At 36.7% G+C, this 72,089-nt stretch overlaps 1 protein-coding gene across 1 annotated transcript; it reads right to left on the reverse strand.

The window, feature by feature from the left end:
• Nucleotides 1-3,029: 3,029 nt before the first annotated feature.
• LOC133519526 (zonadhesin-like) lies at nt 3,030-59,952 on the reverse strand. The gene is made up of 47 exons (XM_061853531.1): nt 58,982-59,952; nt 56,615-56,683; nt 55,660-55,845; nt 54,628-54,915; nt 54,289-54,440; nt 53,116-53,380; nt 52,577-52,771; nt 51,806-52,261; nt 51,311-51,471; nt 50,792-50,993; nt 50,215-50,403; nt 49,004-49,170; nt 47,607-47,832; nt 46,862-47,081; nt 46,209-46,345; nt 45,864-46,088; nt 44,449-44,643; nt 43,727-43,930; nt 42,527-42,715; nt 42,022-42,204; nt 41,452-41,640; nt 40,574-40,765; nt 39,213-39,407; nt 38,902-39,105; nt 36,970-37,158; nt 36,485-36,667; nt 36,178-36,366; nt 33,039-33,233; nt 31,699-31,896; nt 31,484-31,488; nt 27,619-27,721; nt 24,129-24,338; nt 22,630-22,809; nt 21,921-22,121; nt 20,977-21,165; nt 20,571-20,774; nt 20,056-20,235; nt 18,790-18,990; nt 18,010-18,207; nt 13,894-14,051; nt 13,289-13,432; nt 11,369-11,572; nt 9,866-9,964; nt 8,116-8,259; nt 7,342-7,551; nt 6,906-7,050; nt 3,030-4,098 (listed from the first exon to the last, which is right to left on the reverse strand). The coding sequence occupies exons 1-47, from the start codon at nt 59,049-59,051 to the stop codon at nt 3,956-3,958; spliced, it is 8,631 nt and encodes a 2,876-aa protein (XP_061709515.1). The 5' UTR covers nt 59,052-59,952; the 3' UTR covers nt 3,030-3,955.
• Nucleotides 59,953-72,089: the final 12,137 nt, after the last annotated feature.

A 72,089-nucleotide genomic window follows, 5' to 3' on the forward strand; every position in this document is an offset into this window, starting at 1 on the left:
TAAGAAATTTCGTGTTTGTGATAAAGAATTTTCTGACACAAAAAATTGCCTTCTAATGCAAATCTAATAATTGAAGAAACAAAACAGAGTTACATTTTTGTCTTTACGGTTTATGATTTCTAAAAAAAGTAAGCTAGAAAATCAAATATTGGTACTCATATTCCTATTTACCCAGGAAATTTGTCATTGCTGCCTGTTGTCCTTGATCACGTCCCCTGAGTTATTAGTTTGATCGTGTTACTAAATAAGTATTTTAGGTCAGCAAATGACGCATTATTTAGCTCCCTACCCTATGGTAGGGATGCCAACAATGAACCAGTATTACCTACACATTTAACCAATGTTTTAGTTTTAATATGTGACGTTGCCAAACCGGTGTTAGCAAAATAATTATGCTGTACTGTGCGTTTACAGAGAACTGATTAAGATAAAGATAGCACAGTCTATTATTTAAGTAGGAATATTACAATGCGTTTATGAACATCAATTAAAGCTACACCGGCTCTAACCCTACACCTCTGCTTCGAGGAGATCCCCCCTCAATTGAAGGAGGGTATCCCAATATCGCACCGGCAAGAAACTCGGCGGGACACATCTTTTCAAAATATTACATCTTGTAATTGACATGCATTAAATAACAAAAAAAATACAAATTTTACTACTAAAGAAGTCAAGCAATTACATACAGTAGGTACTTTTTCATACAAATACGTAGCTCTTTCAGAAAATATATCGAATTCTTAGAAAAGGAATAGAAAATAACATTCGTAAAAGAAATGAGAATATATATAATATGAATCTGACTGATTACATAAAATATTAAATTTGATGTGCTTTCTTACCTGAGCTGATTTATAAATGTTCAATCTTTTGGTGGTTCATTGTTAGCCACCTCAAAAGTAATTCAGCAAGCAATGTACTACATTGTTTTATAGTCGTTAATTACAATACTATGGGTAGATTAAGCAATTGATGAATAAAATAGTCTATGCTTGGTAATGGTCGTTAACGTTCGGCGGGCTAATCCTTTGTCTATTGTTAAGTGAAACCGCACTTGCTACTACCTGCATAAAAAATGGTCCGGCCACTTTAACCGGGTATTAAATTACAACTCCTATGGAAATTGCAATAAGGCTCAGAATGAACCAATGGAAAAATAATTAGAGATTTCTTGTGTGGTCCCTCTATGGTTACTGAGTGCTGGCGAGTCGATCGCTACAGAACCAGTCTAAAAGGCGTCCTCGAGATGCGTAACAAAGGCGCGTTATCGGAGACCGCACCTACACTGGTTTTTTGAGCGTTGGACTAGCCCGCGCTCAGGTGTCAATTAGAATTATACGACCCTTTTTTTGCAGGTAGTGGCACGTGCCGTTTTACTTAACAATAGACAAAGGATAAGCTCGTCGGGGCCAGCTAGAAATCGAACGACTATAACTCAAAACGTCGCATTCAATGACGCACAAAATACATTACCGCTCGAAAAACTTTCAAAAATTAATTATGCTCCGTATCCAGGAAGGTTCAAAATTAATAGAACTTTGCTCTCCAAGTCATATTGCTTTGCAAACTAAGTCACCGTGAGTAGCTAAAATATATAATTGACAATTGTGGAAATAGAAGGCGAAAAGCTATTTTTTTTTCAATTCCGTGCGAAGCTTCTTTATCAATTTAAATATCCTTTATCTGCTCAGACACGAAAACTTGCTAAGATAAATGTAATTTTTTAGATTTGTCAAAATAAAGATTTAAAATAGAATGGACAGGTAGACCTTTTTATTAGGTGTCTGCCGTCTGGGCGGCCAAAGGATAAATATAGCAGATAAAAGCGCTCCACAAAGTTTAATTTAGTCAAACAAATTTTATACTGGGTGACGCATTCAATCGTTTTTAATTCTCCTAATGCTAAAATTTTTTACCAAATAATTAATTGTGATGGAGCATTCCGCGAAATTTTTTACCGTTGCCCCGTACAAACGCAAATTTCTGAAGATTTTTTTCTGTCACAGTGGGTATAAAAATGCTCAGTAAAATAAATAATCATCGAATTTAAATTATGAAAATCTAAATCTAAAGCTCATGGAATGCCCCAGATATGTATTTTGTGTAACCCAGTAAAAAAAAAGTACGTTTTAGTTTTGGAGGTTATAAAAACAAACTTGATGACTGTGATAATGTGGTTTCTCTGTGACAAAATGGTAATCATAAACAAGTGTCTACAATTAAACTAATTTCACGGTTTAAACTCACGTGTTTTTAGTCGGTACGCGAAGCACGGCCGTCGTGAACGCTGCTCGCACTGTTAGTGCTTCAGAAAGGAGATATAGGCTCTCCGAAACATGTCGCGCGAGTGACTAAAAACAGGTGAGTTTAAACCGTAAAATTAGTTTACTGTCGTAAGACTATTACTTATGTCTCACGACAGTTTGTATTATATGGAGTGTGGTATTAAGAGGAGTGACATCTCTTATGGTAGAACTGTTCAGCTGTCAGCTGTAAATAATAGTTCCAAATTTCTCCAGAGTAGCGCTAGAGTAGCTAAGAACCTAAGCGGCTATTGACGGAGTGAAGTGCGCTGTCTATGATTTGATTTTTTTGTTCAAGGATTCTAGGTATTGTAGCGCCACCTATTTAAGGTTTTTTGATGACACTTTTTGGTACATGGAGATTTATTTCCTTACCTCCACCTTTCGTATTGTATTAGAAGTTTCTAGAAAATCACCTCAAATCCTAGTTGGGATCGACCAGTGAGCCACAAAATACAGGAGTGTCCTTTGCAACTATGTAATATAGGAAACTGCGATCGGCTTTGAATACCAACTGCCTAATCGGTTGAACTGCGGATAAAGTATTCACTATTACAGCTGAAACAAAACTCAATTTTAGATATCATAATAAGATCGAATATTTGTGGAGGGAACTTGCGGAATGAGCTTTTTATTGTAAATTGATCTTTAAGAAATGGAAAAATTGGCCAAGTGCGTATGGGACCACACATAAGGAAGGGTTTCGTAGCTGTAGATCAGTATACATTAACTATTGGTCCTGTGGAATTTGTGTGATGTGATGAGTATTTACATTTTTTCCCGCGTGAGTGATGTGTTCTATTGTACGAGTATGTACGTACATATTTAAGTAAGTGCCATATAAATGATTATGTATATAGTCGCCTAAGACCTATAGTTATAAACTTTGTTTAGTTACTAGTTCAATCTGTGTAGGTTACCCCAAAGATAAGATACACTAGTGGCCCTGTGATCTAGACGACGGCAAACTTAAAAAAAAAAAAAAAACTTCGTTGAATCATCATCGCAGCAAACTCACAATACTCGTAGCCGTATACTATGGAATGAAAACACTTATTAAGTTGTTGGAAAATGAAAACACTTTTATTTGTAACCTTCATTACGCTAAGAAAACACAAAATCACATTCATCAAGCTGTACAAAAATCTTGTTACCGATATTGTACATTTTATTTACTATAAAACAATAGTTATTTGTTTTACAAGGGGGCAAAGTTGTTGTTTAACCGCTCGTGCTAATATTGATACCCGACCAAGCGAAAGATTTCAAAATTGAACCACGAGCATAGCGAGTGGTTCCAGAAATGGAATCTTGAGCGTTGCGAGGGTTTCAAGGCACGAGGGTTAAACAAACTTTGCCTCCGAGTGAAACACAAAATTTTTCACCACACCAACGCGAAGAAACTATTAACTATAAAATACCAAAATATTCAAATTAAATCAAATCCAAATGAATGTAATAATAAAATTATCATTCAAAATCATCATTTGAAAATCAATTCTACTAGCTAACATAAGGATACAACTCAAAATTTGTATCTGATTACTTTGCCCCATGTGGATAAAATGCAACTTTCTCATTAGTTTTTGAACAATCAAGAGGGCCTTTACCAGTTGGTGTGGTGAAAAATATTATATATGTTTAAACAACCACTAGTTGATGTCTACGACCGATCCAGCGAAGAGGACGTTTCCGTTAAGAACAATGTAGTATAAGAAGCTATGATCACATCTGAATATTATTTCTTTGGGGGGAATTGGATCGATGACCGCAGATGTCGCTGCGACGACTATGGCTGGAAATAAGGATAAGTGATAAGATATAGTAGTTAAAATAATATTAAGATGAGTGATTATAATAACCGTGCATTATTGGGCAGAAACTGGAAACTGACACACACGAGAAACTGTTGAAATAAATTTAATAATAAATAAATAAATTACAGAAAACCGCGGCCGAATAACACTAAACTCTACTCATAGTTTTGTGTTTCTGCCGCACTGTGGGCTGAAATTCTCTCTTATTGACATAGAAACCGAAGTTGTTATTTTTATGTTTTTTGTTTGAATTAGGTTTTGCCTAGCATTGTTATGGGAACCTATGAGTTTTAGACGATTTTGAATGAAAATTGTCTTTGAATTTGGTTTTAGGACTTTTTCCATATAAATAATTAATTATTTTAAAAAAACCGCACCCGTGTCGGGTATAATTATGTAGTATGCCAAAAAATCACAAATAATTCGTAGTGTAACCACCTGCGAGGATATTACGGTTTGTTTTGCGGTTCTTGAGTAATCATGATTTCTTGTTCCTGCTCCATACATTTATTTTGAAAAAAAAAATCGTAACTCGACAATTTTTATTCAAAATCGTCTAAAACTCATAGGTTACTATAACAATGCTGTGGCAAGATTTCAATCAAAAAAACATAAAAAGAACAACTTCGGTTTCTATGTCAATGAGAGCCGAATTTCAGCCCACAGTGTGCCGGTGAGTAAGGTTGCCAGAGCTCAACGAGGGGGGGGGGGGGGGGGGGGTGTCGGCAACGCGCATGAGAGTTTCAGGCGTACATAGGCTACGGAGACTGCTTACCATCAGGCGGGCCGTATGCTTGTTTGCCACCGACGTAGTATTAAAAAAATAATAATATAGGACATTATTGCACAAATTGCTAAAAATTGCAAAAAAAGCTCAATAAGGCTTGTATATACTATAAATACTTAAATACATAGACAACCATGACTCGGGAACAAATATTCATGCTCATCACACAAATCAGGACTTGAACCAGGGACCGTCGGCTTCGTAGGCAGGCTCACTACCCACTAGGCCAGAACTCTAGCATACTGAACTGTCTAGAACTCATTCAAAACTCCACATTATGCTTATACCACATTATCACAGTATAATCGGTAGTTAACTTTCAATTCGTTAACACTCTTGTTAGTTTAATTAAACACAAATCTTTTGTTGATATTTTATATAAAAAAATGTGCACATATAAAAACGACTTGTTACCGCAAAGTTTAATTAAACGTTATTTAGTATATGGGCAACGTTTCTAGATGCCGTTCTTCGCTCCACAGAACAAAGTGGTATCTTGGAGTCTTATATAAAAGAGGAAAGGTCGATCGGCTCTGAATATAGTTGATTGTGGGGGCGGTGCAGGTATTGCCCTTGTAGATACGACAACACCTGTAAAGACACACACCTGTACATTTTTCTGCTACTATTCCATTTATATTTTGGCAATCGACTTTCGGCCCGATCTGAATTTTAAGATACCTCAAATTAAATATTAGGTCTAGATACGGTATAGATCGGATACGTCAATGTCAAAAGTGAAGTATTTGAAGATAAATCCGATCCATACCGTATCTAGACCTAATATTTGACGTATCTTAAAGTTCGAATCAGGCCGATTGGCTTCTCACGTCATGAAATTCAAAGTCAATATTTAGCCGTAGATCCAGATCTAAACATACTTCAAAAAATATAGAAATAACACTGATAGTGTTATGTAACTTACTATTTTATGCCAATATCGAAATAGGTATATTATTGTAAACTCTAAGATTTACTTAATTACATTTACAATCCAGGGCACTTCAGGTATAAGTCACAGGTTATATTTTGACTGAATTTTATTTGACGCAAAAAAAAAATTCTATTGGGAAGGCCGCCCAAGTCGGTTAACCCTCCATACAAAGACCCAAAAATTTTCGCAGCAATTTGGTATTATTTACCCAATCCTGTTGTTGTGTAGTTTAAAAGCATCAAACCATTCTGTTCTACTTTATGTAATTCCTTTCAGAATATTACTCCCAAGTCAGGAATTTAACTATTTACGACAAAATATAAACGGCATTTTTAGGGTTCCGTAGTCAACTAGCAACCCTTATAGTTTCGCCATGTCCGTCCGTCTGTCTGTCTGTCTGTCTGTCTGTCCGAGGCTTTGCTCCGTGGTCGTTAGTGCTTGAAAGCTGAAATTTGGCATGGATATATAAATCAATAAAGCCGACAAAGTCCTACAATATATATATATATATATATATATATATATATATATATATATATATATATATATATATATATTATAGTACTTCCCCTACACGTAAAGTGGGGTCAACTTTTTTTTTTGCTTCTACCCTACAGTGTGGGGTATCGTTGGAAAGGTCTTTCAAAACTAATATGGGTGTTCAACAAACATTTTTTGATAAAGTGAATATTTTCGGAGATAATCGCTCCGAAAGAAAAAAAAAATGTGTCCCCCCCCTCTAACTTTTGAACCATAGGTCCAAAAAATATGAAAAAAATCGTGGAAGTAGAGCTTAAGAAAGACATTAAATGAAAACTATAGCGGATATGATCAGTTTAGCTGTTTTTGAGTTATCGTTATAAAGTTTCCCCTTCATAGTAAAAATACGTACACCCACAGTTCATCCCTTGGTTAACAATCTACCATACTTTAAGCTCCAGTTTAGCTTATTGTGACGGAAGAGTAACTACGGAACCCTACTCTGAGCATGGCCCGACATGCTCTTGGCCGGTTTTTATTTTATATTAAGTCGGTGGCAAACAAAAAAAGAAGAAAAAGGGTACCGTTAGCAGCAGCAGCCTCAGATCCTTCCTCGTTGACTTCAATGAACGCCTTCTGAATGGCCTTCGACACATATGTGTCCTCTGGGGTCTTTAATAAGCCTGACAGTCCGGAGTCCTTAGTGTCGAATATCTTGGTAACGCCCAGCTAGAAAATTCACAATAATGGATATGAGGCCACATACAATTTGTCTCCAACCATGGGGCTTTAAATGCAGGACTCAGTTTATCTCGCTAAATCCAGCTATTTTTTGCTATTGGACCAACCCCAAAATTGCAATTTTTTTTTCTATAGAAAACTTGGACGTCTGATCAGCCTAGCCTACCTAGCAGCAGAGGGTAACATGTATAAAAAATTATAGCTTAAATATTATTAGATTTAGAAACTGACAAGGGAAAATGGTAAACGGTGTTCAGCAGTGTTAGAGAAAAAACATACCTTTTTAAGGATATCAGAAAGATCGGTTGTTGTTTCAATAGTAAATGGTGGCAGGTACACCTTTACTTTCAGAGGGCTCAAGCTTCCCATGATTTTATCGAAGTTTGGCTTGAGTTGCAAGTTCTTAGCGACTTGCAAAAGGCCATCTTTCTCGTTTGGCAAGACTACCACCATGCTAAAATTATCGCCTTTGTAGAACATTTGAAGGACCTAAAAAAAATAGAAAACGTTTATACATTCTTGAAAGATGTCTAATATAATAAAAAATGAACTGTGATCTATTCTGGTCAACGTGGGATTGGAACCCACAACTCTGGATTACCGGTCCAACCTGCAAACAATTAAGTACACCCTATGAGCGATTGACCGATCATCCATCACAGCACACAGCAAGATTTCGATCTTAATACTTTGAGTTTGACGAGTTAGCGTCTGCCAAACATAAAATTGAGTACCCTTTTATTAGGCGCCCGGTTTTTCATTTCATAGCGGGCCATAGCCCAGTATTTAGTCCATCGCTTTCACCCAATAGCCTAGTTCATTTTAGATTACATCAACTCTCAACAGTCCCTACACTCTGGCGGGTGCTGCCTCTGCGTGCGTCCTAAACGGCAAGGGCAGCATCCGCTCGGTGTACCCTTTACATTTCATTAAAGCGTCAACAGGGTGTTGTCTACGTGTTGGCTTCGGCTCCACTCATGACTCCTAAATGTCCGGAACACCATTGTACCGTGATTGTTACAAAAAAATTTAGTTGCTGATGTGTAAAATTACCGTGCAGTTGAGTTCAGGAACTGCTCCATAGTTGAATTTTCCCTCTTGGTACATCAGATTGGTCTTTTTAGTCGTTCCATCACTTACGTAGAAATCAGCGTCCTTGATGGTGTTGTATTTGTTGAATGCGTAATGCCATTCACCCTAAAATAACCAAAAACAAAAGTAATGAGTTATTAGTGTTATTAATGCTTACATTAGTAATTATACCTCTCGTGTCAAATGCTAGTCCATATGACAGTTCCTTCAAGTTCCTTTAAGTTATAGTTACGAGTATTATAGTTATAGTTTTTTATTTGCTAGAATTGTGGTACATTGTAGATGGTGGACATAATTTGGTAGTTCAACATAATCACCACTATATTGAAACATTGTAATATACACACACAGCACCAGAAAATGTCAAATTAAAACATATTTAAATAAGTTAAAATATTGTTATGGTACTATATTTACATTTTTAAATGATCATATTGATCATTAAAACGTGAAATAAATAAAACATGTCAAGCTTAAAACTATTAAACTAAACAGAAAAACAGTAGAAAATAGGGAGCGTGCATGAACTGTAGGAGGCAGCACAGGAGCCGTCAGATTTTTGGCGCGAGGCGTAAATGTGATGTTTTTTGTTCCGATGTCGCCCACAAGATGGCAGAACCTACTATGCACAAGAAAACACGTGACGTGTAAATGTACATGTTTATGGTTCCGATTCAGGCCACAAGATGGCAGACCCTCCAACGCGCACGGTCCCTATAGTAGCATACAATTTGCAAAACATTAGGCAAAATACCGGTATTATAAAAAAAAGTACAAGTATTATTTTTGTCCACTTCATTATTTAGGAGCATATATCAAAATATTATTTTATATTGTAAGAAGATTTTTCCTTTAGCCAACACCGAAGCTTCACTAAAAACAACTTGTAAGGCAGAACTCTGATTTGTTGAGGTATATGATTATAAATTTTAATTGACATAATGTAGCAATTTTTACTATTTAGGACTGTTTTTGAAATGGGTTTCGTAAGACGAAACAAATCACGTGCATGCAAGTTTGGATTTTGAGCCGGTTTGGAAAATATGTCATGATTGTTTCTAACAAACTTTGCGTGCTCCAGTATATAAATGCTCGTCAGGGTCAGTTGAGCCTCTTAAATAGTGGTTTGCATGGGGCTAAGGGATCTTCCCCACACATCGCGCGTACACATCTCTTATGAATTAAAAAAAAACTTTATCTATATTTGTCGAGTTACCCCATATGATAAGTCCGTAACAGAGAAGTGACGAAACGTAACCATGATACGCTGTTATGGCTGTTGGTTCCCCTGCTACACTTCTTAACCTTTTTAGAGCGAAGACAAATCTATTTAGTTTATTATATACACTATCAATGTGTTCCTTCCAATTACAAAATATGTCAAGTGTGATACCTAAAAAATTAACGACGTCGTTGTTATTTATGGTTTGCCCCCTTATGATTCACTTTCCATGGCGCACGCACTGCTTTATTAGTTGAAAATTGAACACAACTTGTTGGTATTTATCTCAATAACAATTTCAGAAATATGTTTTACCATATTTTTTAACTTTATATTAAATTATATAAATAAATTAATGCTTTAAATTACCAAAAACTGCCTACTAACTTTTTATGTGACAGTCCCTTTAAATATGAACTGTCATAAGACCCATCATTCGACGCCGAAAGGTATAATGTATGTAGATTAATAAATAAGGTAAATAAATACCTTAAAGTAAATAGCGTTGATCAACACAAGACGTGTTAATGAAGACAGATCAGAAGGCTGGATCAAATCATGAATACGATTGTTGGTTTGGCTTTCGACCTGAAATAAAATAAGTTTTTGGAAAAAATAATTCTTTGTACAAAATTTTATCGCTGACTGTAATTTTCTTACAGCAGGCAACTAATACTCGTCAAGGTAATAATCTAATAACCCCAAACACAATTAGGGTTGCGTTGGCCACATCATGTCTCCATCATCAGATCAGCTCGATGGTACAATTAGCATCAAAAGTAGCGGATCAAATAACGCTTCATAAGTATCTACCATTCTGTAACAGCTTAACAAAAAGTGATGTCTTTAATATAGAACAAACAAGACTGTAAAACATATACTTTTGAACGCGAATTTTAGAAATTTATATATTCTTGGAAAAGTTATCCGGAATATCAGATAATTTTAGCGCCTTCTTTCATCCGCTACTTTTGATGCTGACTGTACCATAATATTGCATTGCCTCCTGACTTACATATGTATGCCAATTTTCAGCTCAATCTAAAACCGGGAAGTGGGTCCAATTTAGCTTCCAGAAATTGGCCCACACTAACTAACAAACAAACCAACATAGTAACAGGGCAAGTTAAATAAAATCTTGTAAAAATGTATTCAGTGTTATAAGAGAAGTCAGTATGTACCTAAGTAAATACAGTTAATTGCACCACAAAAGAAAAACTCTGAAAGATTTACACTGTAAGTAAAGGCAGCAACATGCGGTCTTATCGCTGTGAGCGATCTCTTCAAGACAATCTTAGGGTAGCAGGATATAAAGAACAGAAAACTTAAATAATAAACTTAGATAAGTTAAACAATATTAATAAATAAAATATATGCAGCAGAGTGTGGATTTCTATTTAACATACTATTTATAAAATATGTATTTGGAGTCTGTTAACAACGTTGCGTTATTTTTGTCAGAGGTGGACCACATAAATATTAAATAAATAAGTATTATATGACATTCTTACACATATTTACTAAGTCCCACGGTAAGCACAAGAACGCTTGTGTTGTGAGTACTCAGACAACGTTATATATGTATAATATACAAATACAAAAAATACATAGAAAACATCCATCACTCAGGAATAAATATCTGTGCTCATTACACAAATGCCCTTTCCGGTATTGGAACCCAGGACCATCGGCTTCATAGACATGGTCACTACCCACTAGGTCAGACCGGTCATCGATAAATATACATAATAAATATTTTTATTCGAAATACTATTGGGGGCATAAGTTTAAAAAAAAATCTGTTAAGGGGCCCACTGGTTACCAGTTCGCCGGACGATATCGGCCTGTCAGTTATTCGCAAAAGCTGACAATCGCGAATAACTGACAGGCCGATTTCGTCCGGCAAACTGGTAATCAGTGGGCCCCTAAAGTTCTTTTGATGTAGAAATATTTAAAACTTTTATCAATGATAAAATAGTTTCGTAAAATTACCCATGAGTTGATAGTATTCGCAGCTTCAGTATTCTTACTAAAGTCAAGTTCTTGAGCATTGGCATGTACAACGTCGACAGAGTCTTTCTTAAAACCGTCACTCAATGGGTATTTCTGATCTGAGTATACTTTGGCGGCTGCGGAGAAGTTGACACTGGTTTGGCCTTCAAAGGAGGAGACAAATTCGGGGAATGCAGAACGGATCTGCAAAAAAAAATTTGTAAGCCAATACCAAAAATAGCGTAGGGCAGGGCTTCGGTTCTGGCAACTGGGCCGGTTTTGGCCATTTATTGTCGTCAAGGCACGGAACCGGTTTTAAAAATACTTCTTTCTTAAGAACTTTCATAAGAACGCAAACGTTTTAAGAACTTTATTATATCCTAAATAAACCGGTTTATTTAGCCTGTAGGGCTAAGATGGTCGGCTGTTTATCATTTGTCACCATGCCTGTCACGTTCTAACAAGTATGTAAGCGCGAAAGTGACGTTCGTAGTGATAGGTGATAAAAATGGAACTATGCTGCCACCGCTGTAGGGCTAAGATGGTCGGCTCTTTATCATTTGTCAGCATGCCTGTCACGTTCTAACAAGTATGTAAGTGCGAAAGTGACGGGCATAGTGACAGGTGATAAAAATGCGACCATGATACCGTTGCTGGTGGTGTGCCGCGTAAACAAAGACACCTTAGGTTAAATCTGACAAGAACTATGTGGAAATCTTCTCCTAAAAACCGGTTTAATAATAACGGTTTAACGAACGAATCCGAATTTTTTACCAAAAAAGAAAAGTTTTGCGCCAAGTACATAATAACGGTTTAGATATTTAATATAATAGTTTGCTATATATTTATTAAAATTTCAACTGGCTAAAAAGAGTACTAGTGGCCAGAACCGGAGCATCTGCCCAAGCAACAGCAACAGTATTAAAATGGTGGTCGTTATGAATTAGCCATAAAGTTCATGAATTGATCAGACAGATTAAGGGGTTACCTACTTGGTGATCGCTTCTCCATACAAACTTAGTTCCCAAGTTCCTCTCTGGTTCATTTTGGAAAATATTTTTATACAATTTGATGTTTGTTACTTAATTTTCATCACACTTGCTCGAAAACGATCTTATTTCATGCAGGCGTGCTGAAGGACAAAGGCCTATTTTGTTTCCGCGGAATTTATGGATTGTGAAAAAAAAGCTATAAGTCCCTAGGGAGTTACAGCTTTTTTTTAATTATGTCACTTATTCATACAAACCAAGTAGCATAAATGAGTTTTACTTTTAAAATACTGACGTTTATATAATTTAATATTTTTGTTTATGTTTAAAATTATTTAATTTCATTAATTTAACAGCCGTTTAAATATTTTTACATAATTTTCAATCGTGGCTGAATGCCGAATAGGTCTGTGCCTTCGATACCTCACCTGCCAAGAAATTACAAAATGGCGGACGAATGTTTGATATATGTCACCGTATTTAAGAATTATTTCGCTTAAAATTTAGTTTTTTCTTCGCAAGTGTGATGAAAAACATTGTGTGTAACTCCGGGGGTAAGAATATTGCAAACTCGGGTCTTTAATTCCCTCGTATCCTAAATTTCACTTACCCCCCTCGTTGCACAATGTACTATAACTTTAGCTATAACCCTTCGTTTGACTTTTCTCGATTTTTTTACTATTATAAAAGTTAGGAGCGTAAAACAAAATTCCATAATTATATGTGATTCTGTGAAAATAGTTTAAAAAAATGAAATGAAGGGGCATAGCTGAGGTTAATATAGATAAAATATTATAAAAATATTTTCTATAATGTTGATATCTTTATATATGAAAAAAAAATTGAGACTACGTTTTTATAACAAGGCGATTTCGCGCGGTTGTCCACTTTCGTCTTGACAGTAGACTATAGACTATTTCTTCTTCTTTACCTGTTCTTTGCTGGAAACATTGAGTACTGTCGTAAGTTCTTTAAGGGAGTCTCCAGTGGTGTACAGCAACAGTTGGACTAGAGGCGTTACCACCGAATATGGCGATGTAATTAGATTCTTTCCCGGCTCAGCTTTCAATCGCTCCTAAAACACAATAGTACATTACGATAGAAGTGCGAAAATTAGGAATTTCGCAACGAGTGGCGATACATTAAAACACGACCGAAGGGAGTATTTTAAATTCACACGACTAACTGTTCGTTCTCCATTTTAACAATTTTAAGTTCACGCTTTTTTTTTATTTTTATTTTCCTGCCTCTGAAAAATGGCTTCAAACGGTGATATACATATTTTTGGCCAAAGATAATAATATTAATACATTCAGAAAACGGGTACTTATCAAACAGCCCTAGTAGAGCAAATTTTGGAGCACGTGCCTACTACGTTTTATGGCAATTCAAAATTGTGTCGCTGATCATTAAACAATATAAGTTATATGCAAATATCAAGAAAGTTGGTTTATTTTGAAAGTTAAATATCAAACTGAGTTTTATTTACCACCTTGTAATACACCGGAGTCTAGACTTCACAATTACAAAACTTACATAAAGGAATTTTCCATTAAATATAGTGACACCAGTTTGTAGGCTAGCTACGTCATCGCTGCCACTAGAACCGGTAGTTGGCTTCGCAGTTGTAGTTGGCTTTGCAGTGGTAGGTGTTACTATGATCACTGGAGTGCTGGTGGTCGAGACAACGAGTCCTGTAAAATGTTATCTTTTTTTATTAGTAGAACACTTAACTCTTTGAACGCTACGCCTATCGTGCGCGGCGCGTCATCCTGAACCTTGTCGGTATACATGAAGGTTGATATTGTACTGTAGGCGCGAGCGTCAGTTGACGTCTTTGGCGATCAAAGAGTTGAAGATTGAGTATTACGACGACTTTCAGAGGATTCACTAAACATTTATTTTGCACTCAAAATTAATGGAGCCAGATGAACGTAAGTATGATAAACATCTCATCCCCATAAAAGTTGCTTTCGGATGGTGACTGCAGCGTTGCATTTGCAGCGTCACTCTCAATGTCCTTGATATAATTAGTGACGGATTGAACCTGCTAATCACGACAGTAATGCGGCAACGACAGCAATATAATTTATCAAAGACATTGACAGGTATAGTCCAGGTTAACGATACAACAATATCGCTTTCCGAATGTAACGATAGTGCGATATAAAATATAACCTAAGCGTCTTCCATTTTTGTATGTTCTCTTAATCTGTTTCTATAATATGTGGGCCGCCGATCATAAAATCAAGCATATCTCAAAACGTGGAAATCTTTGTCTCGTTCCCTAAGTCAACGGAGCCCCGCTACTCCTATTTCTGGACAATTTGCTCTTCGGGCATCTGAAGTAACCTAGCGAACCTATCGTACCTATCTATTGGTTTAATGTGACTTCCGTCAAAACAATACACAAGAAAATTGCGATCTGCCGCCGACACAAATATATGTTTATAAACATACCACATTTCTCTGCCTTCACGCAGGTGTTGTTAGAGTTTCTGTAGTATCCCTTGTTGCACCTGCAAGCAGGCTTGCAAGCTACGACAACGCGAACTTTTAAGGGCGAACATTTCCTGCCGGTGACGTAATCATTGCAATTGTCACCGGGGCAACCTGCAGGGCACGAGTCATAGTGTTCGTTGGGGCCATCACATTTGAATGGAGCTGAAAGGATATTATTACAGGTTTTATTACAGGCTAAAATGGGACTGGGCTGGTTTGCGGAATGCCGAATGAGTTTTCGGGTAAAGTCACAATAGAGCAGGAGCCCGAAAACTTGAATCAGGGATCTGGCAGACCTCATCGGCGATGTCGCTGGACACAGCACTGGGCTGAGATCAGTGGAGAGATTGGGGGGAGGCCTCTGCCTAGCAGTAAGACACGATAGGCTCCAAGTATTTTTTTAAAGACAACCATTTTTAAAGATACGCCCTAGTAAAACGATTAAGATACTTATGGCTTTCCCGTAGGTTTTGCATTAAGCTAGATATACCACAAGAAGACGCTACCAATTTTGCTTTCATGTCAAGTGATTCTATATGGGGCCAAAATTGATTAATTTATTTTCGAGTATCAAAAAAATGCAAAAAATTAAAAAAAAAGGAAATGAATCATCAAACATCAGCATGAAACTGACGTCCAAGTACTCGTGGTTGAAAAATCTTTACTTCCTGAGTTGTTTAGTTATAGAACTCGTATATCATTTCATGCATACTGCAGTTAGCAAAACAAATTGTCTAACTTTAAACCCCAAAAAAACTGACGCTGATTTGAAATGTAAAAAAGCAGCTAAATTGAGAATTGAGACACTTACGACAAACATAAGCCTTGATACATTTCTTGGTGATACGGTCCCTTTTGTCAAGGATACCACATGTACATCTGGGTGGGTCGCACACTATACCCACTGGGCAGGTTTGAGGAGAGTTCCGGTTTTTGGGGCAGTAATCTCCTTCGCAGGCAACAGTTGGACAACGATTATAGATCTCGCCTTCGGGGCAAGATGGTGTGGCTGAAAGATTTTTATTGAATTTTACTAATAGAGTAAAAAAAGCTTGAGTCGAAGCTTGAGTAGAGGGAGAACCCCATACATTGCGTAAATACGCAACGCATACGCAATGTATGAGGTTCTCCCTCTACCTATTCAATTTGTGCAACCTTTAAACGTTACCTATTCAATTCTTTTGAAAATTGAAATAGATAGTTTTTAGAGTGGGGAGACTCGATTGGTGAGCGAAGTCAGGAAAAATATCACAACTTTTTTTCTCCATACAAAAGTGAAACACCCTTATATTTTTATATTAAATATTCCCTATTATCCTTGAACTTGTACTTGTTGCTAAGAAGGCCCACTGTCAGTGTGAGTAACAAAGCTCGAGTCCCGAGCCATATTGAACTTATGAGATGAAATAATAAATTTAAATATTTAAGATAATTTTGAGGTTTTTCGATCTCTTAACAAGGCCGATGTAATAAGTTATAAGTAAGTACTTAATGACTTAAAAAAGTGTCTCAATGTTATTAGACTTTTGATTCTTAAAACATCTTGAGTTCAATAAAGCTCAGAAATTATTTCCACTAATTAAAAATATCACCTGTTCTGAAAATGCCAAATATTGTTATTTGCATTACTATAAATTTTAAAACAATTAAAATTTCTTATTCATGTCAAAATGTATTTTTTTGGGGTCCTTAATGCCCTGCTAGTGATCAATGAGTCCCACAATATTTCTTTTATATAACGTCTATTTTCCAGGAGTGCCGTAATATTTTAATAACTATTTTGGTGTATGAAGACATTTAAAAATAATATGAGAAACCTATATTGAGTGAGTTTTACATAATATCCTGTTTTTTTTTTTTTAAATTCAATTTAAATTAAAGTGGGCCTTATAAGCCTCACTTACCTTAGTCATAAAATACGTGAGCATAAGTACGTGTAAAACAAATGAATTTAATGGAAAAAATGACGCGCACATTCTTGTCGGTGAATTGAAACATCTGAATTAATATTTAATCAACGTAATTTCAACGTAATAAAGTAATTACAGTCACTTTGCCTCAAATGAACGATTTCATAAATAATATTATATTTGCTAATAGTGTATAGTTTAAATTTAACCTAACGTAGTTTGCTCTTCTTATTAATGCTTAAATAAGAAACATAACAATAACCTAATAATATATGTAAATAACTACTGATAGTGGTTCAGGTAATGTTATGTTTGCATTTTTGTTCTTTCACTTGCTCATTCTGGCATCATCAACTTCTCTCATTGGAAGCGCTAGTGGCCTAGCGGTAAGAGCGTGCGATTTGCAATCCGGAGGTCGCGGGTTCAAACCCCAGCTCATACCAATGAGTTTTTCGGAACTTATGTAACAAATATGCAAACGTGCAAATGACATTGGATTGGGCATATCCTTAGGAAGCCTGACACCCACCTATCCAAAGTGGCCCTGACCTGGAAGATGCCCGGAAAACGGAAACATGGTCGCCCTAAATTTACTTGGCGCCGTTCCGTGGAACAAGAGTTGGGTGTATTGGGGATGGGGTGGGAGGAGGTTACCCAAGCTGCCCAGGACCGGAGTCAGTGGAAGAAAATGGTTCGAGCCCTACACCCCAGCGGGGGTAACAGGATGGAAAGAAAAAGAAGATGTAACAAATATCATTTAATATTCACCAGTCGCTTTTCAGTGAAGGAAAACATCGTAAGGAAACCGGACTAATCCCAATAAGGCCTAGTTTACCCTCTGGGTTGAAAGGTCAGATGGCAGTCGCTTTCGTAAAAACTAGTGCCCACGCCAATTCTCGACATAAGTTGTCAAGGGGACCCAGGCTCCCATGAGCCGTGGCAAAATGCCGGGACAACGCGAGGAAGAAGATTTGTGTTCACGAGAGTCACAAAATTTGCCCATTAAACTATTTTTACTTAGGTAAATTAAATTGTATTGTTACATTTAATGTTAGTATGACTCACAACAATGTAAACTCAAATATTTGGTCATATTGTCCTTACTGTGGTAGAATATGCTAATTTAAAACTATTATTACTTAACTCGTTCATTTTATGAAACGGAGTGCGCCTAATGTTTCTGGAAGAACACAATTTTCTTAAAACCATTACGTATTTTATCTATAAGGACAGTACTTACGACATCGACTTTCCGCCACGCACACATTGCTAGCATTCCTGTAGAAGCCTGGTTTGCACCGACATCCAGTCCTGCATACCGCTGGTTGAATTGGACAGTTGATGACTTTGCCAATAGAATCGCAGGTCTGATTCGAGCAACCACTGATACATGTGTCGAAGAATTCATTTTGACCCGTACATTGGTTGCTTGATATTGCTAAAAGACGAAATGCATCAAAGGTTATGTTAGACTGAGACTTAAGTCTCCTTAACTAAAATGTTAATTATTGAAAGAGCGTTAGCAAAGGTCTCTGTTTCAACAAAAATTGTTTCGTGTGTCCGGATGTTCTCCTCTACAGATGGCAGTGCTCAACTTATTCTCGCCAAATTTTAGGAGCAGTTTCGATGATTAATTAGATTTTTTTTTACGATTCAGTTTTAATTAAATTTCAGAAATGGCGGGGCCATACATTCATTAAGTTTCAAGTTATTCTCACGAGGTCCACAGCTCACAGAGCCATTAGTCTGTTTTTCAAATAAGGGTCTTTGAATTTAGCTTGAAATACAATATACTTTAAATCTGACAGGTTTCTATTTTGTTCTATTGTGTTTTTTGCCCGATTGCGGAAAGTCCAAAAGTAAGGGTTATAATTCTAATAGTCTATGTACCTGCAATTTGTATCATTGATACATACCAGATGTAAGGTTAATAAGAAACCCGTCAGTCAGGTTAATCAGTAGGGCCACTTTTTGCTTAATAATAAAATCATTTCATACAAAAAAGGTTAACTGTACTTACAACACTCGCTTTCCGGCACACAGACATTGTCAGTATTTCTCCAATAGCCTGCTTTACACCGACATCCTTCTCTACATACAGCTGGTTGGATCGGGCAGTGGATGACCTTGCCGATGTCATTGCAGCTCTGGCTGGAGCAGCCACTGATGCAGGTGTTGTAATACTCGTTTTGTCCAGGGCAGCGTTCATCGGTTTCTGGTGCTGAAAATATTTTATTGGCATCAAAGAGATGTTATCGAGCAGTTTTATATCTTGCCACAAAATTGCGGCTCTGTTCAAGCAACCCTTGATTGCGTTTGATTATGCTAAAGACGATAGTATACTATTTTATCGGAGGAAATAAAATTTTGTGAAGTAATAAAAAATAATAATTTGCTTTATCAGCAAAACGACTATTATGTGGATTCTCGAAGATGGCGTTTTTTTAAAGGGTTTTACTTTATGTAATATACTTTTTATAAACATGTCACGACACATTTAAGTTAATGTATAAAATTTTTATTATGTATTTCATTCCATTCACCTTTTTGCTTACCTTCAACAAAAATTTCAAGTAATAAACCCCTTATATGCCGAAAAAATCCAATTCATGCTCAAAAATGCCTTACATCATATTGGAAAAGAGTTGATACTCTTCAAAGTTTCTGGATCGATTTCTATCAAACATAGCTGAGAACCACCGCAAGGAATCTCGCATTGAAATTGGTCAATCCATTAGAGAGCTAAGACGCCACAGACAGACGGACGTTGGCGTCAAATATAATGAGTTTTTCGGAACTTATGTACGAAATATCATTTCATATTTACCTGTCGCTTTTTGGTGAAGGAAAACATCGTGAGAAAACCGGACTAATCCCAATAAGGCTTAGTGTACCCTCTGGGTTGAAAGGTCAGATGGCAGTCGCTTTCGTAAAAATTAGTACTCGGGCTTGCTTATTCTCGGGATTAGTTGCCAAGCGGACCCCAGGCTCCTATGAGCCGCGGTAAAATGCCGGGACAACGAGAGGAAGAAGAAAAGAAGGATTAAGGCCCAGGCGGAGATGGCGGGACGATTTAGACGCGTTTATAAGTAACTGGTTGGGAGAAGCTCAACAACGGGAAGTCGTGGATATTCAAGGAAAAGGCCTTTTCCTATGGGACACTATAACAGGCTAATAAAAATATATATGAAACTATTTTTCCTTAAATTTTCAGATATTTCTTTCATACTTTCTCTTTTTTGCAGCATTAGAAAAACCAATAATTAATATTAAGAAGTTTATTAACTGCAGTTATCAGGGAACACGCATCTGCCAACATTGTCGTCATACACATATCCATCATTGCAGTCGCAACCGCCAACCTTGCAGATCAAAGGGCAGATTGGATTCTTGGTCTGATAAGTTTTACAAGTTTTTCCGCAGTTGACGCCGCAACCCGAATGGGCGTTTATATCGCCACCACATCCTGTACCAAAGAAATTGTGAATTATATAAACAAACATATATGCATAACACACGCTAAAATATTTAGCATTTTCATTCTTTATAATTTTTCACCAAAATTAGGAAACAACCAAAAGTTCAATTTTAATTCCATTTAAACTGGTCTTTAAAGTTAAAATCATCACTCAAATTCTGCTATTGGCATAAAGACACCATCACCACTTTACATTAAAATAAAAATGTTAAAACATCCTAGTTGAATAATGATTGCTACTCGCATTTAAAAATCATTTTGGAACTATAATAATATCAATGCAACGTAACAAAAAGTCTCAATTTTATTATAGTTTAACTTACCTGAAGAAGCTGGACATTGGTCTTGAGGAATGCAAGTTCCGTTAACTGCTCGTAGGAAACCGTCGGAGCAGACACAGCCCTTGATGCAAGACTCAGCAGTCCTGTCTATGCAGAATTGTGGCGTTCCAACTTGGCTGCAGTTTCTGTGACCACATCCCCCGTTAACGCATGAGTCGAATTTTTCGTTAAGTCCGCAAATCGGTGCTAAAATGAAAATAAAAAATGTTTTATATCTAGGATTAATTTTAATTTTACTTTTATAATGTTATTATTCATATATACTCGTAATAGCAAATTGAAATTTGTTATCCATGATAAAAAGTAGTTTGTCATTCAGAAACCACAACAGCTGGAAGTGACGAAATTTTAAGGTTCCGTTCTTAACGAACATAAAATGTCTACTTACTGCATTGCTCTGGCACGACGCATTTCTTAAGATTGTCGTCAAATACAAAACCGTCCTTGCAGTCGCATTTGTCAGGTTTGCATTGTAAGCGCGGGCAGAGAAGTTGTTTATTCTTGACCTTGTAGTCAGAACACCTCCGTCCGCAGTTTATACCACAACCGGGCTGTGCGTTTGGATCGCCACCGCATCCTGCATCCATAATAACACTTTTCTTATTCAAAGTTAGATTATCTTTCTTTAAGTTAACCCATATATCCATAGCAGTCACATATTTGCCATCATACTTAAAACAAAAACGCATCTCTACAATAAGAATAAAGGTTAAATCTCAAATGACTAAAAAGGAACGTTTGAATGGTTTAAGTAATACGTTACTAATTTTAAGTTAGGCAACTGAAAGAAATCAGCTTTGGGAGGTGTCAAATTGTTGTGGGATTAACGAAGAACCTTGAGACATCCTTGAGAGTCTCTTATGAACGATCATGCTAAGGTCAATGTGAGGAAAGCCAGAATATAAAATTCTTGGTTGGAAAGACCATCATAAGGCAAGAACTCTCGTATTTGTACACGTACTTCACTCAGCCACAGTCAGAAGAGAAGAGCCTCGCTCCATCTGCTCAATCAACCTTCTGTAAGTTGAGTATATATACAAACGCAAGAGTTAGAAACAACGAAATAGCTTATAGACGGTCTATCTGCTAGACCTTGGAGTATTTAACAATTGGAGTCGCCTTTAAGAACTTACCCTCTGTCGAAAACCTCGGCCAATGGTCACATGTATTGTATGTACAGACATTTATCTGACCCCGCAAAAATCGGCAGATTTTTTTGTTCAGAATTTTACAGACAAGGCGTCTCCTGTTGTTAAATCCTCCAAGGACAGACAGTCTTCCTCACATTGACCGTACATTTTCCAGCTAATCGTGTTCTCTAAGCTCACTTACCGGTTTGAGGACACTGGTTTTCAAGAACGCAAGTTCCATTGGCATTACGCAAATAACCATCGGCGCAGACACATCCTTTGATGCATGACTCGGGTGTTCTATCGATGCAGATTTGAGGCTTGCCCAGTTGGCTGCAGTTCCTACGCGAGCATCCGCCATTGGTACATGTCGAATATACTTCGTTTAGGCCACATGTTGGCGCTAGAAGTAAAATACAACCATTGTAAACGTATCTAAAATATAAAGTGTAAAACAGGGCTCATATTTTTTTTTATCAGTTGCATGAATCAATTTAATGTTGTATAAACTCTGACCTAACTTAGCAGTAAGAATTCATACATCTCCTCTATATTTGACGTAGAACTTGGCATGAAAATTTAGCGCGGTCCAATTCTACCTAGATGCCACACGACTAAGAATATTTTAGCAACATTTGACTACAAATAAGATTAAGAAACCAACTTATCTATAAGTTGTTTTTAGCTTTTCAATTCGTTTTTGATGTACAAAATACAAATATGTATGCAGTGGTGCTAAGCTAATAGCTTAGCTGACTGTTTCTAGGTATTTTTGTTATTCCCAAGTTAGTTGATAAATATATCTATCACGATTACTGTAAACAATTTAACTAGGTCAAAAAAAATTACATTCAAAATACTCAAATAATTAAAGAGCCAAAGGAGTTTGCCTAGTATGAAAAAACACTCACTGCAATATTTCGGTAAAACGCATTTCTTGACGTTATCATCGTAAACGTAGCCAACGTTGCAGTCGCATCCGTTGTCGTAGCAAACGAGAATGCAGGCTACATCTTTTTCCTCGTAGGTGGAGCAAGTCCTTCCGCAGTTGATGCCACAACCAGGGTGCGAGTTTGGATCGTCTCCGCAACCTAGATTGAAACGGTTGGTGAATAATTAGCTCTGGAGGCGTAACTCACTATTATAGGTAATATGCTAGCTTGAACACATTTCATTATTCCCAATATTTTACATGGAAATTAAACCAGATAATATAGCAGCTACATATTCAAAATGTAAACCAAAAATCTTTTGGGATAAAATCATTGTGAAGATGACTCTTGCCTTCCTATACCTTTTTACCCTACTACAACAAAACCAAAAGTAAGGTTATGATTTTAGCAATCTATGTATGCAGTAGTAGTAGTTGTAAAACACATTATTATACAAAAATGAAAACAAAACAGTAAAAAACACTCATCATTAATACGAAGGTGAACTTAGAATCCATGCATATGAATTATGAAATTAATGAATAGAAGAGGCGAACAAAAAAAATGCATTCATTAAATTAATTAAAGGCAGACCGGAAAGAATATAGCTAGACGAATCTGGACTCATTTTGTAGCGACTTGTATGTATGTTGTGCGAGCATGCACGAAGCCGTAACGAGGGCCGAAAGATAGGGAAGACGTGGTAAATAATAAAAGCTATATAAATAATAACCGGCCAAGAGCATGTCGGGCCACGCTCAGTGTAGGGTTCCGTAGTTACTCTTCCGTCACTATAAGCTAAACTGGAGCTTAAAGTATAGTAAATTGTTAACCAAGGGATGAAACGGTACCTTTCACCCGAGTTAAACAAATAGGCAAATTTGCATAATCAGTACCTAATTAAAGTAAGTCTTTTTACTATGAAGGGAAAACTTTTTGCGATAACTCAAAAACAGCTAAACTGATCATGTCCGCTATAGTTTTCATTTAATGTCTTTCTTAAGCTCTACTTCCACGATTTTTTTCATATTTTTTGGACCTATGGTTCAAAAGTTAGAGGAGGGGGGACACATTTTTTTTTTCTTTCGGAGCGATTATCTCCGAATATATTCAATTTATCAAGAAATGTTTTTTGAAAACCCTTATTAGTTTTGAAAGACCTTTCCAACGATACCCCACACTCTAGGGTTGAAGCGAAAAAAAAAATTCACCCCCACTTTACGTAGGGGAGGTACCCTAAAAAAAATTTAATTTTTAGATTTTATTGTACGACTTTGTCGGCTTTATTGATTTATATATCTATGCCAAATTTCAGCTTTCTAGCACTAACGACCACGGAGCAAAGCCTCGGACAGACAGACAGACAGACAGACAGAGAGACAGACAGACATACAGACAGACTGACATGGCGAAACTATAAGGGTTCCGTTTTATGTCATTTGGCTACGGAACCCTAAAAAGAAAGAATTAACATTAACCTTCGTTGCACTGGTTCCTTAAGATACAGGTCCCGTTAGATGCCCGTAAGTAGCCGGATGCACAGACACATCCCTTCTTGCAGCTCTTGGGGTCCAGTTTCACGCAAGGCACGGGTTTTCCAGCCTGACTGCAGTTGCGGGCCTCGCAGCCACCGTTCGTGCAGTTTGAGAACACTTGGTTAGGGCCGCATTTGTAAGTAGGTGTTAGCTCTATAAATAAGAAGTTACCTTTCAATAAATAGTACTCCCGGCAAAGTTAATTTTAATACCGACTTTCCGAAACCTAAACGTTGTAAAGGTAATATAATTAAAAGTAAAAAGAATAATATAATTTACTATTTTTCTTATATTTTAATTTTACCGGTGACGGTAATTTTGGACTATGTTAATAAAAATGTTATAATATTGATTTCTTTAAAGTAATCAAGATAATGTACTTTTATCTACACTTACACTTAGTAACATTGTAAATATTTTAATAATTTTTATTACCAATAGTTATTTTCAGAAGAAAGTAAAAAGCAAAGCAATAAAATGAAACATGTTATTTTACACACAATTTTTAAAATAAATACATAAGGTAGGTGAAGCAAATAAGGCCCGGCGGGTAACAAAGTTAAAAACGATTAAAATCTGTTATTAATAGGTTCCTAGTGTTCAATAAGGCCCAAAACAATACCTTTATAAAAAAATTATTTTTCAAGAGTGCCGTAATATTTTTATAATTATTTTGGTATATAAAGAAACTAACAAATGAGATATATTGAGTGTGTTTAACATAATATCCTGATAAGGTAAAAAAAAATATTTAAATTAAGGAGGGCCCTATATGCCTCACTTACCTTGTAATAAGTACAAAAGTAGTTCACTGTCCTTGTTTTTTCCAAGAAAAATATGTTTTGCATTATAAAAGTTGTTTTTTCTGTATGCATGCAGACGAGTATTTACTCATGTGGCATATTATTTGCAATTAAAAAAAATATTAATGTCGTGATACGTGATATTACCACATACTGCACTACCTATTTCAGATATAATTTTACTAATAATAATTTAAGAATACTGTTTACCCATCACCGAATAAACTAGTGTAACATATAATGAGCCAGATTAGATGATAATTAGACAATTGTTTTTTTTTTATATGATAATAAAAAAAAGGAGGCAAACGAGTAGACGAATCGCCTGAAGGTAAGCGATTACCGTCGCAAATGGACATCTGAAACATCAGAAGGAGTTATAAGTGCGTTGCCGACCATTGAGATTACACTCTTTCCTTGCAATACAGCCGGGTAATTAACTTACGTCTAATAACATTGTGGATTCGCAATATTCAATATTTGGGGACAATCACACCTAGCCCTAATTTAAAAGCTAGTACTATGGGTACTAGGCGACGATATATATAATTATATACATAGACAACATGGGTGTTGACTGAGGAACAAATATCTGTGTTCATCACACAAATAAATGCCCTTACCGGGATTTAAACCCGGGACCATTAGCTTCATAGGCAGGGTCACTACGCACTAGGCCAGACTGGTCGTCGTGTTATTCTGAATAAAATGACTTGAAAAGATTGAATCAAGAGGAAGGAAAACTTCACCAACTTCAGCATACATGGTATGCATTGTCAACATAATAAGTCGTGTTCAATTTTAATATAACCCCAACATAAATTACAAAATTAGGCATGTTTGAAGTAAGTACTTACTACGCGTGTCATCAGAACCTCGTGTCTTATGCTTGGAAATCTTTGTAGAAGATGATTTTAAAGACGACGAGGATGACTTCGATGAAAATGACGACGAACTTAATGAAGAAGTTTTAACTTTAGCTTTAGATGATAAGGAAGTTTGAGAAGTCGATGACGATGATGAAGCATCTATGAAGCTTGATTCCGTGTCCGCGCGTTCATTATTTGGTGAATCTGCAGTAAGTATATAAAATGCAATGTATATAAAATTTATAATTACCTACTTTTGTCAACCCTGCCTCTAATCAACTCTACCTTGTTAATAAAGAAATTTTGTATTTGTATTTGTAAGTAAAGTAAATATTATCAACTTAATGAGTAATGTACGGCCATTAATCCGTTTGAATATGCCACACAGTAAAACCATAGAGGTGATAGAGATTCATTATTATTGCAACTGTACTGCTGCGGCGTTGAAGTATCGCATGATATAATTGTTGCATCAATGCGGCAGCAAGAACAAAATTAAGGAGGTAGAATGACTTACTTGTATTTTTCAAAATGGAGAAAAAGAGTCAAATCTAGGACTGTTTCAGACATGAAATATCCTTCATGTCATCAATAGACTTTTAAAAAGGTTTTCAATATAGGTACTCGTACTCTTGAAATTACTATTGTGGTACTATAGGGATTGAGAGATTGACTAGTGATGATAATACTAATAACATGTTCTTATAAGCATGATAGATAACCGATTTCGTAAAACATTTTTCCCAAACCGTTTATTATTAATCATATACTTAAACTATATACAAAAATACTTAATTGGCTTACACTCCCGGCCAAAAGTATAGAAACAAGCTTATATTTTAATAGAAAAGTGTGATTTTTTTAAGCGATATAATATACAGGGTGATTCATGAGACGTGAGCAGGACTAAGCCTACACAATCAGTAAATGTTAATGAACCGTTCATCATCATATTTAAGTAAAACAATCTCGCTTTATTTCTGTTATTTAACTTTTTGGGAAGGACAAATTTGATAGTCTACAATCATGGACACCCTACAACCCTTAATTAGGAAAGATAAAACCTCTTTAACCGTTATGACAGCAGTTTGATTATGAAGAAAACAAAATGTCACACTTGAATGAGATACGATTTTTCAAAAGTAACCAGACTCCGATGACATTCAATTTGTCACTTGTTATGGATAAAACAAAGAGGGTGACCATACATGGCGTAAATAAATTAAAACATTTTTTTTAACAGTAAAAAATAAAAGAACGTTAATCTCACAAAAACTGGTACGAAACAGTTACTTATAACTTACTGAATGCTCAAGCTTGATCCTGCTCACGTCTCCCGAATCACCCTGTATACTACTCATTATAGAAACAAAATGGTAAATAAAATAATAGATCATTTAAAAAGTAAATTACTCAAGTCATAGCTATGATATTTGCCAGTTCAACATTTTTAAAAGAAAATAAAAGGGTATAATATGTTACTTTTCCTATTTTTTTTAGTTTATTCAGAAACCAAACAGTCACATTAAAAAGGCAATACAAGAGATGATGTGTTTTTGACAATATTTTAGGATGTTTTGATATTTAGCGAGTATTTTTAACCTTTTGTGGTTGCTTCATGTAAATTTTAGGTTACAATTATAAAACAAAGACAGAAACATGAGATATTAAAGAAAACAATCTTGTTTCCATACTTTTGGCCTTGGGTGTATAACGTACCTATTAGAAAATAACAATAACAAGGTTGATAAAAATACTTACCATCGCAAAAGACAATGGCGGAACCAACCACACAGGCCAAGAACAGCAGCACCTTCCACATCCTGGTTGCAGGCACCGAGTGCTGCCGAATCGTGGCTATTTTCTGCTTTTATAACCTTCGCTTTATGAGATCGTGCACTTGTGTCAACTATTATATTACATTTTATACCGCTGTTACTCTACAAAAATGAAAAAATATCGTAATTTTATTCTCCTTTTTTTGTTTGCTAATCTTTGGCATGCAGTGATTACCTCCTCTACATTATGAACGGTTTTTCAGTAGCTTATCAAAGGAATCGAGCCTATTCCTTTGATAAGTTATTTTATTATTACCACACACATTTTATTTTTGACGACCGGTTTGGCCTAGTGGGTAGTGACCCTGCCTACGAAGCTGATGGTCCCGGGTTCAAATCCTGGTAAGGGCATTTATTCGTGTGATGAGCATGGATATTTGTTCCTGAGTCATGGATGTTTTCTATGTATTTAAGTATTTATAAATATTTATATATTATATATATCGTTGTCTAAGTACCCTCAACACAAGCCCTAATGGGCTTACTGGTGGGACTTAGTCAATGTGTGTAATAATGTCCTATAATATTTATTTATTTATTTTATTTATTTTTTATTACAAGCTTTTATCTAGTTTCACCTGTCCCGTTGTCTATGTGTCGGTCTGTAATCAAATCCTGCAAATTGAATTTGAGCACTTCCCGGTTTCCGATGAAGTTGAAAATTTCTATACCTAAACCTATATATGTAAGTCGGGTGACAATACAATATTATGATACCATCGAGATGATCTGATGATGGAGACAGGGGGTGGCCATAGGAACTCTGTGATAAAACAACGTAACCTTGGGGTTTCTAGAATTGTCTAGATGAGTTTTAGTTGCTTGTGGAAAGAAAAGTACAGTCAGCGATAAAAGCTTGTACCAAAAATGACATTTTTGCCAAAAACTTAGTAACAACATAATCCTTAAAGTGCCTGCCATTGTCCTTCTAACCCAGAGGGAAACCTTAGGACAAAAATTCTTATAATAGCTAAATCTCTTATCACAACCTCTGAAAATTAATGAGACCTCTAGAACATACAGCTGTCTAATCCTTAGGCAAAATGGTTCTTTATTTTTGAGACTGGCATTATATATATATATTATCATTAAAATCTCTTATTATATTATATATATTTTATGTTAAATCTGATACTGTAATCAAAAGGGGTATACAGATTTAAAAATCTGTCATGGAATAAAATTTGAAGTCTACTCGTGCTTATTTGTGTCGTGCAAAATGCAATGCGAGTCGTGGCAGAATGTATTTCTCTCGCGTCTACTTGCGCACAAGATGCACCGAGCGTGGCCGTGTTAAATTCGTAGGAATAATAATAATATCAAACGTACTTACCTATTTGTAATGTGAAATATATTATATAAGTAGCACTTATAATTTATTTTTTAAAATTTCAATGGGTAGGTATTTTATTGTTCATCCTCACTTTGTTATAAGCGAATTTATTTTCCATCCAATAAATTACAATCATAATTAATTAATTTCATTATTAATGTCGTATCTACCTTTTTATTCTATAGCCAAGCATTTAATCCATCGCTTTCACCCAATAAGCTAGTTAATTTTAAATTCCATCTACTCCTTACAGTTAGGTTTGCCATCTCTAAAATTTGGAAACAAGGACAAGACGCGTGAAAACCCCAGATTTTAGAGTCCAACATGTCAACAGGTTTTTTTAAACAAGTTGTGCGTGTGTCGCGGGCGGCCTAAGATTTTAAATTTTTAAACCCGGACTACAAATGAAGCCCCCCCGGACGCTCCCCGGATGCCCTCTAAACTAGGACATTCCGGGGAAACCCGGACGGATGGCAACCCTACTTACAGTTAGTACTTATTTATACCCTAGCGGATGCTCTCTTTGCGTGCGTCCCGTGACACGGGAAAGGGCAGCATCCGTTAACATATCATTAAAGTGTCAAACGTGTTGGTTTTGGATACACGCATGCCTCCCATATGTCCGGAGAACAATTTTCCTTGATGTCTTTAACATATGTCGTCAAACATGTGGGTGTGTTAAATATATTCAAACGGATCACTCTCGTGTTACGTATTGTATGTGGGTGTGTATATATATAAATTTAATGCCTCAGTAACCAGAGTTCACTAATAAGGCTCATTTTCGTGTAATTACTTCCCACAGAGAAGCTATTATTGACTTAGCTGAAAAATAAAAGCGGTAGGTATAGGTATGTTAAGACAATCACATGCGTTCATTCTATATCTATGGTTCATTCGTTTCACTGAATAACAAAATGCTCGTGTAATCAACAAGAGGCGAGAATGCTTCCAAAAGTGTTAAAAAATCATTTAGCTAAAACTATTATACAACAGACAGAGACAGTACCTATACGGCGTGTCGTGAACAAAAGATTTCCTTTGGCAGGATTGGTCCTTAGGAGCCAAGAAGTGGAGCCACCAAGATTTTTGATGTAAATTTTTATGGGGGGGGCTCTCAACTTTATCTAGATATCAATACCATTTAATATCGTTTTCGTTATAATAATAATAATAAAGCCATTTATTCCCACAAAAAAATAAAATTCAAGCAAACAATTACAATATATAGAATCGATTATCATTCATCATCAGAGTTAAAATTCGTTTAAAATCTAAATAACTTAATTAATCGTTTTCGTTAGATCGGGGATAAAGAATTCATTTATGATTTCATATTAACACCATTCTGAAGAAAAATATATAAGGTATGAAAAAAAATCTTGTTCACGCTTAAACCGCTGAACCAATTTACTTAAAATTTGGTTTGGTTTGGTGGTTTGAGTCCTGGGGAAGAAGATAGGATAGTTCTTATTCCAAAAATTATCCCTTAGTGGTGGAGTATTGTACGGAAAATCAATAAATATCTACGTCTACATCTTTGATTTAGTTGAAAATGATACTAAACTTGTATTAGAACCAAAATTTAAACAATTATTAACATCAGACGTCGCCGTTGCTGAAAACCTACCCTGGGAAACATCTGCATTGAGGAAAAGCTGCACCAAAAATCTGGATGGCTCCACTTCCTAAACACATCTTAGTAACACAAAGATGAATTCTGCAAAAGGAAATCTTTTGATCAGACAACGCCGCATTTCAACTTTTTTACGTTTTCTGCAGCTACGACTATACCTACAGATATTTGTTTTGATGATTAAGTAGATAGGATCATTTCTGACGTTATCGCTTGAATAAATAACATTTTTAAGTCACAGAACTGCAGCTGTTAAAACATAAGTCTGAGACTTGTTATTTACTAAATTAATGACTCCTTAAATGATGGTAAAAGTTATGTTACAGCGTTTTTCAAATACGAAAGATACGATGACAGGTGTCATCTTCTCTGGCAGAAAATCAGTGCTTTACTTGAAAGAGTGAAGAGTATCACTGAGCCGTGGCCATTTTGTCCTGCTGCATTGCGCACAGTATGTAGGTAGGTACATTATTTTTTTATTAATTATTCCATTTTGTAAATGTGCTTATTTCTTTTTTCTGTTTCAATTTTTATGTGTGTAAGTAAATCTAAATATCGTTCAAGGTAAATAGGTTACGTACCGAGTTATTACTGGATGTTTACCCTAAATCATATATATGTAGTCTGTGATGTAATGAAACAATGTTTACGGTCAAAATATGTTCACAATTTTTACGATATTTTACAGGTCATTATAAAACAAAAATCAGATTTATATAAATTTTCGAAAGTGCCCAGAAGTGGCCTGATTGCGGTGAGCGCAGGGCGAAACTAATCGCAGGGGGGAGGAGTAGGCTTCGGCGTCGTCGTGGTACTGACTGGACCTGTAAATGTAAATGAAAGAGTAAATAAATATTATACGACATCCTTGCACAAATTGACTAAGTCCCACAGTAAGATCAATGAGGCTTGTGATGTGGATACTCAGACAACGATATATAATATACAAATACTGAAATACATAGAAAACACCCATGAATCAGGAATAAAATAAACAGACGAAAAGAGATAGATTGAAACAATGTTATACTTACAGTCACAAGCCTGAATGCAGTTTCCTTTCTCGTCCCTGTAGTAGCCCATTATGCATTTACACGTTGGTTTGCAATTTTCTATAACGCCGATAATGTATTGTGGACATTTCGGTTGGTTGATGTAGTCGCTACATTTCTCCCCCGGGCAGTTTGATGGGCAAGCTACATACATTTCGTTCTTACCGCATTTAAACGGTGCTAAAACAATAAAATGGAATATTGTAGTTACTTTGAATTCTTGAACAGGACCCCTAGTGAAAATTTATTCGATAGCGTGACGTGATGTACGCGTTTGCGTTAAGTCTCATTTTGTATGGGAGTTAGAAACAGCGCACCAAGCGGGACGTTTTGGAAACTCAAAATCCCATATGAAATGAGACTTATCGCAAACGCGTTCGTCACGTTTCGCTATCGAATTATACTAGGGGCACTGAACACTGTAGAAAGTTAAATGTACAATTCGGATGGCAACTGGAGGTAACATTCGGATTGCAACAGCAATTAAGTATTTTCATCGTATGATGATTACAATACACTGTGCAATCTGTGCATTAATTAACTAGTTTATAACCTAAATCTACATTTTTACAAGTAGATAACGGCTGCTCTTGTTATGGTTTTAAAATCTTCCACTGGGCCATTGTAATTTGTCAGTAGGCACTCCAAAAGACGATTTATGCCAACAGATTACTTTGGACATTCGCATTTACATTACTGTTACAACGTAACTGTAATGCGGCGGCAAACGCCACTCATTGTATTGTTTTGTATTATAGCACGGACGGTAGGGCTAGCACAGGAGGGGCGCGAGAGTATCTCGTCCGCGAGATAGATTACCCGTATTTTTCTAATTGTATAAGAGAGGGACGGGTCGTCTATCTGGCGGGCGAGATACTTTGCTAGCCATACAGGTTTCCGCAACTCGACGATTGGCACTTATTTTGCGTGAAAAACGAAAAACGTCACTCATTTTATGAAGGAAATTACCAGTTAAATTTGCCTTGTTCACGCTGCAGTATTTAGTACTGGAATGTGGATGGCAGCTAAAGTTGCCATTTTATGATTTAACTGCTGTAGAATGTAGCGTTGCGTCAATTCAATTTCAATTGAATTATCAATAATATTTCTTTCTTTCTATTTCTTTATGTGGTCATGTGTAAAAAGGTCAGCAATAAGTTGGAAAACAAAAAAGCAGTATTTCTCAAAAACGAACTTGTTAAAGTTAACATGCGCATAGTTCGTTTTTGCGTAGATGTTTTCACCCGCGTAAAGTACCACTTTTTACCAACGATATTTAAAAAATGTGAATGAAATCAGTTGCTTAAGTTTGTAATACTTACGACAATATGGTATTGGGATACAGGTGCCATTCTCAGCTCTTTTCCTGTTGTAGCCGCACACGCATCGCGGTGGACTGCACACTATGCCGGTCGGACAACTTTGTGGCGAGTCTCTGGTTTTAGGACATTTGTCCCCTTCGCATGGGACGGTAGGGCACTTATCCCAAACTTCCCCATAGGGGCAGTCATGTGGGGCTAAAACACAACTCAAAGGTCAAAAAAGAAACACTAGATGAAACAGTAACACCAGGCCCCTATTTCACCAAACTGATAAGTGTCGGCGACATATGTCACGTGCCAGGTGACAAGTTCATAGAAAAGTTGTGACATATGTCGCGGTCAAATGTTTGGTGAAACAGAGGTCATTTTTCTAAGTTTACATATTTGTAGAAATGTCGATAATTCTTGACATGACATAAGAGCACTCGGGCTTGCGTAACAATTGTCGTGTTTTGCGATTGGGCGGTCCTGATATTGGTTGCAGAGCTATAATATGCACGTACAATTAGCAATATCCCGCTTATACTCGTATTACAGGAGATAATATTGTTTTATTCTTTGCCATGGAAGATATCATTCGCACATGCATTTCGCTCGTACATGTTTGTAATACATGTATCAATATTGGCGTGTGTGAGACTCACGGTAGGTATGTTAATCTAACCCTACCCATAGACAGTAAGAAGGAAATGTAAGAGATGAATTTTGTTTTATTACAAGAAACCGCTCTAATATAGCTACTAAATATTTTATAAAAGAAAACCGGTCTAGAGCATGTCGGGCTACGCTCAGTGTAAATGTTTAATATTTAGTTTCATTCATAATAGCGCATAGTACAACAATAAGAGCGGGATGCATTCTCATTATCTCATTATTATGCACTCACTGACAGATGCATCGCGCTCCTAGTTGCCCGGTTTTTGCCAGTGTCAACTTCTGACCTACGGGTTAAATTCATCGTGTGACAATTGTAGACTTTGGTGAAACAGAAAGAATATGTCAATGACAATTTTTCTTGACATATGTCGCACTTGTCAGGTTGGTGAAACAGGGGCCTGGAATCAGTTTTCAGTTTAATTGGGTACATGAAAAAAAAAATTGGATTGACTTGCACTTAATATATGTACAAAACTACTGCTAATATTAATAGGTCACACAGGTCATAAAAAGTAGGTTTTATAGACGGAGTGCGATGGAGATAGCAAGTAGGCGTTCCCGTATATCCGACAGTAAGTTGCGGCCAATAAAATATATTTCATGTGGAGGTACTTTCTATAACCATAAAATATTGTGTTATGACATATTGTGATTAACACCAAAAAAATGTTTGACAAGCATTAGTTACAATACGTTCATACAATTCATCACGAACTTACAGTTCATAGTCTTTTGTTATTATTCTTTATATTTTTCTAGAATATTGGGACCGTGCGAAGAGCATGGTGGGGGTAAGTAAAGCGATACCAGCGCACAAGGTGGTAAAAATTAGAACTAACTGCTGATAGCGTCTTTAACATTTCGTACAAGTTATATGGCTCGAAATGAAACTTTAATTTACGATTACTCATGAAACATTTATTAAAATTGTATGGTGTAAGGGATCATTGTAATCTGTATGAAATGCTTAATATAACTAACTTATTTAATTTGATAATTATGAATACTGTATCCGTGTAAATAGCTTTGCAAATGCCACATACTATGTGATCTTTTTCTAGAAGTTAAGAATGGGTATAGTACATTATCCTTAAAAGATAGACAATCAACATCACGGTTTTGATAGATCCATGAAAGATAGACGACCCCACCATACATTGTGTTGTTATAGCTCAAACGGAATAGGCAGCGTTTTCAATTAAAGTTCTTAGCCATCGTGAGTTTTTCCGACAACATCGTTATATTTCAACCAATTCACACAAAACCTTAACAAGTTATATACCTAAGCCTTTTTCGAGAATCACTCTATTGATAGATGAAAGTCGTATGAAAATCTGTTCAGTAGTTTTTAGTGTTGGAGTAGTTTTGTAAGATGTAGTGCATTAACGTTTTCCCCTAGACTTGCGGACGCTAGGTTGCGTGACAGTCATGCACATAGCAAATTCAATATCATAAATGTCAAATAGCTTTTGCTACTCAAATGCTACGGCAAATGGCAAATATTCATATGATAATAATAGGAAGTTTACAGTCACATAAGATTTTTTTGTTTTCAAACGTCATGGGTTGTCAAACAGTTCTTGGCGGTTGGCTACTCAAACACGCCTAGATATCTCGAAATAACCAGTGTTACGTGACCGTAAACTCCGTAACAACCTATGCGTAATCGGAGAGCTCATATAAACCGGTTTCTTTAGCCCATGACGCGCGTATCAATTTATTAGATAGATAGATAATCCATTTATTTGTTTGCCACAATATACGCAGAAAATACAAATAATAAAAAAACAAAAAAAAAAAACAGATAATACAAAATCATACAAAAGAAAAAAAGGTACATTGAAATACCGTTCCATACATATAGAACATTTAGTGTGCGTCGCAGAAAAACAAAATGGTTCTGGCTTAGTATTACGCTTCAACCTTTGGGAGAGACACTGATATTCTGCCAGGACCAGATCACGTCAACCAAGATACAGTGTAAAAGATGTAATTTTCAAAGTTAGTACATACTTACCTAAATACCTTAATTATTCTAAAAAATCAAAATTTCAACCTTTGTAAAATGAATATATAAGAAGCTAAGGTTAGAGATTGGTGACCCTACTAAAAATTCAATGGCTGTCAAAAAAACGCGTTTGGTCAAATGAAAATTTGGAGTTGCAATAGGTAACCAAAAATAACAGTCGATACAAATAGTCTCTCATTGTACAAAGGAATGTGCAAGTTGCAGAAAATTATCAAAATCTCCAAAATTTCTGAAAACTTTTATGAGAAAATTCTCATGCAAGTTTTCACTTAGAAATAACCCATTCTGATTAGGAATTATACGTCAATGTTCCTCACTTCCTTCACTACAAGTATATGACCAAATCTCCGTTGTAAATTTTGGATTTTTCTTTTGTATAGCTGGCCCTTAGGCGGTTAACTTAACGAACCGGTATAAGAGATATCGAAGATAAGAGGAAAAAGGTTTACTTACGTGGGCACCGATCCTTTGGTATGCAAGTTCCATTGTCGGCTCTCAAGTAACCCTCCTTACAAATGCATCCCTTTTTGCAAATTTTAGGATCTACGCAGGCGCTTGACTGGTTTATCTGACTGCAGTATTTTGGCCCACATCCACCATTTATGCAAGTGGAATATATTTCGTTCTCTTTGCAGGTCGGCGCTAAAATCATATAAAGAATATCATAACTTCTTTCATTCATCATTTTAATTACCTAAAGAAAATCTCCATACCACATCGTGAACCTCGTTAAGCAGATAAAAGAGTCAGTTACACTTACTGCAGTCCTCTTTCTTAACGCATTTTTTCTGGTTAGGGTCATAATAGAATCCATCCCTGCAATCGCAACTGTTGAGCTTACAAATCTTTGGACAAACTATAGGAGGTTTTTGGCCAATCGAAGCGCATGTTTTGCCACAGTTAATGCCACATCCTGACTGGGCGTTTTCGTCTCCACCACATGCTAAAATTACAAACATGTTCATTTAGAAGGCTTAAATAGATACAAGAAAATGCTACGGAAAAAAACGATTGAATAAAATTGGTGATAGGTAAATGCAAGATAAATTAATTCCATAAAACATAGAAAGTAGAAGATGATCTGGAAAGAGTTAATGCTACATAAACAATACCATTTATAACGATGCGCGCTTTCTCGAGATCATTTTAACGCACCAAATAGCAAGATGTTCTTTTTGTCTTTTCTTATGTTACTTAAGAAACTTTAAAGTACCCAAAACTAACTCATTTCATTTTGATACTTACACGGACAGGTATTTATAGGGATACAGACACCCTTGTCGTTGCGAACATAGCCATCCTTGCACTTGCATCCCGGCTTGCATTTCTTATCACAGTTCAACGGGTAGCCGAGCTCGGAGCAAAGTGTCGGCTTACAACTCGTGGAAGTGCAGTTGTCGTATACCTCGTTCATGCCGCATTTGGGCGGATGTTCTGAAAAATCATGAAATCATTATTCTCGTACAAATGCGCAACACCGCTACGCGTAAATTGAAAAGGAAATGTTGGCAATAGACGCTTGTGAACGGTTCTACAATACGTATTTGGTGGAAGTGCGTCGCTAACCAAACTGACCACAAGCTGATTGAGTCAATTTTTAAGAAATCATTGTCTTATGTCACGGCGCGTCTACAGCGTATGATGTTTCGCGTACAGCGATACGATGTAAAGGTTTAGTATACCCCGGGGAAGTTAATGTAGATCTCGGACACATTATCAGGTCGCGCGTTAACGGAATCAATGAGTGATTGCGTAAATAGGGTTTTGGAAGCGCAAACGTGTTTTATGATAGAACATTAAACGGAACTCCACTGACTAGGGTGAACCAACTCAAATACCTTGGGCATGTAGTAACCTTTGACTTGAGAGATGATGCTGACATCGAAAGGAAACGGAGAGCGTTGTGTGTTAGAGCAAATGTGGTGGATTTGCTAGTAACTCCATTGAGGTGAAAAAGACTCTTTTTGGAGCATTCTGTACAACCTTTTACACTGCTAGTCTGTAGGCGTGCTATACGCAAAAACAGTACAACGCTCTTCGTATACAGTATAACAACGCTTTCAGGGTGCTGATGGGACTACCTCGTTTTTGTAGTGCGTCGGGGATGTTCGCGGAGGCCAGGGTAGACTGTTTCTACACTACAATAAGGAAACGCTGCACATCCCTGGTGCGCAGAGTGCGGGCTAGTTCCAACGGCATCTTAAGGGCGTTCGCGGAGAGCTTTGACTGCCAGTACCTGAATCACTGTCGTATGATTCACGTACTGGTGTCCAAGCCTCTCTTGTCTAGGTTAAAATATAATGAGTATATTTGATTTAATTTGCTTTAGTTTAAGTTAACTTTAACCTTAAGTTTTAATATAATAATTTAAATGTAATTTTATAATGTAATATGATACTAAGTTGGTCGAAGTAAATGAATTTATAATTATTATATTATATTCGCAGTTTAGCGACGGGAAATTAAATATGATCAAGAAACATGTACAGAGCGATAATAAATTTAGATCCTTAATAAATTATATACGAAGGGTTTGGCCAAAGAACAATTTTTTTTTATATGATACAGGAGACAAACAGGAGCAGACGGATCACCTGAGGGTAAGCGATTACCGCCGCCCATGGATACCTGCAACACCAGAGGGGTTGTAAGTGCGTTGCCGGACTTTAAGATGGGAGTACGCTCTTTTCTTGAAGGTTTGAAGGTCGTATCGGTCCGGAAATATCGCAGGCGACAGTTCATTCCACAGTTTAGCTGTGCGAGGCAGAAAATTTCTGGAGAAACTTACAGTTGAGGATGATCGAGTATTTCTTCCAGTAGGTTGAACGTGCCGTGAACGGCAACGACAAAAAATTTTGTCTGCATTTTTTACAGAAAAACCGCCTATTGGGTTGCTGTTCTTTTATTGAGGTGTGCAATGAATAGTATTTGTATTGTACTACCAAAATGATGGAACTCATTATTGCAGGAGTAGGCACTCAAGCATAGCGCTTAGTGCAGCACTGACTCTATAGGTATTGTATAAAAAAACAACCGAACTGTACCTGAACATAATGGAAAGACGGCGATAAAATTCAACAGACTAAAAGAGAACATCTTCTGTAATGCACATGACTTTTAATGTTGAATAAATGAAATGAAATGAAATGAGATAGATTGATATATTGTTCTACTTACGAATACAGTCACAAGCCAGAATGCAGTTTCCTTTCTCGTCCCTGTAGTAGCCCTTCTTACATTTACATGCCGGCCTGCAATTTACTGAAATGTCGATATTGTATGGTGGACATTTCGTTTGGTTGATGTAGTCGCTACATTTCTCCCCTGGGCAGATTGATGGGCAAGCTACATACACTTCGTTCTTAGCGCATTTGAACGGTGCTAAAATAATGAAATTTAATATTCTTTAATTTGTTGAGCACTGTAGAAGATTAAAGGTGCAATTCAGATGGCAACTGAAATCAATCGCTTAAGTTTTCAATACTTACGACAATCGGGTATTAAGATACAAGTGCCATTCTCAGCTCTTTTCCTGTTGTAGCCGCACACACATCGCGGTGGACTGCAAACTATTCCGGTCGGACAACTTTGTGGTGAGTCTCTGGTTTTAGGACATTTGTCCCCTTCGCATGGGACGGTGGGGCACGTACTCCAAACTTCTCCAGAGGGGCAGGCAGGCGGGGCTAAGAAAAAAACGGACAGGTAACAAAAGCACTAGCCGAAACAGTAACACCAGAAAACAGTATGCAGTTTAATTGGGTGCTTGACAAAAAATCTAGAGTAACTAGCACTTAATATGTACAAAAATGCTGCTGCTAATTGTATAAGGTCACAAAACTTGTAAAAAGTGAGTTTACACACGGAGTAAGATAAAGATAGCAAGTAGACGTTCCCGTATATTCTATAGTAAGTTACGGCTCGCGGCCTACTCACTTTATGCACAGAATATGATCGATCGTTTTGTACGCTACATACTCGAATGACGTTCATGTGACGCATATGCTCGAATATTGTTTACGTATTATATTAAAAATGCCATATTGTGCAGTATTAAGCTGCAGAAATAACAACTGTTATTGTATTTATCGTATGGCAATTCATTTACTGGATTTCAATTAAATATTAATCTAGAGCTATCTCTCTCGACATCAATATGTTTGCACTCTTCAGATGCTCGATGGCCCTATCACTGAGGTTCGCGAGCTTTTCAATCCGTCCCTTGAATTTGGTGGGAGGTTAAGATAACACTACACGTGATGACGCAACTGCACTCTTCTCCAGGACCTCGCAGTGCTTACTGGATACAATAACAGCTGTTTAAAATATTTTTTATGTGGAGGTATTTTCTATAGCCAGACAGTATTACGAAAATATACGGGGCCCAATTCGAACAATGCTTATAAGATGGTACAGCGATACCGATCTGTCAGTGTCAAAAGTGACGTTTTTGGTTGAAGAAATATTTTTTTGATATCTTATAAGCATTGTTTGGATTGGGCCGACAAAAAAACTGTTGGTAAGCATTATTCACGGATGCACGTTAGTAAAATACTATTTTTCTTCCTCCTCTTTCCTCCTCCTTTCTCCTCCTTCATCCTTTCTTTCCTTGTTTTTTTTTTAGATAGCTTAGATAGCTTTATTGTTTGTGTGCAATGACAACGCCTGTTGCTGATTAATGGCTGTACCCTTCTGACGAAGCCTGCGTTGCGGATATGAATTTGTTAAGTAAATTTTTGTAATAATTTTTTAATCCTTATTTTTGATTAAATAGATAACTTACTTGGAATTAGAACTTACAATTCATAGTCTTTTGTCCTTATTCCATATATTATTTAAAAAGTATACGTACGGCATTCCTTTTCTGGAATGCAAACTCCTTTAGCATCCCTTAGGTAACCAGGCTTGCAACGACACCCGGATGAGTCACACTTTCCCGGCACTATGATGGGACAGTGGTAGATCTTGACTTTGTCGGAGCAGTTCTGGCTTCCGCACGCATGTATGCATGGCTCGTAGTATTCATTCTGTCCAGGACAATTTTCTGTAAAAAACACAATCAATATACATATCATATTCTCATTATACAAGAGAGCTGTAGTTCCTACACTTGCCTTATGTGGATTGGCATTCATATGCATCATTGAATTACGTCTGTATTATTCAAGTTTTTCAACGAATGTTTTCCTCCATCAAAGACGAACTGGCAAATATCAAATTATTCTCAACATACTTACAAACCATAATAATTTTATTAATGGTATCAGATAAAGTACCGAGTAAAAAAAGATAGGGTAGTTATAAAAGCGTTAAAGTTAAAATAAAGCATGACCCATGTTCTTCATTACATATTTTCGTAAGATTTTTAGGTCCTTAAGCACATTCAATTTCAATTTAACAAATTAAGAAGTATTGTCACGATCCTAGCTATATATTTTTATTCTGTTCGATAAAAATTATTTATCATATTCAATTATAATAATGTTCTTACTACTATGCAGCGATAATGACATTGTTCTAACAATATTTTATGGAATTTTAGCATTCTGAAATAAAGATTTTTTTTTGTAATAGAATTTGCATTTGTTTTGTTTCATTAAATTTATAAACAAAACAAAATCTCCGTTGTAAATTAAGGATTTTTCTTTTATATATAGCTGGCTCTTAGGAGGTTAACATAATAAACCGGCATAAGAAACATCAAAGATAAGAGGAAAAAGGTTCACTTACTTGGGCACTGATCCTTTGGTATGCAAGTTCCATTGTCGGCTCTCAAGTAACCCTCCTTACAAATGCATCCCTTTATGCAAATTTTTGGATGCACGCAGGCGCTTGGTTTGTTTATCTGACTGCAGTTTTTAGGCCCACATCCGCCATTTATGCAAGTGGAATATATTTCGTTCTCTTTGCAGGTCGGCGCTAAAACCATATAATAAATAAATAATAAATGGTAATTATACATATAGGACATTATTACACAAATTGTATAAGTCCCACAGTAAGCTCAATAAGGCTTGTGTTGTTGGTACTTAGACAAAGATATATGTGATATATAATTATAAATACTTAAATACATAGAAAACACCCATGACTCAGACACAAATATCCGTGTTCATCACACAAATATATGCTCTTACCAAGATTTGAATCCGGGACCATCAGCTTCGTAGGCAGGGTCACTACCCACTAGGCCAGACCGGTCGACAAATATAATGAATATCATAACTTCTGTCATAATTTTAATTGCCTGAAGAAAATCGTAAACCTCGTTAAGCAATTATAAGAGTCAGTAACACTTACTGCAGTCCTCTTTCTTAACGCATTTTTTCTGGTTAGGGTCATAATAGTATCCATCCCTGCAATCGCAACTGTTGAGCTTACAAATCAGTGGACAAATTATAGGAGGTTTTTGGCCAATCGAAGCACATGTTTTGCCACAGTTAATGCCACATCCTGACTGGGCATTTTCGTCTCCACCACATGCTAAAATTACAAACTTGTTTATTTAGAAGGCTTAAATATATACAATAACATGCTACGGAATTAAAACGATTGAATAAAATTGGTGACAGGTAAATGCAAGATAAATTAGTTCCATAAAACAAAGAAAAGAGATACCTACATAGAAAGTAGAAGATGATCTGGAAAGAGTTAATGCTTCATAAATAATACCATTTATAACGATGCGCGCTTTCTCGAGATCATTTTAACGCACCAAATAGCAAGATGTTCTTTTTGTCTTTTCTAATGTTACTTATGAAACCTTAAAGTACCCAAAACTAGCTCATTTTATTTTGATACTTACACGGACAGGTATTTATAGGGATACAGACACCCTTGTCGTTGCGAACATAGCCATCCTTGCACTTGCATCCCGGCTTGCATTTCTTATCACAGTTCAACGGGTAGCCGAGCTCGGAGCAAAGTGTCGGCTTACAAGTCGTGGAAGAGCAGTTGTCGTATACCTCGTTCTTGCCGCATTTGGGCGGGTGTTCTGAAAAAACATGCGATCAACATTGTCTTACAGATGCGCAATGCCACTACGCGCAAATTGAAAAGAACATGTTGACAATAGTTACTATACACGCTTGCGAAAGGTTCCACCAATATATTTTTGGTAAAAGTGACGTCTCTATCCAAACTGACCAAGTCAATTTTTAAGCAACCGTTATCTTATGTCCTGGCACGTCTACTATAGATGATGTTTCGCGTAGAGGGATAAGTTGTATAGGTAGTATACCCCGGGGAAGTTAATATACATCGCGGATACATTATCAGTTATCACGCACCGTGGTACTGGAATTCGTCGTCGTAGGTCGTTAATAAATTATATAGTTAAGGGTTGGGCAAAAAACAAATATGAAGAAGATCCAGACGTATTTTTTCGCTCTATAGGGAAAGCCTGACATATACGCATATACACGGAAAGACAAATTTTAAAGGACGATCGAGTATTTATTCCAGTAGGTCTGCGCGAAAATATGGTGAGTCGAGTACACGAGGGCCAACTTGGCATCGAGGGCTGCAAACGACTTGCGCGGAGTTGATGTTCTGGCCGAGGCTGGGCGTTCAGCGCGCCGTGAACGGCAAACGACAAAAAATGAAGTCTTCATGCAGTCGGGACCGCTCTACACTACTTATCAAGAGCGAGTTAGTAGTAGTGGACCGCAATACCCGGCGATTCACGAAAATAATTGATAAAGCGGCGGAATCCCGGTCTAATATTCTGCAGGATGCAGTAGGGCGTAAGTACAGATGGAGCCGCCGTCATATCATAAGCCGGAAACTGAAGCAGGAGCCCGCGCTCCACGCTGCTAAAGAGTATTTGTATTGTACTAGGAAAAGGATGGAACCTATAATTGCAATACTTAAGCATAGCGCTTAGTATATTCTGTGCCTATGGAGTCATAGGCACAGAATATAAAAAACAACCGAACTGTATCTCAATTTAATAGAAAGACTGTTTGCAATAAAATTCTTCAGATTGACATATTGTTATACTTACGAATACAGTCACTAGCCGGAATGCAGTTTCCTTTCTCGTCCCTGTAGTAGCCTTTTTTACATTTACATGCTGGCTTGCAATTTACTATAATTCCGATCTTGTATGGTGGACATTTCGTTTGATTGATGTAGTCGCTACATTTCTCCCCTGGGCAGTTTGATGGGCAAGCTACGTACATTTCGTTCTTAGCGCATTTGAACGGTGCTAAAACAATAAAATTGAATATTGTAGGTACTTTAAATTGTTGAATACTGTAGCAGGTTAAAGGTGCTATCCGGGTGCCGACTGAAGTTAACATGCAACTGCATTAACTGTTATCACATTCCTGCTGCAGCGTTTACGCGGGCGGTTCGAATCGTGACAGTAATACGGCGGTGAATATCACTAATTTCATAAACGAGCCGAGGCGAGTTACACCCGAGTGGCCGTGTCCACGCCGTAAAAGTAGTGCCGCTACATTTAGTGCAGCTGAAGTTTCCATCCGAATGTTTCAACAGTTTTGTGTCAATTTAACTTCAATTAAACTGTTAGTAATATTTTTGCGCAAAAAAAATATCAAAATATTTTCACGTGATCGTGTGGAGTAAGGTCAGCAATTGAAAAAAAAAAACACTATTTCGCATAAACAAACTTTGCGCATATTAAACATCTACTTAAAGTACCACTTTTTACTAACTATATAAAAAATATACAATGAATTCGCTTTAGTTTTTAATACTTACGACAATCGGGTATTAAGATACAAGTGCCATTCTCAGCTCTTTTCCTGTTGTAGCCGCACACACATCGTGGTGGACTGCAAACTATTCCGGTCGGACAACTTTGTGGTGAGTCTCTGGTTTTAGGACATTTGTCCCCTTCGCATGGGACGGTGGGGCACGTACTCCAAACTTCTCCAGAGGGGCAGGCAGGCGGGGCTAAGAAAAATAAAACGGACAGGTAACAAAAACACTAGCCGAAACAGTAACACCATAAAACAGTATGCAGTTTAATTGAGTGCTTGACAAAAAATCTAGAGTAACTAGCACTTAATATGTACAAAAATGCTGCTGCTAATTGTAAAAGGTCACAAAACTTATAAAAAGTGAGTTTACACACGGAGTAAGATAAAGATAGCAAGTAGACGTTCCCGTATATTCTATAGTAAGTTACGGCTCGCGGCCGACTCACTTTATGCACAGAATATGATCGATCGTTTTGTAAGCTACATACTCGAATGACGTTCATGTGATGCATATGCTCGTAAATATTGTTTACGTATTTTATTAAAAATGCCATATTGTGCAGTATTAAGCTGCAGAAATAACAACTGTTATTGTATTTATCGTATGGCAATTCATTTACTGGATTTCAATTAAATATTAATCTAGAGCTATCTCTCTCAACATCAATATGTTTGCACTCTTCAGATACTCGATGGCCCTTTCACTGAGGTTAGCTTTTCAATCAAAATCGTAGTGTTATCTTAACCTCCCACCAAATTCAAGGGACGGCCTTGAATTTGGTGGGAGATTAAGATAACACTACACATGATGACGCAACTGCACTCTCCTCCAGGACCTCGCAGTGCTTACTAGATACAATAACAGCTGTTTAAAATATCTTTTACGTGGAGGTATTTTCTATAGCCAGACAATATTACGAAAATATACGGCCCAATTCGAACAATGCTTATAAGATGGTACAACAATACGATACCGATCTCTCAGTGTCAAAAGTGACGTTTTTGGTTAAAGAAATATTTTTTTGATATCTTATAAGCATTGCTTGGATTGGGCCGACAAAAAAACTGTTGGTAAGCATTATTCACGGATGCACGTTAATAAAATACTATTTTTCTTCCTCCTCTTTCCTCCTCCTTTCTCCTCCTTCATCCTTCCTTTCCTTGTTTTTTTTTTAGATAGCTTTGATAGCTTTATTGTTTGTGTGCAATGACAACGCCTGTTGCTGATTAATGGCTGTACAACCTGTACCATTCTGACGAAGCCTGCGTTGCGGATATGAATTTGTCAAGTAAATTCTTGTAATAATTTTTTAATCCTTATTTTTGATTAAATAAATAACTTAATTGGAATTAGAACTTACTATTCATAGTCTTTTGTCCTTATTCCATATATTATTTAAAAAGTATACGTACGGCATTCCTTTTCTGGAATGCAAACTCCTTTAGCATCCCTTAGGTAACCAGGCTTGCAACGACACCCGGATGAGTCACACTTTCCCGGCACTATGTTGGGACAGTGGTAGATCTTGCCTTTGTCGGAGCAGTTCTGGCTTCCGCACGCATGTATGCATGGCTCGTAGTATTCATTCTGTCCAGGACAATTTTCTGTAAAAACACAATCAATATACATATCATATTCTCATTATACAAGAGAGTTTGAGCTGTGAACGGCAAACGACAAAAAATGAAGTCTTCATGCAGTCGGGACCGCTCTACACTACTTATCAAGAGCGAGTTAGTAGTAGTGGACCGCAATACCTGGCGATTCACGAAAATAATTGATAAAGCGGCGGAATCCCGGTCTTATATTCTGCAGGATGCAGTAGGGCGTAAGTACAGATGGAGCCGCCGTCATATCATAAGCCGGAAACTGAAGCAGGAGCCCGCGCTCCACGCTGCCGACAACGAACCCTCTCTACCATCTGCTGGCAACGACCTCACTTCCCCATCAACCGTGACCTCGCAATACTCTCATGGCGGGAGCACAGATGACTGATAAAAAAACGGCAATTTCTTGTCCTGTAGAAATAAAGCCACCTTTGACCAGGAGTAAAACCTGCAAACTGGCAGAGCAGGCACTACAGTACCTTTAGATGTACTATTCCTTTAAACCTTCTAGCACCTACAATAATCAGAAGGTTGTCTGGAAGAAAAAGCGGTTTTTAGCGTTAAGACTGCCTTTTGTTGTGTTACTGTTTACTTTCTGTTTTATATTTTCGTTTATTCAGGTTGTGCAATAAAGAGTATTTGTATTGTACTAGGAGAAGGATGGAACCCATAATTGCAGTACTTAAGCATAGCGCTTAGTATATTCTGTGCCTATGGAGTCATAGGCACAGAATATAAAAAACAACCGAACTGTAGCTCAATTGAATAGAAAGACTGGTTGCAATAAAATTCTTCAGATTGACATATTGTTATACTTACGAATACAGTCACTAGCCGGAATGCAGTTTCCTTTCTCGTCCCTGTAGTAGCCTTTTTTACATTTACATGCTGGCTTGCAATTTACTATAATTCCGATCTTGTATGGTGGACATTTCGTTTGATTGATGTAGTCGCTACATTTCTCCCCTGGGCAGTTTGATGGGCAAGCTACGTACATTTCGTTCTTAGCGCATTTGAACGGTGCTAAAACAATAAAATTGAATATTGTAGGTACTTTAAATTGTTGAATACTGTAGCAGGCTAAAGGTGCTATTCGGGTGCCGACTGAAGTTGACATGCAAGTGCATTAACTGTTATCACATTCCTGCTGCAGCGTTTACGCGGGCGGTTCGAATCGTGACAGTAATACGGCGGTGAATATCACTAATTTCATAAACGAGCCGAGGCGAGTTACACCCGAGTGGCCGTGTCCACGCCGTAAAAGTAATGCCGCTACATTTAGTGCAGCTGAAGTTTCCATCCGAATGTTTCAACAGTTTTGTGTCAATTTAACTTCAATTAAACTGTCAGTAATATTTTTGCGCAAAAAAATACCTATCAAAATATTTTCACGTGATCGTGTCGAATAAGGTCAGCAATAAATTGAAAAAAAAAACACTATTTCGCATAAACAAACTTTGCGCATATTAAACATCTACTTAAAGTACCACTTTTTACTAACTATATAAAAAAATATACAATGAATTCGCTTTAGTTTTTAATACTTACGACAATCGGGTATTAAGATACAAGTGCCATTCTCAGCTCTTTTCCTGTTGTAGCCGCACACACATCGTGGTGGACTGCAAACTATTCCGGTCGGACAACTTTGTGGTGAGTCTCTGGTTTTAGGGCATTTGTCCCCTTCGCATGGGACGGTGGGGCACGTACTCCAAACTTCTCCAGAGGGGCAGGCAGGCGGGGCTAAGAAAAAAACGGACAGGTAACAAAAGCACTAGCCGAAACAGTAACACCATAAAACAGTATGCAGTTTAATTGGGTGCTTGACAAAAAATCTCGAGTAACTAGCACTTAATATGTACAAAAATGCTGCTGCTAATTGTAAAAGGTCACAAAACTTATAAAAAGTGAGTTTACACACGGAGTAAGATAAAGATAGCAAATAGACGTTCCCGTATATTCTATAGTAAGTTACGGCTCGCGACCGACTCACTTTATGCACAGAATATGATCGATCGTTTTGTAAGCTACATACTCGAATGACGTTCATGTGACGCATATGCTCGAATATTGTTTACGTATTATATTAAAAATGCCATATTGTGCAGTATTAAGCTGCAGAAATAACAACTGTTATTGTATTTATCGTATGGCAATTCATTTACTGGATTTCAATTAAATATTAATCTTGAGCTATCTCTCTCGACATCAATATGTTTGCACTCTTCAGATACTCGATGGCCCTTTCACTGAGGTTCGCGAGCTTTTCAATCCGTCCCTTGAATTTGGTGGGAGGTTAAGATAACACTACACGTGATGACGCAACTGCACTCTCCCCCAGGACCTCGCAGTGCTTACTGGATACAATAACAGCTGTTTAAAATATCTTTTATGTGGAGGTATTTTCTATAGCCAGACAATATTACGAAAATATACGGCCCAATTCGAACATTGCTTATAAGATGGTACAGCGATACGATACCGATCTGTCCGTGTCAAAAGTGACGTTTTTGGTTGAAGAAATATTTTTTTGATATCTTAATAAGCATTTCTTGGATTGGGCCGACAAAAAAACTGTTGGTAAGCATTATTCACGGATGCACGTTAGTAAAATACTATTTTTCTTCCTCCTCTTTCCTCCTCCTTTCTCCTCCTTCATCCTTCCTTTCCTTGTTTTTTTTAGATAGCTTAGATAGCTTTATTGTTTGTGTGCAATGCCAACGCCTGTTGCTGATTAATGGCTGTACCACCTGTACCATTCTGACGAAGCCTGCGTTGCGGATATGAATTTGTCAAGTAAATTTTTGTAATAATTTTTTAATCCTTATTTTTGATTAAATAAATAACTTAATTGGAATTAGAACTTACAATTCATAGTCTTTTGTCCTTATTCCATATATTATTTAAAAAGTATACGTACGGCATTCCTTTTCTGGAATGCAAACTCCTTTAGCATCCCTTAGGTAACCAGGCTTGCAACGACACCCGGATGACTCACACTTTCCCGGCACTATGTTGGGACAGTGGTAGATCTTGCCTTTGTCGGAGCAGTTCTGGCTTCCGCACGCATGTATGCATGGCTCGTAGTATTCATTCTGTCCAGGACAATTTTCTGTAAAAACACAATCAATATACATATCATATTCTCATTATACAAGAGAGTTTGAGCTGTAGTTCCTACACTTGTCTTATGTGGATTGGGATTCATATGCATCATTGAATTACGTCTGTATTATTCAAGTTTTTCAACGAATGTTTTCCTCCATCAAAGACGAACTGGCAAATATCATATTATTCTCAACATACTTACAAACCAAAATAAATTTTATTAATGGTATCAGATAAATGACCGAGTAAAAAAGATAAGGTAGTTATATAAAGCGTTAGAGTTGAAATAAAGCATGACCCATGTTACATATTTTCGTAAAATTATTAGGTCCTTAAGCACATTCAATTTCAATCTAACAAATTAAAAATATTGCCATCACAAAAACACAAAGAAACAGCTAAATGCTTTGGAATAGCACTTTCAACTTTACGAAACGGTTAATGCTGAGAGAACAGTACCCCTAGTGTAAATATTTTCGACAGCGAAACTTGACGTACGCGTTTGCGTTAAGTGTCATTTTGTATGAGATTTTTGACTTTCCAAAACGTCCCGCTTGGCGCGCTGTTCAAAAACCCATACAAAATGAGAATTAACGCAAACGCGTAAGTCACGTTTCGAAATCGAATTTATTTACACTAGGGGTACTGAAATAGGTGATGGCATATCGCACTGCCAGCAATACTCTTAACCGCCTAAGGTTCATGATCCTAGCTATATATACTTATTCTGTTCGATAAAAATTATCATATTCAATTATAATAATGTACTTACTTACTAACATGTAGCGATAATGACATGGTACTAACAGTATTTTATGGAATTTTAATATTCTGAAATAAATATTTTATAATCATTATTATTTTATAATAGTTGCATTTGTTTTGTTTCATTAAATTTTTAAACAAAACAAAATTAACTTCATTTCCTTTACAATATGACCAAATCTCCGTTGTACATTTTTGATTTTTCTTTTGTATAGCCCTAGGCGGTTAACTTAATGAACCGGCATAAGAGGTATCGAAGATAAGAGAAAAAAGGTTCACTTACTTGGGCACTGATTCTTTGGTATGCAAGTTCCATTGTCGGCTCTCAAGTAACCCTCCCTACAAATGCATCCCTTTTTGCAAATTTTTGGATCTACGCAGGCGCTTGACTGGTTTATCTGATTGCAGTTTTTAGGCCCACATCCGCCATTTATGCAAGAGGAATATATTTCGTTCTCATTGCAGGTCGGCGCTAAAATCATATAATAAATAAATAAATACTAAATGTTATAGGACATTATTACACAAATTGTCTAAGTCCCACAGTAAGCTCAATAAGGCTTGTGTTGTAGGTACTTATACAAAGATATATATAATATATAATTATAAATACTTAAATACATAGAAAACACCCATGACTCAGAAACAAATATCCGTGTTCGTCACACAAATTTATGCTCTTACCAAGATTTGAATCCGGGACCATCAGCTTCATAGGCAGGGTCACTATCCACTAGGCCAGACCAGTCGTGAAATATAATAAATATCATAACTTCTTTCATAATTTTAATTGCCTGAAGAAAATCTCCATACCACATCGTTAACCTCATTAAGCAGTTATAAGAGTCTGTAATACTTACTGCAGTCCTCTTTCTTAACGCATTTTTTCTGGTTAGGGTCATAATAGTATCCATCCCTGCAATCGCAACTGTTGAGCTTACAAATCAGTGGACAAACTATAGGAGGTTTTTGGCCAATCGAAGCACATGTTTTGCCACAGTTAATGCCACATCCAGACTGGGCGTTCTCGTCTCCACCACATGCTAAAATTATAAACATATTCTTTTAGAAGGCTTATATAGATAAAATTAAATGCTACAGAATTAAAACGATTGAATAAAATTGGTGATAAGTATGTTAATGTTTAGTTCTACAAGACCAACAAAGGAAAGGAGAGGATGATGTGAAGAGAGTTAATGCTTCATAACAGTACCATTTATAACGATGCGCGCTTTTGCGAGATCATTGTCTCGCACCAAATAACAAGGTGTCCTTTTTGTCTTTTCTTATGTTACCCATGGAACTTTAAACTAGTCAAAATATAGGAAATTCATTTTATTTTGATACTTACATGGACACGTATTTATAGGAATACAAACACTCTTGTCGTTGCGAACATAACCATCCTTGCATTTGCATCCCGGCTTGCATTTCTTATCACAGTTCAACGGGTAGCCGAGCTCGGAGCAAAGTGTCGGCTTACAACTCGTGGAAGTGCAGTTGTCGTATACCTCGTTCTTGCCGCATTTGGGCGGGTGTTCTGAAAAAGTATGCAATAATTATTCACTTACAGACGCGCAACGCCGCTACGCGCAAATTGAAAAGAACAATGTTGGCAATAGTTACCATACATGTTTGCGAATGGTTCCACCAATATGTCTTTGGTAGAAGTGTCGTCACTATCCAAAAATACCACAAAGCTCTTGAGTAATTTTTTAAGAAACCGTTGTCTTATGAACCGGCGCCTCTACTATAGATGATGTTTGGCGTACAGGGATAAGTTGTATAGGTAGTATACCCCGGGGAAGTTAATGTACATGGTGGTACTGGAATTCGTCGTCGTAGGTCGTTAATAAATTATATAGTTAAGGGTTGGCCAAAAAACAAATATGAAGAATATCCAGCCGTATTTTTTGGCTCTATAGGGAAAGCCTGACATATACGCATATACACGGAAAGACAAATTTTAAAGGACGATTGTCGAGATTCTAACTTCGCGACCCTCAGGACGAGTCCGGACTTTACTCTCTTATACTTTACGATGTCATCGACCTTCGTTAGGTATTGTATGGTACTAGCAAAATTATGAATGAAAAGAAATACATAGATTGACATATTGTTATACTTACGAATGCAGTCACAAGCCGGAATGCAGTTTCCTTTCTCGTCTCTGTAGTAGCCCTTTATACATTTACACGCCGGCCTGCAATTTACTATGCGGATCTTGGATAGTGGACATTCCGGTTGGTTGATGTAGTCGCTACATTTCTCCCCTGGGCAGTTGTATGGGCACGCGAGGTACATTTCGTTCTTACCGCATTTAAACGGTGCTAAAACAATAAAATTAAATATAGTAGGTATTCATTTTTATATTGTTCAACTTTGCAATAGGTGAACATAAAAGAAGAGATATCTCCCACAACGCTACTATCACAACGCTACTACATCCACTATCCAAAAAAATACCATAACATTGCATTGTCAATAAAGCGACGAAGATCTGCTACATTTCAGCACAGTTTGCCATTAGAAAGTAATTCAAACATTGACTCCAGTCTTACTTGTTTGATAAAATAACAAATATATGATGAATAAAATCATACAATTAATATAATAATCGCTTAGGTTTTCTTGGTAATACTTACGACAGTCAGATATTGGGATACAAGTTCCATTTTCAGCTCTTTTCCTGTTGTAGCCGCACACACATCGCGGTGGACTGCAGACTATTCCGGTCGGACAACTTTGTGGCGAGTCTCTGGTTTTAGGACATTTGTCCCCTTCGCATGGGACGGTAGGACACTTACTCCAAACTTCCCCAGAGGGGCAATCAAGTGGAGCTAAAATACAATAATACGCAGTTTAAAAAACCAGACACTAGACAAAACAGGGACACCAGAAATCAGCTTCGGATCCTTGGAAAAACATATTGGTTACGAGTAGGTACATATTATATGTAACAAAAATGCTGCTGTTTATTGGAACATTGGGCTCAAAGCTCATAAAAAGTGAGTTTTAAAGGTAAATAAATAAATTAAATAAAAATGACATTTATAAGATAGAAACCACGAATTTTAAAAGCACCTAGGGTGGATGACATTCTGACCGTCCAATCCAGTGAGCATATTTCCATGTTTAGATCAGGCAAATTTATACAGAATGTCATGGGAAAAAGTATACATACGGCATTCCTTTTCTAAAATGCAAACTCCTTTAGCATTCCTTAGGTAGCCAGGCTTGCAACGACACCCGGATGAGTCACACTTTCCCGGCACTATGATGGGACAGTGGTAGATTTTGCCTCTGTCCGAGCAGTTCTGGCTTCCGCACGCATGTATGCATGGCTCGTAGTATTCATTCTGTCCAGGACAATTTTCTGTAAAAAATAACATACAATATATATATTCTCTCATTATACTTAAAAGAGATTTTGGGCTGTAGTCCCTACACTAGCCTAATGTGTATTGGGATTTATATGCATCTTTGATTACATCTGTATATGTATTATTCAAGTTTTTCAACGAAAGTTTTCCTCCATCAAAGCCGAACTTGTAAATATCAAATAATGACTCAGCATACTTACTTATAAACTAAAATGATCTTATCAATTGTAAAAGATAAATGTACCGAGCGAAAAATTTGGGGAGGTATTGAAAGCGTTGTAAGTTGAGAAATAAGGCAAGATCCATATATATTTTTCAACACATACCATCAAAAAAAAATTAGGTTCTTTAGGCATCGACATACTCGTATCAGTTTTGTAATGGGAGACGTCGAGTCGGAAGGCCTAGGTACCGATGGATTGACGAGGTCCAGGAAGACCTGCGCGTCGGATCGCACAAGATAGGAACAAATGGCGAAATTTATTGTCGAAGGCCAAGATCAACTTCAGGTCGCTGATCCAGTGAAGTAGTAGTACTAGTATCATTTTTGTAAACTCCATTCCAACATTTCAAATATATAATGATACTAATGATCAGTAAAAGAGTTGTTGACAAGTTTTAGAAAATTCCTTATTTGAGGACTGCAATTTACAAATTCAACTAATTTGTTGTTACCTCAGCATCCACAAGGCGGCTCGGTCAGCTTCGGAATAAATGTACAATAATTCAATTGTTAAAAACTTTGATATTTTTTTGTAATACTTTCCGGTAAATTCATCCAAAATACAGTAAAACATTAAAGGATCAGTACAATGAACTATGGAGAGGTTCCTATTGAATTTTGTACTTTATCTTGACTATACTTTGTACTTTATATTGAAATAGATTCAGTTAGATAAATTAAACTAGAAGTGTGAAGTTAAGTGTGTTTACTTACTTGGGCATTGGTCCTTTGGCACACATTTACCAGTTACATCATTTCTCAAGTATCCATCTTGGCAGACGCATCCTTTAATGCAAATAGGGTCTATGCAAATGTGAGGATCGTTGATCTGGCTGCAGTTTTTAGCTCCACATCCGCCATTGGCACAAGGGGAATATACTTCGTTATCTTTACAAATTGGTGCTGCAAAAAAAAATATTACCTTTTACATTTTAATAGCTGTACGAAGGAAAAATAATAGTCAATAGGTAATTTTAAACGATGAAGGACACAATTTATTTTTATCGAAACAACTTCATTACTAAAAACTCTATATCGTAACCGCCAATTCTTTTCATGCGTACATTCGTAGACTATAGTGTTACATTACCAAGTACATCATGTTGGTGGTAATTAAATGGTGAGGGTCCGTTTTTTCCACAACCTTTATAATATAGTTGTTGAATAATAAAATAAATTTTGTGAGGATAAATAAACTCACTGCAGTCTTCTTTCTTGACACATTTCCTCTGGTGAGTGTCATACTGGAACCCATCTCTGCAATCGCAACCATTTAGCCAACAAGCCATTGAACAGGCCCCAGGTTTCTTGCCATCGCCACACATTTTGCCGCAATTATTGCCACAACCGGACTGTGCGTTTTTGTCCCCGCCACATGCTGGAATTATACAAAACTATCAGTAAAATTAATTATTACACTTATATCTGACTAGCTTCTATTTCATCTGCGTCGAATGATGACGATAATTGATAAAAACTATCCTTTGTCCTTCCTAATGATGTGCAAACTTTCTAAAATGTAGGAAAATTTCCATTGAAACTTCTAAGAACATTTCGAAAACCGAAAATTTATAGTATATTTTAAAACTGAAAACAACAAAGTGACGTTTTATGGAATTTATATTTTCAACAAGTTTATACGTGTAATAATGTACAATCTAAAGTATTATGTCCTTCCTCGGGTTGCAAACTATCTGCATACCGAGCATCATCAAAATTAGTTCATAGGTTTAAACGTGAAGATATAACAGGCGGAGAGACAGATTAACGTTCGGATTTATATTTTTTTTATAATAGACCACCCGTTGATTAAATTTAATTTAACTTTATTGGTAGATAGGTATCATTATTCCATCAGATCTAATAAGACTGATTAGACGAAAGAATTTAATTGCTATTTGCTGCATGATTATCATACCTCGGGGTTTTGGTGGGGGGGATGTCTTATACTATTAGCCAAAAAGTAGTTAAAAACTGAGTATTTTAACATTTTTAAGCTCATTTGCATATCTACTGGTCTATTTTAAATTCATAATTTGGTCATTCTTTTACAACAAACAAAGTTATTAATACAAGAAGGCATTCCCGCAGCAAAAACCCCGATATATGGTATAATACTTACATGGACAATCATTAATAGGGATACAAACGCCCTTGTCGTTGCGAACATAGCCATTCTTGCACTTGCACCCCGGTTTGCATTTTTTGCAATCCAGCGAATAGCCGAGCTCAGAGCACATGGTCGGCCGACAAGTAGTATCCTTACAGTTGTCGTATACTTCATTCTTGCCACATTTAGGTGGGTGCACTGGGAAAAATATGTGTGCCGGTCAGCAAAATGTTATCAGCACGTGATGATAAATACACGGGAATTGGCGCACGTGCATAGGCTAAACAGGCTGCACAGCCAGCTGCAGATAGAGGTGACCCCCTGCAGCCTACCATCAGGGGGGGTCACCTCTCTCAGCAGCTGACTATGGGAGTACGTTCCCAGTGCTTGGATGTCTTTTTAAGAAGAGAAGACTTTTTTGCAATAACTCAAAAACGGCTGGATTGATCATGTTCCCTATAGTTTTCATTGAAAAATATTTTTTTTCATTTTAGAGGGGGACATATTTTTTTCTATTAAAGCTTTCTTCCGAAAATATTATCTTTAATAAAAAAAAATTGTTGGAGACCCTTATCATTTTAAAAAACCAACACCCTTCATCATCATCATCATCATCTCAGCCATAAGACGTCCACTGCTGGACATACGCCTCCCCCCTTGGACCTCCACATGTACCGGTTGGAAACGACCCACATCCAGCGTCTTCCGGCGACCTTAACCAACACCCTTAGGTTCAAGCAAAAAAAAAAGCTTTCCGTATGGTACCCTAAAAAAAATCTTGTTTTATATTACCTACCATTCTGTAGCCATGCATGATTAATGTATCCATGCCAAATGACAGCTTTCTAGCACTAATGATTACGGAGCGAAGCTGTGGACGGACAGACAGACGGACATAGCGAAACTTTAAGGGTAGTTGACTACGGTACCCTAAACGGGAGATTAAAATATGGTCGTTTCTTCTTACCTTCTCCGCAACCGCAGCTAGGATCTGTCGTCGTCTTCAGGTTTACTGTTGTTGGCGAAGTGGTTGGCTCTGATAGTACAAGAACAATTTACTCAGTAGTATTTAGTATTTTTCCCAAAGAATTAGCATCGCAATTCAACGGGGAAATGCGGCCAGCCTGCTGAGCCCACTGCCTGCTGGCGGCGAGTTAGAGGGTGCTTTTTATTTGTAGGGTTTTTTACGACGAAGCCTGTTGCAGATTTTACCGTTGTATTGTATTGTGACAACGCCTGTAGCTGATTATGAGTTTGTGTTCACGTGACGAAGCCCGCGTTGCGGATATAAAATTAAGGTCCCTGAATAAATTTTACTTACTCATATATTATCGTCAAATGATGGTCCTTATGTCAGTTCATTTTTACATGGAGTAGCTGTCACGTCAATTGTTTGTAGAATTTTTTTGGAAGTTAAGCTTTTTTTTTTAAATGTACAGTCACGGACTTTATTTGTCGCGAAAGGGTTGGTCCTATAGTAAAAGTTGCTCGGTATAATCCCAAAACCTCCTTGGCAACGGGAATGCCCATATTTTTTGACCACCTTGTATATATATAATATTTCGATACCTCCTAAATGTAATGACGCAGGAGAGCGGTTCAAAGATATATACAACGGAACGTATCTTCCTTATTTGTTAATGTAGTTCCATAAAATTTCTGGCGAAATCTTTTACAATATGTCTGCATTAATGGAATACTAAAATGTATCGCAGCTTATGATATAAGAGTGTATACTTCAGTATATGCGCATTTTAGCGGAACCAAGAAGCATTTCATCCAGTATATGTCAAAATTTGTAAATTTGTTTTTAAAATTTAATTTGTAAAATTGTTTTTGCTGCAATGCACTCAGCGTAACAAGTAGATCCATTTCTCGTGTTTAGTGATATCATTTTATATTATTTGTAATATATTTTGTAAATTGTTTGTTTCTGCAGCATTCAAATAAACGGTTTATTCATCTACTTATCTACAATACTTCCTAACAATATATATACTACTATAGTGTTATGGAAATCACCCTTTGATGTGCAAATGCATGTCATGTTAAAGGGACCAAGCTAAATTCGAAATAAAATAAAAACTGCGGGAGGTTAGCTTGGTTTATATAGCATATTTTGTTGAAATATATTTGAATCTGCCAAGTTTTTCATTTTGGACGACGAGTGAGCAGCTAGGCAATAATACAAAATGTTTCACCTTTTTACGACCACCATTATTCACTTTGTATCAAATTTTATTTTATTTATTTATATGAACCTATAGCATGCTCCACTGCTGGGCAAAGGTATCCTGCCTATCCACGTATCCCGGTCTGAAGGAGACCACTCAAATATTCCGAAATATATTTTCCCGACATTCATTACTTCGATTTTCATAATCCCGATTTTTTCACGTCCGAAATATCAAAAACACGATTTTGAAAACCACGATAGAAGACAATCACGACTGCACTATTTCCGAACACTTAAAATCCTATTGTAATTCGAACCAAAGCTTAAAGTTCCTATTTTAAGTTTTTCCGAATTTTCAATTTCAAAAAATCATTAACCGATCGGAAGTAAAATTATTCGGTATTAAAAAAATCGGTCTTTTGTAAACCCGGAAAAATGAAATTCGTGATCTTCAAATGAAGACTTACGAGTAAACGCACGTTTTGGTAATTATTACGGATGCCTGTCGTATCATATTAAATTCGGCATTCTAAAATTCAGCATAAAATATTATGGAATTATGCAGTGTACAGAAAAGTAAGTTTAGGTTAGGTTAGAACTGCAACCCCTCATAGAAACGAACTGTAAACAAACTGTTTTATACTATAATATAAAAAAAATATCGCTCTGCATTTTGCCTGCAGCAGCTTTTTTACAAAAAATAACACTATAGCTGGATGGCATTATTTATATTCAAATTCAAAATAGTTTTCGTCTTCCTTTCCGAGAAAAAAAGGTGAAGAAGAATTTTCATTATTTTTCACTACTAATTACACATTTTTTTTAAACTGCAAAGAGTAATTATTTTTTTAAATAAAATTACCTATCGAATCCGTTTTTTTTATAGCGAAATAAGCAATCTCTCACTTTTCTCGATTTGGGATCACAGTGCGCCGTTAAAGTTTGCCGTGACCCCGGATGGATTTTGTGAGGCCCATTTGGTGGTTGTTTTAGTCCACAATTCATCCTATACGGCACTGTAATGCATTGACAATAGAGGCGTGTGCAGATATTTATGAGTACCTTGGCCGCTCCGATATATCTGATGGCGATTGAACTTTTACTTTAAAACGAAACTGTTAAGGTTAAAATCACTATCAACAAATCAATTAAACTTACCATTACCGACGCTCGAGAGAGCCTCATGAAACATGGCCACGGAGGCCGCCAAAAACAGTGCCCTCCACATTGTTGTGTTCTATTAACTGCTCCGAGGGTTCTACGCTCTTTTATAACCTATATTATATGCACTTGTGTACACAAACAATAATGCACTATTGTTGCAGCCCATTAATTCATTTAAAAAACAAGCCCTAATTACGTTCGTAAAGGCGTTCAAAACATATACACCGTGTTTTTTTTAAACTCAGTTATTTTCCTATCCGCGTAGCCAACATGCATAATATTAACGCTCTGTGGCGTAGCGTAGTCATCTCTCTCTATCACTCTTCCATATTAATGCGACAGTGTCAGTAGCGTTTCATTCGCTACGGAGCGTTAAAGATTGGATTTGGCTACGCGGGCAGAGCTTGTATTAAGTTAATTCCTCAAGGACACAGGTATTCTATATTAAGTAACTCCATTTTAAAGATATTCAATAATTTATTTTCTTTCATTGCAGCTGACTGTACATAGCTTTATAAATAAATAAATGTGTGGGGACAATCTTACACAGATCTAACCCTAAACTAAGCAAAGCTTGTACTAGTACTGGGCGACGATACACATACGTATGTAGATAAATGCATACTTACGAGTATATACATAGAAAACATCACACAAATAAATGCCCTTACCGGGATTCAAACCTGGGACCATCGGCTTCATAGGCAGGGTCACTACCCTGGCCAGACCAGTTGTCAAATAATCGATAAATCGATATGCCGAAGTTAACGGAGTTTTTGAAAAACACCGTGTATTTGTTATTGTAAGTTATTCAACAATTTCCAGACATTTATTTTGTAATAAATTATTGACAAATATTCATGGTAATAACATTTTTTTTGTACAATTAAGTAAGCACATAGAAGAGTTAAATAACACTGCTCCATTAGTGACCGAGCGTCAGCGAAGATGTCCATTTCAGCTTGGGCAAAAATACTTTTGAATGTGCGGATGTTCTCCTCTACAGTAGGCCTAAGATGTCTGTCACCTTCTAACAAGTACCTATTAGGTGCGAAAGTGACAAGTTGCCACCGGAGGTCGCATTTCTTAACCGATCCTCGTGATATTTTGCAAGCAGGATTAAATTGAAAATAATCGTGAATAAATTTTTTGGGAAAAAAAAATAGCGGAACTTGGTACTAAGGCCGTAAGTGCAATACGGGTGGCAACTATGACGAATTCAAAATTCAAGAAATAGGCCTCAAGGGCTCTTTTACAAGTCAATACAACATTTATAGTAACATCATGTCGTGATACGAAAAATACATAACAACATTTAGAAATAAAACAACACATACATTATAATAATCTTTACAGTACATATGGTGCTACTTTACCGCACTAGTGCGAAAATTAGCATATTACGTTACTGTGTCGAACACTTAAGGGCCATATGTACTATACATGTGCGAATAGGAATTTCCTATTTTTCGCACTTGTATCGTAATGTACTATAAGCGTATAGCGTAGCTTTATTTGACGTTCATATACGCATTGTAATATTCCTTCTTTAATAATAAACTATCTTTATCTTTAAGATAAATAATTACTACAATACAACAGAGATGTAAAGTTTCTATGGTTGGCTGTGGTTATAGTTTTTGAACTAATTGCAAGTTCTACAGCGCACAGTACCTACAGTACTAGTTTTTGTTATATTGTTCATTTTGTGACATCATATGTCTATATGACTTTTCCACAGTTGGAGGTCATTCAGGCAAATGCGTTCAGGGGTCCTTTCATGACTGATTTGATTTGGTCAGTCCATCGCATAGGTGGCCTTACATCCAAAAACTTTTGGTAATCCATCAAGTCCATCAACCCAAAATATTGCATTGCAAGATAAATAAAACCAAAATAATATACTTGTGGCCAATTTATGATAAACTTTTTATGTAGATAGGTACATAATAAATTGAATTATAAGTACATAACAGTTTAATTTCGATTTTATTAATGAAATATGAAAGGACTATGCGTCAAAATGGCCCCAATACCAACAGAGTTGAGAGTAAGGTCATTAGATAGGTATTTCTATGTACTTCATTTCGTTCTATGGGCACCAAGCGAAATTCCATTGCAGAACTGAGATATTGGTATTTTAGTCAAAATGTCGTCACCCTTATTACCTAGGCAATATAGTCCACCGCCGGGCCAGCGCGGCAAATCATTCAGTGTGCTCGCCCGGCGGTGCGCGAACATCTACCCTGCAGTAATTAATTTACTTACTTGGACTCTATTGCCTAGGTAATAAGGGTGACGACATTTTGGCTAAAATACCAATATCTCAGTTCTGCAATGGAATTCCGCTTGGTGCCCATAGAACAAAATGAAGTGCATAGAAATACCTATCTAATGACCTTACTCTCATTTCTGTTGGCGTTGGGTCCAGGCTCCATACAAAGTTGCCCATGGTCCTTTTTCTTTACAAGTATATTAAATCTTTGTATTATTTTGCAAACAAAGTGTGTATAATTTGATGTTTATCAGCAGTTTTGTGGTTGAATCAGTACCTGAAACAACGTAAGGGTATAGTGACCGTGCGCGTTGGAGGGTCTGCCATCTTGTGGCCTGAATCGCAACCATAAACATGCACATGTACAGTCGAGTACACAGATATCTTTACAACCCAACATTTCAAATGTCAACGCGACCTTAAAGTCAGTGTCATAGAGGCGTGTAAATATATTATTGGCATGTTGGCTTGTAAAGATGTTGGTGACGTCGACTGTACACGTCACGTGTTTTCTTGTGCATTATTGAGCTTACTGTGGGATTTAGTCAATTTGTGTAATAATGTCCTATAATATTTATTTATTTATTTTTTATTTATTTATTTATAGTAGGCTCTGCCATCTTGTGGGCTACATCGGAACAAAAAACATCACATTTACGCCTCGCGCCAAAAATCTGACGGCTCCTGTGCTGCCTCCTACAGTTCATGCACGCTCCCTATATGTCCAATGGACGGCAAAAGTGTTCCAAAACCAAACGATTTGTTGATCGAAACGCGTGGATTCAACCAATAAACACAATGCTGCAATGCAACCTAATGGGTTCCATTACGATGCCCGCCAGGCCGCCACCTGCGTAATGGCTCAGAAATATTTAATCTGAACATTCTGAACAAGAGTTATTAAGAAATAAGTAGTTCATATTCCACAAAACGCTTTTTTAGTTCATTCACAAAGAGCGTCTCTGAGTACAGCACTTATGTATAAAATCTTTATTTAATAATAATAATTATATATAATTTTCTGATACAAGGCTAGAAACTATAAAAAATGGATTAACACACAATCTAGCGTAAAATTGAGCCCCTACACATATACTTACTAAGTTTTATGACTGAGACATTTGGATAGCATACGTACCTTTTAACTCATGCTTTTGTCCGCCGCACCCAGCATTACAGCACCAATTTGTAAAAGCTTAATATTGTCCAAGAGTGAAACGGCGTATCAACCAACAGTCTTCCATAAAGATGTGCCTTTTTGGGTGAAAATAAGGGCGATCAAGACTAGCACGGAAACTAGATGATAGACCACGCTTTTGTGCCTTAATGAACGCTGTCAGAGGAACAAACTAGAGATTAATGTGGGCTACCTTTCGCTTTCCATGTTATCTTTATAGTCGCTATTGTTTGAACTCTGTTATAATTTCACTTTAGAACGTTCAAACTCGAGGTATTTAAGCAAATTGCTGTTGCATTATCTTGTATTTCTATTCATAACTCGGTTGATTAAATGTGAAGGAAGATGAAGGCAATGGTTCTCACTGTGTTGACATTTTGGTGTGGACCCGGGTACGTCCTTAAACTACGTCCAAAAGAGAGGTATGGGCATTGTGAATGTCATCTGGCTTTGTGTGGTAGGGCACAGCCAGTGGATGTCATTCCAGATCTAGAGCAGAGCCCAACTGGGGAAGTACCTCCACCTTACAGAAAACAGCAGCCAAATAACACTAGACCCTACTCATAGTGTTGTGTTCCTGCCGGTGAGTAAGGTTGTCAGAGCTCATCGAGGGGGGGCGGGTTTAGGGTCGACAACGCGCATGTAACTCCTCTGGAGTTGCAGGCGTACATAGGCTACGGAGACTGCTTACCATCAGGCGGGCCGTATGCTTGTTTGTCACCGACGTAGTATAAAAAAAAAACCTTGATGGTGTTGGTGTTCTTATTTGAGCATTGTAGGTTTCCAATACAACACACACTTGAGGACATAAATATTTCTTTTAGCGTACCTATATCTTTCAGAAATGTGAAAGGCTAAATTAAAATATGGTTAATATATATAAAATCATTTAATGCATACCTGATGATCCATATTTTTGATAGAAAGCTAACTTACTTAACTAGAAGAACTAACTTGTCTTTCAAAAGGTTCTCTACACTGACCGATCTGGTGCTTCGAGGCCTAATTGTGTATTTTGCTATTTTTTTTTAAGACGTGGTTCTGACAAAGGCTACTCAGAATTAGTGAGAAGCACTGAATCCTATTAGATTATTGGACTAAATATCAAAATAAAAAATCTTTATTGCGTAAGACACACTTTGTTTATAATGTAAGGCAATGGAGCCACCCAATGAAAGTAAAATGCCCGTCATAGGAATGCCACGCAACGTTGGTGCAAAGTATAAATATTGAAGAAGGTATTTTTTATAAGGGCTCTAGAAGGATATTCTTAACCGGATGGATAGAAAACACATATATGTATTTTCTTTAGGCAAGTTTTTGAAGTCTCGAGCGAATGACAAAGGAGAAAACTGCTGACCTTTGCTTCTTCCCTTACCAAAACCAGTTATATTAATACTACTTAGTCAGGTCATAAGTTCTGTCAAAAAGGTTTTGACTGATAAAAAAGCTACAGGATAAGATCCCTTATTATTCATATACATGGGTTGAAAGCTTATTTAATGCTGAATTACTTTCATTATAATTAAACTTAATTTGCTCTTTCAGTTTCGCACAATTCTATGTAATATTCAGGAAAATGTTATAAAAAAACATGCAAAAAATACGCGACCTGTTCGAGGTGATTTTGATCCCTAGTTATGTATTTTTCTTGTTTAAGTGGTCAAATCGTACATAAAAAAGCTGGGGCTTTTATCTTCCGTAAAATATATAATTCATGTGTATTGGTATTGCCAACCTGCAACTGTAAGTGTTTTACCAAACATACTCGTAGGATGGCAGTCAAAAATTTGCGTATCACTGAAAAATACCCTTAGTTTGAAGGGTAATAGCTGAAGTACAGACTTGTCGGAAAACTAATTACAGGTGATAAAATAACATTCTAATAAAATAGGTTCATACAAATAAACGATTGTACCTATTTTATTTATATGACACTGATTTTTACTCCCTTTGGTAAAGTAAAATTTTTCACAATCCAGCCGCGTGCTTCTATATACGAGTATAGTCCTCCATGTCGTATCCGACAACGGCGACCTTTACAATTTCCTCTGATGAGCACGTATATGGCTCGCGAAACCGAACTTAGTCTTAAATGCCCGGTCGCACTGTGCACAATAAAGCTGCCCTTGGTCGTTATATATGTGTATGTGTATGCGCTTTTGGTCCAGGTGTTCAAGTCGAGCTTCTTCGAAAGTAGCTACACCTTCTCTTACCTTATTGCGCCATTCTGATCTCTGAACTGCAAGCTCCTCCCAACGCTCTAATGGAATGTCGCAAGCTTTGAGATGACGCTTCAGAACGTCTTTATATCGCAGAAACTGTCCCCCGTGGCTACGCTTCCCATCCTTCAGTTCCGAATAGAAAACAGTCTTAGGGAGTCTACAGTCATCCATGCGACAGACAGACCACCCAACTAAGATGGAGTGGCGTGCTTCTAACGTCAATACCAAAGTAAACAAGTAGTAAATTAAGACGCCATCTAAATTTTAAACTAATTCTATTACGTTTTGATGGCAAACTTTTTTATTAAAAGATTCAAAGAAAAGATTCAAAGAATTTATTTGCGCAGAATACACGTATATACATGCAGATCATATTGGTACAAAAAAAAACAAAGTTCCAGTGTATTCAGTCTGCGTGCAGACATGCAAAGATTATAGATTATAGAGGAGCACATTCTAACATCAAATCATAAATCAATACAAACATGAATAAAGAATAATATAATAATTAGTAAAAAATATGAAAATGTCAATGAAAAATAATTGCAAAGTCAGTTATTCAAATAATCCTTAATACTATAAAAGCATCTGTCCAAAAGCCAGCTAGTCAACTTACGCTTGAATATGTTGCCTCTGAGTATCTTTAAGTCATCAGGTAGTCTATTATAAATTAATATACACATGTTATATACATTTTTTTCATAAATCATTTTACGTCCACGTGGTTTAAAAAGTAGATTTACAAATTTCTGCCTTTTCTGCCTATGCATAACATCACTACGTTTAGAAAAAAGTGCACGGTGGTTATTAACAAATAAAGATATTTCTCTTATGTATAAGCAGGGTAAGGGAAGAATATGCAGCTTTTCAAATAAGGGAACACAAGGATCATCAGGACTAGCATGACAAATAGCCCTTACACATTTTTTCTGTATTTTAAAAACTCTCTCTACATTGACAGACCTACCCCACAGAATTAGCCCGTAGTGAAGAACAGAGGACACGTATCCATGATAAGCCGTCAGAGCAGCCCCTAATGAGACCGTGTCCCTGAGTCTTCGGAGAGCAAACACAAATCTGTTTAGCCGGTTGCAAATTTGTTCGACATGATCTTTCCAGTGCAGATGCTTATCTATGGTAAATCCTAGAAACTTGACAGTGGATACTTCATCTACTTTATCATTGTTGTACTGAGCTGTAACAGGTAAACTATTTGAATTATAAGAAGTAATTTGCATAAATTTAGTTTTGCTTATATTAATTTTTAAATCGTTCATATCCATCCAATTTATAATGTCAGTTAAAGAATTATTTACATCTTGATTAAATGTCGACCTATTATCACATTTCACCAATATTGTCGTATCATCTGCAAACATTATTACCTTGTTAGGAGTTGCATTTGGTAAGTCATTAATATAGACAATAAAGAGAAGTGGGCCCAAAATGCTTCCCTGAGGGACACCGCGGAGGTTGAGTTTGTACTGAGATTTAAATACTTTCCTGATCATTACATTATTTGATTCAGTAAATCTACTGATCTCTGTACATTGAATCCTATCTGTCAAATAACTCTTGATCCAGTCGAGCGCTCTGCCTCTGATACCGTAATGTTCAAGCTTATTGAGAAGTGTCGAATGATTAACAAAATCGAATGCTTTTGTCATATCTAGGAAAAGCGACGCTACTGGAACATCATTATTTAAGTTTTCTGTGATGTATCTTACTAATTCGAAACAAGCATCTGTTGTAGACTTGTTTTCCCGAAAGCCAAACTGTTCCGGGCAGAGTATGTCAAACGTTGCTAAAAAATTTTTTAATCGAATGTAGAAAGCCTTTTCAAATATTTTTGATAGAATCGGGATTAATGCTATTGGTCTATAATTGCCTGGATCAAGCCTGTCACCTTTTTTAAATAAAGGCTTAACTATAGAGACTTTCAGTTGTTTTGGAAAAACACCCTCAACAAATGACAGGTTTATTACATGAGCAAGGGGAATACAGATGTCAAAAGCACATAGTTTCAATAGTTTTGTAGTAATGCCATCGTAACCGCTTGCGTTGCTATTTTTCAAGGACATTATTATATTAAACAGTTCCTGCTCATTGACGGGGCTTAAAAATATTGTGGCATGGTTTAAAGATGACTTCTCACTGGGTAGTACAGACAGAAAAAGGTTTGTATTACATTTTATCAGTCAAAACCTTTGTGACAGAACTTATGACCCAACTAAATACTATAATTACATATTCGTCGCATATGAGTCGTTCAATACCCTCTGATCCCGATTAATCGTGTGCGATATTAACTCCGTCCGAAGTTTGGGCATTATTGATCATTTAATTAGAATCCGGTAGTTTCAATGGTGGCTTTCAGTCGATCACTTGGATTGCTGTATTTGCTCCTATTTGGAGTAGATATTACTTGGCTATTTCGATGTTGTTTTCTACTCGGCGCCATATTTTAAATAAGTTTGCTACGGATCGCAGTAAATAAAAAACAGCGTGCTTACTTATATTACGATATTAGAACTTTGTTACTCTTACCCTCCAGAATTATGCATTCTCCGTACGGAGAACAATCTCTTATAAGAGAATTGTTGCAAGTGTCCAGCCGGCAGCTGTAAATAATAGTTCGAAATCTTTCCGGTGACGCTAGGGGAGTACAAGGACATGACATGAACTTAGACCTTATTGACGGAGGTAACTGTGCTGTCAGTGATTTGAAACTTTTATCGAATTCAAAAATTTGTTCGTGATGTATTGTGGCGCCACCTATTTAAGGTTTTTTTATGAACACTTTTCATACACATATATTGTTCTCCTTACCTCAACCCTATACGGTGTGTCCCTAGCCATTGGACAAAGCCGAAATGTACATATACATTAGGGTATTTAGAACCAGTGTACAAAGTATCATAACAACCGGTGTAGCGGTTTCGAAGAAATTTACAAATTACCATTTTTTACTTTGGAGCAGCCTGTAGCTCCTAAGGTAATATCCTCAAAGAATAGTATGGAACCTTATTCGACCTCTTTGATTATCTTTTTTATTTATAACACTAATAAGCTTCTGACTTTTGAAAAATGTCATCATTATCAAATATTTCGAACAAATTGTCAAAAACACTGTCAAAGACTAACACAGTGTGTTTCTTTTTGTGGTCGATTATTGCAAATAACTTTTGTTCGAAAAAATTATTGTTTTATCTTTTGTTCTAATTAAAAAAATAATAACGTCAGAGCATTCCTGAGAAGTAACCCTACGTGGGATTTTAGGGTTTGTCCAATGGCTAAGGTCACACTGTATATGCATAATGATTTTAACACATCAACTAGGCAGCGGTTTCTAATCTGGGGGTAATTACCCCCGTGGGGATAAAACTGGTATTTCACGGGGAATAAGCTTAATTAAAGATAACAAAGATTAGACCTATAAGAAAGAATGATTATTGGGAGGAGGGGTAAAATCAAGATCCCTAGTTAGTCTTAGGGGTGACAGGACTGAAAAGGTCAGGCTCCACTGAACTAGGGGGTTTAAAAAAAATAATTTCTTTTTACTTTTTTTATATTATTAAGGATAATAGTTTTAAAAAGGTGCCATTTGGTAATTGCAGGTACTTTTATTTTATTATTAGCTTAAATTTCAGTTGAAATTTTCGTAAAATGTACCTATCATGGACATCGTGAAAAAATTGTTTCTTTTTTTGTACTTTTCTTTCAATTTATTAGCTCTGAAACGTTACCATGCTATTTTGAAACTAATATTTATCTAACCTTTCTAACCCTCTGGCAAATTCGAGCGATGAAGAGGCAGATAACTAAATTTTAATTTTCGCGTTTCCCGGTAGGCTCTTTGTAAACAAACCGCAGGTATCATCACGTATCATGTAAAAACAGCATCAATAGTAGCGGACGAAGCTTATTTATTTTCGCGGCCGGCAACCCCGTTTCTCGCCGAGATATGTATAGTGCTTTTCTCAAACTTGCAATTAAAACAAAAAAATTTAGTCAATTTGTTTTGTGGCGACCTACTCGGCTCGCCACTCTATCAGCGGCGCTGTACAACCTCACGCGCGTAAGTCCGCGCGCCTGCGCGATGCGCCACCGCCGTTGCTTAGCAACGATTATGCACAACAAATCACCATACTAACTACCAAGCTTACTGAAGCTAGTTGATGGTTGGATGCCAAGACGTTGTGTCACAATTTGACGTTAAAAACAAAAGAAGGTTGCTTTACAGTCCTAGGTGTGTAAGGCAGTATGAAATTCCTTTACATATCATCTTCACTCATCGCACCTGATATGTAGTATTTCCGGACCTAATTTGACGTAAGTCATGTCATCATTTCGTAGCAAGTTTGAGAAAAAGTTTATTATAAGTGCATTGAACTATTATAATAAACACAAAAGCAATAAACATGAGTTACTCATGGTTGTACATATAAACAATGTATTTACTCTCAAATTTTATGTAAACACCGAAATCTTTACAACTCAAATAGAAAATTCATAATCTTCTCAAGTTTCAAGATATCCGACCAAAAAGGGTCAGTCGGATCGCTAGAAAATTAATAACCTTATCGAATTTAGTTAGCGAGGAGATTAATTAAAATCTGTAACTTCCGTAATAATTAGATGAGAATGCCTTATCGCCTCGAGGTAATATTTAATTAATATACTGATCTGACATTACATTGACATTTAGAGATATAGATATATAAAAACATAAGGGGTGTACAGAAAAAAAAACTGTAAACTTCAAATGAAAAAAACTGATGCGATTGAGAATAAACTAAGGTTTTTAGAATAACTACAATAAAAAGCGCCTTTTAATTTAGATTTTTCAGTTTTTTTTTTAATTTAGATAATTGACAGTTTTTTTATTAATTATTTTTTCTGAACGAGTGATAGGCAGCTTCTTCCTAGCGCATTCAGCGGCAGCAGCAGCCGGGCACCTGCTAGAATTGTTAATGTTTTTTGGCTGTTTTAAGGTTCTTTATAAAGATAAGTACTATGTATAACCGATTAATACTAATGCTGTAGTGTATTTTTGTATCCTTTTGGGTGTAATTCGATATTGTTGTGGCAATTCTATGTCAATCTGGGTAATGTCATTTTGATATGGCAACTCAATTGTTTTTTTAAAGACGATGGTGACATATAATTTGGAGGGAGACTTGACGTTTATGATTGAATGATTTTCCTGATTATTTTTAATTATAACTCATTAATAAATGGGAATAACTACTAAAAGTGATTTTTCTTGAAGAAATAAGACGAGACCCTACATATTTTAATACCCTTTTGAGCCCAACAATAGTTCAGAGAACGGTACTACAGGACGTTTGGAAATCTTACTCTATTCTATGTCAACTACCAAATGCGATTTTTGTATTCCATGTGTACCCCAGTTTTTAAGATAATGATGACAGTTATGCTTCGTTTTCGCAAATTCTATTAGCAATCTTTGTGGGGAAAAAGTGAGGTCCTATATTTCCACAATTCGTCAATATTGAAGTATTTTGGAGAAAAGGATGGGTTTACAAGTTCTTTGAAAAAATGTATGTAATTTGACAGTGACAGCAGTACTGTTATGAAGTCGCCACCTGCCGTGATAAAATGTTAGTTTGCCTCTAAAAGTCCGCTTGACGCGGCCACTTGAGATTTCAAAGATGGCCGAGATACATAGGTAAATAAGTACCTGTTTTCTCCAGAGCTTTTGTCTTATGCAGCATGGACTAGCTTTATAGCTGCACTGAGCGGGAGAAATTACAAAAATAGAATATTTCTCGTTTAACTTTGGAGAATCTGTTTTTATAGTGCCGAGAGCGCTGAAAATAGTCATACTTACCGTAGATTGATGTAAGGCGCGTAATACCATAGCGAGGAACTAGTAACTGCGTTCAAACCCTACTAAATTAGGAAGAAACCCTTGTATTTTAGCTCTAGGCGTCCTCAATTATCGTTATAATACTAGTCCCTTGTCGTTCTTAACTATCTACGACCCTTAGGTTCTGATAAGGACAGATCTATTACATATATACATCTTGGAGTCTTTGTAGTTTCTCATAGCTTAGAGGTTAGTTCTAGAAGAGTTACATCTGTTTTACTTTTCATTTAGCTTTCTTGTATCTTAATGCTTGATATTTTGTTTTGTTTTGGCTAAAGTTAAGAATTTTAACTTAAGTACAAAATGTAAGCGCGTAGTATTAGCAAGTTGTGTTTGCTTATGATTGGGTGAATACTCCGATATGATTTTTGTGGTTATTATTTAAGTCCAATTGTATTTGTATTACACTTGTTGGCAAACCTTAATAAATAAATATACAATAGGTAAATCGTTCATTCATACTCTGATCTATAAGCTTTATCTGAGGGCTCTTTAGGTGCCTGAAATACTGAAGAATATAAAGGAATACGGGTAAACTTAGAAAGCCCAGCTGAGTTGGGTGTTGAAATTCGGAACTTGCTCGAAACCAACGATTTCAAAAGTAAAGATTGGCCTGTTCATATAATTCCGACCGAACATTCTCTTTTGGTACGCACCAGTGAAATGGCACAAAGCGTTTGGTTGATGAGTTCGCATCAAGCGCGCGATTGTTCGCATCTAGTTGCGTTGGACTGCACGACTGGCTCGCATTCGTTTGCTGACCAGTATGCAGAGGGCCTACTGCGAACCAGGTTCGACGTGTTGCCTCCCTGTCATACTTAAGTACGAATTTATAAGTGCGTCAGAGAGGCAACACATCGAACGTTCGCGGTAGGCTCTCAGACCGCATTCTTGGTCCCGTAAAGCCCGTCTATATCTATATTAAACTACGTCCAAAAGAGAGGTATGGGCATTGTGAGGTGAGGATTAGGGTCGGCAACGCGCATGTAACTCCTCTGGAGTTGCAGGCGTACATAGGCTACGGAGACTGCTTCATCAGGCGGACCGTATGCTTGTTTGCCACCGACGTAGTATAAAAAGTAATATATAAGTCAATGCTCAAGACAGTATTATTTTTGGATGTGTCTGTGGTTTAAACCACTATAATGGTTGGCTCAAACTTAGGGTTAACTTAACACTTTCAGTGCTACCGGGCGCCCCGATTCCTGTTCAAAAGAATACACATACGTGTTCTTGGTAGTGAATCTATTAAGACTGTGGAATTAGATTATGACTAATATAATACGGAGAATATAGCGATCAGATATTACAAAGACATATAGCTCAGAAGTTACGAGGTTGCCGCGCACTATCGCATGCCGCAGTGGTTAGCGAGATCACAAATCATCAATGGATTGCCACATTTGTCAAACGGTAATTAAGGTAAAGCCATTAAGTAATTATATTCCTAATGACGTATGTGTACGGTCCACATACCGCACATTGCCATCTTAGCAAAATTTAATTTAGCTAAATAGATAGAAAATGAGCCA

This window comes from Cydia pomonella, chromosome 7, assembly GCF_033807575.1.
Source record: "Cydia pomonella isolate Wapato2018A chromosome 7, ilCydPomo1, whole genome shotgun sequence".
Taxonomy (NCBI): Eukaryota; Metazoa; Arthropoda; class Insecta; order Lepidoptera; family Tortricidae; genus Cydia; species Cydia pomonella.

Excerpts from the sequence above, each read along its gene's own strand:
- LOC133519526 (XM_061853531.1), bottom strand. The coding sequence starts at position 59,051 with ATGTGGAGGGCACTGTTTTTGGCGGCCTCCGTGGCCATGTTTCATGAG. Across the intron at positions 47,082-47,606 it reads TATCTTAATACCCGATTGTC|CACCGTTCAAATGCGCTAAG; the intron begins GTAAGTATTAAA and ends TTATTGTTTTAG. Across the intron at positions 44,644-45,863 it reads CATTCCAGAAAAGGAATGCC|CCCCGCCTGCCTGCCCCTCT; the intron begins GTACGTATACTT and ends TATTTTTCTTAG.